The sequence below is a fragment of the Parasteatoda tepidariorum genome, chromosome 4 (assembly GCF_982258835.1).
Source record: "Parasteatoda tepidariorum strain Cologne lab strain chromosome 4, Ptep-v5.0, whole genome shotgun sequence".
NCBI lineage: Eukaryota > Metazoa > Arthropoda > Arachnida > Araneae > Theridiidae > Parasteatoda > Parasteatoda tepidariorum.
In genome coordinates this window covers 24,098,174-24,163,543 of record NC_141758.1, presented here as the reverse complement: position 1 = coordinate 24,163,543, position 65,370 = coordinate 24,098,174, and the positions used below count along the sequence as shown (strand labels likewise).

Below are 65,370 nucleotides of genomic sequence, written 5' to 3'. Positions count from 1 at the left end.
TTAGCCTGCGTATTGGCGAAGGGTGCTCCGTAGAGGTCCTTGTTAAATAGTTCTACCGTAAAGTGTTCAAATTCGCTTCCAAGTCGTCAGGCTACCAAAGCGGAGAAGTTATCCCCTCTGCAGAGTATCCAAAATTGTGATGGCATGTCTTCCGATCATCCTCAGGAATGTTTCCCAGTTCGTCGCCAATAGCTCATAGTGCAGCTGTAGTTCGACGTAAATAAAATACCTACGTTATTTGTTACCGTTATTAATTTTTCTAATATTTTTCGGTAAAATAATTTTCTATTGTCTGAAAACTAAATTTTTACTGTGTATTCGATGACGTGATTTATATGAAATTACCGCTCTAATCTTATGGGATAAAAACTTATGATTATATAATCATAACAATATGTTTTTATATAACCTTATGACCAATATATAACTGGAGCTTGGGGTCCCATAACTGGATGTAACTAATTTTAAGTCATCTGTATGTAATAGCAGAATTTACAGAGTCAATCTGTAGCTAACCTTCATCTAATCAAATTTGTCTCCGACCTTAAAAGAGTCAGGCAAAAAATGTACTTTTATTTACGTTGCACTAGAGCTGCACAATGGGCTATTGGTGACGGTCTGAGAGACATTTGTGAAGATGATCCGGATCCAACGCATATTCGTCAAATCCGGTTTTACAGAAAGGAAGCATTCACATACGATCTATCCATCCGCAGATCATAATTTTGACCAGAAACAGAGCACGATAAATCTCCGATTCAATACCACAAAAGTGCCCATTTGATTTGTTATGGGAACTCGGAGAACATTGTGACCCTGACAGATTTAGCGTGCACCAGTCACCATTTTGTACACGGGCAGTCTTCGGTAGGCGATATAAATTTCAGGTAATGAGAATATGGATGATATCATAATTATTTATGAAGAAACGCTTAATGTTCCTGCTTGCAGGGGCGGATCTACTTAAGGGCTTTTTGGGCTGCAGCCCAGGGCCCCGTGAATACAAAGGGCTCCAGTCGCCACTGAAAACAATAGGTGATATTTTGAATTGAAAAAGAAATATCAATATTAAAAAAAAACTATTATAAGGTTGGCAACCCTGATATCAATCAACCCATGCATGTGCGCGTCTATCGAACGGAACGGGGAATTCCCCGTGGCTTGTTTTTGGTCAGTGTATTTTTTCGCGTCTATAACGGGGGACTTCCCGCCGCGCCGCTTATCGCCCGACGTAAATTTTTCTTCCCCGCACTTCTGTTGTCGTCGTCAAAGTGACAAACTTATTTAGTTTACTAAACAAGCTTACGAAGGACTTACAATGTGATGAGCAAATAAAGGAATTCGCAGCACAAAAATGCAAAAAGGTTGCTTTATAATTTATATAACATAACTACACATAACCTGTCAATTTCTTTTGCAATAATACTGTACAGTTGCTGTTTGTATATACAAATAAAAATAAATAAAATTATTTTATTGTCCTATTTTTTTCTATATACTTATCCACATCACTACAGAAAACAGTTTTTTTGTGACAAAATGGCTATTAGGGCCCCTAAGTAGTTTCAGCCCAGCAGTGCCGTTCCTGGCGGGTATGCAGCGAATGCCCCGCACGCAGGCGCCCAATTTAAGGGGCGCCAAATTCAACTATTCGACAAAAATCAAATTATAGCAAATTATTAAAAATCAAATTATAGCAAAGCTGTAAACTTTGATTACAGGAAGAAACAGTAAACTAATATAAGAAGTAACTTCTACACTTTCCTTTTACACTGGAATTTATGACCTATATTGTACGTTAATAGTCTATTTTATTTGATGCCGAAAATAAATTTTTTGTCATATTTTTTCGTTGTTTTATTTTATTACGCCCATTTTCATAATCAAACACTTACACTAAAGTGACTTTAGTCTTTAAGGAAACTATTCAGTTTAAACCTCAAACTAAAAATGATTATGAAAATTGGCCTTATCATCAGAATTTAAGCATAATATATAGGGGCGCACAAAATTATTCTTGCACGCAGGCGTTCGCCACCCCAGGAACGGCACTGCAGCCCAGGGCCCTACGAATTCACGATCCGCCCATGCCTGCTTGTGTTAAAATTCATAGTGTGGTAGGATTACAGAAATCTTTTTTAGAGAGTCCATTTGAGTCTTCATCAAATGAAGTAACACTAGGTACCAGCTCACCTTTTGAGAAGAGAAAAACAACTTTGTCTTCCAATTGGAGAAATAAGCAGTCTGAATTCTCTAATATATTTAAAAAATACTGAGGTTATAGAGGCGAGAAGAAATAATGCCATTCAAAAACTCAAGGGAAAATCTCCAGTAGAATGTTCTGAAAAGCTGTTTGATAATGAAACTGCCACCTACAGTCCCTGGTCAAATAATTAGACACATTATAAGATTCTATGTAAAATCTTAATTATCAGGTGATACTATACAGCTTTATTGTTTTTACGCTACTGAAACCTTTTTGCATTTGTTTACGTTTGTGCATCAATTGGTTAAATTGGACGATACATAATATAAATTCGACGATTGGATAAATTAGACGATATATTATATAAACATAGAATATTTATTATATCAGGTATTATATTAGTATATTATATTAATTAAACCACATTATTACACTCACTGTAGTGTTTTAATAACTACATGTTTCGCACGAGTTCATATGCAATAATTTTATATTTGAACATGTAATGGGTATTTTTCAAAATATATTTTATATGCCTTCTATTTGTTTTTATTTTGAATGTATTGCATATTTGCATTACAATGTTAACCAATTGATACACGAACATAAACAAGTGTAAATCGGTTTCAGCCGCATAAAAGCAATATTGCTATATAGTATCACCTGATAATTAAGATTTCATACAGAATCTTATAAAAAGTTCAGTTATTTGGCTAGGGACTGTATGTTGTTCATAGATCTGTTATATATTCCAGACAGAAAAACAATCATAATTTTCAGCTAATAACAGGGTAAAAAATTTATTGGAATATTTCTTTACCCTGGCTATCATTCCCTTCAGCGAGAGTATTATATTGGAGTGAGGAAAAAGACATGAGAATCACGTGCGTTAGAGCATGCATGAGTCGGAAGTTCGGAACAGATATCTGGAAATTAAGTGGTACCTTCACATTAGTGACAACTCTGATCTCGATATGAATCCACTAAGTGAACGGGATAACCTCTTCAGGATTCGCCCATTGATTGAAAAACTGAATGAAAAAGTGTTATCTGAAAATCTGAGCATTGATTAACAAATGGTTCGCTACTATAGGCACCACTATATGAAAAAATTTATGCGTGGAGAGTCCGTGTGGTTTAGCTGCAAACAATGGGCTATCTGCTGCTCATAGACTGGTTATTGTTATCAAAGCAAAATGTATGAAAGAAATTAGTAGATCATGAAAGCATCAGTGGACTTTAGGAATCAGTTGTACTTCAGATATTATCAACTCTTGAGAATGCTAGTACTCATACAGTTGACTTTGACAATTTCGCCACAGACATTTCTCTGATGAAACATTTAATGGAAATTGGCGTTAGGACAACAGGAACCGTTTGATTCAATAGAATGAATGAATTGTCATATCACAACAAAGAAAGAGATAAGGAAAAAAGAACGTGGAACATTTGACTACGCTTTCGATTCCAATGATGAAATTTTGGCTATCAAGTGGAATGACAACAGCTGTGTAAGGCTTCTCTCAAATTACGAAGTTATAAAACTAATATAAGAGACCAATCGATGGGGTAGAGCAGAAAAGAACGATATTAAAATGTTATACAGAATACAACAAATATATGGGAGGAGTGGACAAGATGATTGGAATGCTCAACAATACAGAATCAGAATGAAAGGGGGGGGGGAGAATTTCACTTTGTTTACTAATGCCATTTACGTAGCATTGGTGAACGCTCAAGCCCTGTTTTGCATTTCTGATGATAAAATTTCATTGGATGGTTACTCGAAAAGTATGGTTACTCGAGGTTATCTTGCTTTCTCTTCAGAGGACTCTGATACAAAAGAAAGGTGCAGCAATTCTTTCGCTAAAGCGTCAGTCAATCGTGTTTTCATGGTTGTCAGGCTATGTGGTAAACATTATATTGAATGAACAGAAAATGGTAAACAAGGGAAATGTGCGATATGGAAAACAAATATGAGAAAGCAATAGGACTCTTACTATGTTGGATTTCACGTAGAATGTTTTAAACGTCGGCATTGGCGATCGCAACACTCGAATACGCCATCTGGGAAGAAGATCGCTTTCTATGTCCTGACCCTCCCTCCTTTCATATCCTCCTCTTTTCAGTTATATAGGAATGTACAACCCCTTTTATATTTTCCCCTTTCCAATTTCGACATTTCCCCCTTTCTTAATATGTTTCGTAATTAGTTGTCAAAAATATTTTTTTAAATTACCACAGAGTTTTCTTTTAATAATATATTCAAAGTAATTTTCAGTTTCATACAGTTTTTTAATTAAAATTTTTTTAATTTATTTGAAAATTAAGACGGAAACTAATGTACTTCTTTCTCTTATGACTCTCCACACGTTGAAAGTATGCGATGTGTTGCCGCATGTAGAGAGTTCTGCTCTACGCCCCTTGTTGCCCAAATTGATCGCCAATTGCAACTAGATGGCATCGGGCTAAAATTTGAAATTTCTGAAAAATTTGTGAAGCCTTTTCTGATAAAAAAAAACACGTTTTTCTTGTAATTTAAATGCAAGCTAATAGGAATGAAATAAAAAGTAATGAAAAAAAATTTGCGATAGCAGAATTATGACGGAATAAGCCTCCCGTATTCTTCTCGCTTCCGTAGTGTGTGGGCAGTCTAAAAATCTATCTGATTTAACATCATAATTGTTGTTGTCGTAGTACACTGACTGAGCAAAACTCATGGGATACCCACCTAATATCTGGTCGGGCCCCTTCTGACCCTGCGGAGTGCAGCGATACAGCGTGGAAGTGAGTCTGCAAGGCTCGGGAACACGTCCGGAGGTAGTTGGCACCACACATCCTGCAGAGCGGCAGCCAATTGTGGCCTGTTCGTGGGTTGATGATTCAATGCCCTGAGTCTGACGTCGAGGGCATCCCAGATACCTTCAATGGGGTTCATATCAGGACTTCGAAGTCGCCAATTCAGCCGTTGGATCTCACCTGCATGCTCGTCGAACCAGGCACGGACGATATTGGCGCGATGTGGGGCTGCGTTGTCATCTTGATACACAGCAATGTCATCAGGTTGTTGAAACATAACAAAAGGGTGGAGATGGTCTCCAAGCAGCTGAAGATACCGCTGACCAGTCAATGTGGCATCCAGAACGACCAGGGGGCGCATTCCATGCCACGAAAATGCACCCCACACCATGACTGATAGGCCACCGGCCTGGACTGTGCCCACTTGGCATGCTGGGTCCATCGCTTCGTGCGGTGTGCGCCACATACGGTGCCTCCCATCAGCATGGAACAGTTGATAACGTAATTCGTCAGACCAGATCACGTTACGCCATTGTTGCAGTGTCCATCCGTGGTGATTGGTGGCAAATGCACGCTGAATTGTCCGATGACGCGGTGTTAGCAGTGGCACACGTGTGGGGCGACGGCTCTCATACCCGAGAACACGCATGTTCCGACGGATTGTCCACTGGGACACGTCTCTATCACGACCAGTGTTGAATTCAGCCGCGATTTGTTGCACATTTGTTCTCCTATCTCGAGTTACCACTCGTCTCAGGTTTCGCCTGTCTCGGTCATTTAGGGCTTATGGACGCCCGGTATGTTGTCTGTTGTGGACTGTGACTCCTTCATTCACCCATTCTCGTTAAACTCTCTACACGGTTGACCTTGGGAAGCCGAATTCCTGAACCACTTCCGAAATGGAATGCACCATGCGTCGATCACCCACAACCATGCCGCGTTCGAATGCCGTCAACTCACGACGAGGTTGCATTTTACCTGTTCACTCACACAGCCACTTCAAGCAATGTCTAACACACAACTAAGGCCGTCGCGCAGGCCACCAGGTGGCGTTGGTCACACGTGCTGTCCATCCACAAATCAGAGCCCTGCTATCCCATGGGTTTTGCTCAGTCAGTGTACATTTACGTCGCACTAGAGCTGCACATTGGGCTATTGGCGATGGTCTAGGAAACATCCTTGAGGATGATCCGAAGACTTGCCTTCACAATTTTGATCCTCTGCAGAGAAAATGACACCTCAGCTTAGGTAGCTCGACGACCTGCACGCGAAGTCGAGCACTTTACGGTAGAACAATTTAACGAGGACCAATACCGCACACCCTCAGTTCCAACGCAGACTGATCCAAGTGGTCACCCACCAGCACACTGATCGCAGCCAGTGATGCGTGACTTCGATTATCTGCTGGGAGCCGCGTTTTAGCGATCAGTCCACTGCGGAACCTTAACAGCATAAAAACACCAAGAAAAGTTTAGATAGTATATTTCGTTTACTAATAAAAGAAATGACATTGTCATTGAAAAAATTATTTATTGCTCCTACTGTTCAACCTAGGAGAAATATTCGTGACTCTTACGAAATATTGTATTGCAAGTGAATAAGGGCAAAAGGTTCAGTCATCAACTAATATTTTGTCAAGCCGAGCAATTACCCGATTTATCCAATATTTTATATATAAAAAAGGAAAAAAGGATTAGAAAGATTATTCAAGAAAGGATTAGATAGATTATTTCGTTTATTAATAAAAGAAATTATGATATTTTCATCGAAAAAATTATTTATAGCTCCTACTGTTCAACTTAGAAGAATTTTTTTGTCAAGCCGAGCAATATAAGATTAACCGATTTACCCAAGATTTTATAGAAATTATTCAACCATTATTGTGGTTTGATAAATACGTCTGATTTAAAATATATTTTTCAACCCCTAATTTGCCCTTGTAGGAATTATAAACAATTAGTTGAGTTTGTCAATTGGGGAAGAATTACACCCTTTTCTTTAAAGTAATCATAATCATCATTATATTCTTGCCTATTAGCAGGAATTAGTTCTAAAGCCCACGGAGTCCTAAGATAAAAATTCTATCTAAATCTTTTTGCTTTCAGTTCAAACAGTTTGAAGTACCGTCTAATACCATATTTTTTGGCGTCAATTTTAAACATCGCATGCACTAATTTTACAGTCAATTGAAGAGGTGATAAAAGTTTTCTTAATAGTTTACATCTATCCAGTTTTTCATGATTGGCAGATTTAGATTCAGATTTCTTATAAATTATTTTCCTGAAATCATTTGTTAATGAATCATCCTTTTTCTTTTCAAGTAGGAAATCCATAATAATATTTTCACCAACTCTTATCTAAGAACTTAATAAAACATTTCTGACGTATTCCATTACGACGCTGCCACCAATAAAATTACATTTAAGCTGTATCGAGACAAGCTTTACAGAAGAAACAGCTCTTATAAAGCATAATTTATTTGAAATACCAACCACACATCAACAAGCAAAATTAAATTCAAATACACCGTAACGAGTTAGTATAAACCGTAAACACAAAACATCTCATCTCAACTAAAATTATTTAACTCTTCGAAGTTCCAAAATTTGTCTTGTTCCTTTAATTTTTTGTATAAATGCCTGTGTTAGCTGAATGTTTTAAGGACACTATAACTTACTGTTTTACTATTAATGCTTGCGTTTGTAGAATATATTTTAGACTCTACTGTTTTACTATTAATGTTTGTGTTACCTGAATGTTTTAAGGACACTTAAGCTTACTATTTTACTATTAATGCTTGTGTTGGATATATTTAGGACACTATGACTTACTAGTTTTCTATTAATGCTGTGTTAGCTGAATATTTTCGGGACACTTACTGTTTTACTATCAATGCTTGTGTTAGCTGGATATATTTACGACTCTACGTACCCGTTTCCTATTCCTCTTGAAACTGATGCAATGAGGTATGGACAGTATGATGTGGAATGTAAATGGGAATAAAAGTGGGTGGTGACGGATGCCGTTGTTCCACCTGTCTGTCCTATTTTATTACAGTTGAAGTTAATAACATATAGTTGTTGTAAGAATTATTTTAATTCCTATTTATTAAAATGCTAATTCATTACTCTTGATAAAAGCGAATTCAATTTACTACTAGTTTAACTAATTATTTCTGTTTTATTAAACCTATTGAGTCAGCAACTATCGCATAATTACTGAGGTGTCCTCATTAACAGAGGCATTTATTCTTAGTTTCCGCAGTATGCTATAAGAAAACTTATTTCCTGAAACAACAATACTCCCGTAGCATTTAGAAGGTATGCATCTGCAGGCAAAATGTTTAAAGAAATAAAATGTGTATGAGTAAAGGTGGAAATAAAAGTATTCCAAATATTCTGAAATAATTAATTTATTGAACAAAATTGAGTACCACTATATATTTTCAAAAAAAATAATAATCAATAGAATTTCGTCCTTATTTATGTAACGATCGTTAAAGTTACTTCTTCAATAAAAGTTGTACTCAAAGTATGACTACTAACTAAATGAAATTAAAAGTGTTGCGCCTGTTTACGCTGTGTGTGTGAACTGGTAGTGAATTCTTAAATTTTATTAAAACATCAGGCAGTTTTGTTATCATGTTATCAAAATATATTATCACTAGAAAGAGGAATGGCACAAAATTCGGCCCAATTCGTTTTATGATGGTCTATAATTCGAAAAATAACTTACTGAAAGTATTGTGTCTAGCTATATTTTCATACTTGATCCAATGTAAGTGCTTTATTTAATCATTCATACGTTGGCCTTCTAGAAACATATGTATCGAGCTTATTCCTAAAATGACGGGAGTGATCCGTTTGATATTTGATAGGTATCCCATAACCCGATGTAGTTTAGATATAAGATTCACTTTGGGATACATAAGGCAACCAAGTTTCCTCAAAAAAAAAACGAGTATTTTAACATATGAATAAAGTATTTTAACGAGTATTTTAGCATAGAGAGAAAGAAAATCAACAAACTAATGTATACGTATAACTGAAAAGACAGCGTTCTGTTTAATTACATATTTACGTTAACCAAATCGAATAAAATATCATAGGATTTGATGATCAAATCTAGAAAATGTTTTTACTAAATTAATTATGATTATATTTTAAGATTTTGGATGTTTAATTGATCTAGTGAAAATCTGGGAAGGGCCAAACAGGCCTCCTTCTGTCCATCGAGATACACAGACAATCTTTCTACCATTAATAATAAAACGGGTTGATCGCCACCTTGAATATTTGAAAAGTAATGGACAAATAAAAAGGCAACAAATTGTTCTTTCAAATTCCAGTCGTTTACGAATTAAAGGAAATGTATACGGTTTTTACGAAAATATGGAAATACTTCTATACTATGTAAACAATCTATCTTTTAGCTGCAAGTGCTTTGGGAGATGGCAAGAGACAAAACTTTTGGCGCAATTTTTTAGATCATGCTTAAACCTTTTTAGAAATGGTGTCTAATTTATTTATGCTAATTTTGGATCTGCCAAAACCTGGAGAGGAAGTGAATAATATTTTTTTAGCATTAATACCAGCAGTTTTGAAAACATTTTACAGCCAATTCAGGAGTTTACATGTATTCAGTTTTTCATGCAATTATTTTCCTGCAATCATTTGTTAATAAATCACCCTTTTTCTTTTTAAGTAGGAAAGCCATACTAATATTTTCACCAACTCTCGTCTGAGAGCTTAATAAAACATTTCCGACGCATTCCATTACGACGCTGCCGATAATAAAATTATTTTTAAGTTGTGTCGAGACAGGCTTTACTGAAGAAACAGTTTCTATAATGCGTCATTTAGTTGAAATATCAATCACACATCAACAAGCAAAATTAAACTGAAATACCCCATAACGGGTTAGTATAAACCTTAAACACAAAATATCTCATCTCAACAAAAATTATGTAACCCTTCGACGTTCCAAAATTGGTCTTGTTCTTTTCAATTTTTCTTGATCGCGTTGTACTGTTCAGTATTGTACTGTACCACATGTTTTCCTATAAATGCCTGTGTTAGCTGACTGTTTTAAGGACACTATTACTTACTGTTTTACTATTAATGCTTGTGTTTGCAGAATATTTTTTAAGACTTTATAAATTACTGTTTTACTATTAATGTTTGCGTTACCTGAATATTTTTAGGACACTCAAATTTACTATTTTACTATTAATGCTTGTGTTGGATATATTTATGGACTTACTATTTTTCTTTAAATACTGTGTTAGGTGAACATTTTTAGGACACTATAACTTATTGTTTTACTATTAATGTATGTGTTACTTGAATATTTCTAGGACACTCAAACTTACTATTTCACTATTAATGCTTGTGTTGGACATATTTAGGACACCATGACTTACTATTTTTTTTTAAATGCTGTGTTAGAATATTTTTAGGACACTGAAACTTACTGTTTTACTATTAATGTTTGTGTTACCTGAATATTTTTAGGACACTCAAAACTTACTATTTTACTATTAATGCTTGTGCTATTTTACTATTATGTTACGGCGAAAGCCCGAATTTGGCCACTTCGCGAATTGGCCGACCAAATCGCGAAATGGCTAAGAACGTTGTAAATTGGCTGTCCAATGTCCGATCTTTTCTTGATTTCGGGAATTGGCCGGCCAGATTGCGAAGTGGCATGGGAGGATCAGCCAAAGTTGGAAGAAAAAATCATTGGCACGTATTATTGACTCTGTATAACCACAATTTCATTTTTTAAAAATTAATAGCTAACTGTGGTGGGATGGGGCCATTTGAGTCAAAGTAAAAAATTAAATTTTTTAAATTTCAATTTAAAAACTCATATATTTTTTATATTTTTAAATTAGAGGATTTATATTTTTAAATTTAAAAAGAAAACAAAAGGGGCAATATTACAACTAACTTCCGCAAATTAAATTAACTATCCACCGGAATTGCAGATGCGCCGCCAACCGGGCATTCTTGAATGAGCACATCGCGTTTTGGTCGGAACATCGTGGCCACTTTGCGAAATGGCCGGCCGAAGTAGAATATTCACTGATCGTTTCAATTACATCGTACTGTGGCCGAGAGGTATGGCCAAAGTGCAAAATGGCAGGACTTCGGACTTTGGCCGTAACAGATATATTTAGGACACCACCATGACTTACTATTTTATTATCAATGCTTGTGTTAGTAGGATATATTTACGACTCTACGGTCCCGTTAGACGACTCTACAGGCCTCTTGAAATTGATTCGATGAGGTATGGACAGTACGATGTAGAACATAAATGGAAATAAAAGTGAGTCGTGACATATACCGCTGCTCCACCTGTCCTTTATTATTGCAGTTCAAATTAATAACATATAGTTGTTGGAAGAATTATTTTAATTCTTATTTATTAAAAAGGTAATACATTACTTTTACTATAAGCAAATTTAATTAACTACTAATTTAACTAACTATTGTTTTATTAAACCTATTGAGTAAGCAACTATCGCATAATTCTTAGTTTCTGCAGTATGCTGAAAGAACATTTATTTCCCGAAACAGCAAAAACCCCGTAGCATTTAGAAGGTATGCATCTGCTGGCAAAATGCTCAAAGAAATAAAATGTGTATGAGTAAAGGTGGTAAAAGCATTACAATTCTTAAGGAAAAAATTATTTATTGGAAACAATTGTGTACCACTATATATTTTAAAATGAAATAATAACATATAAAATATCTTCTTTTATAATTATCAATTTCTGACACCCAACTGCCAGTCTATTTAAAGTTATATTCTAAGTATGACAGCAATGAAATAAAATGTGGTTCGCTGGTAGGTGAAATCATAATTTTTTAAAAAATAATCAGGCTTTATTATCAAAATGTATCTATGTCGGAAAGAGAAAAGGAACAAAATTCGCCTCAATTCGTTTTATGATGCTTTATAATTCGAAAAATAGAATAGAAACGTATGTATCGAGCTTATTCTTAAAATAACGGGAGTGGCCCATTTGATAGGTATCCCGCAAACCGAGGTAGTTAGGGATATATAAGGCAACCAAGTTTCCTTTAAAAGAAACGAGTATTTCAACCTATGAATAATTATAGAGAAAAAGAAATTTAATCAGCTACGACACTAAAGTGAGGCCCGGGTCTTCTCATTGGAAGGCGAGTGCTCGATCTCTTGAGCTACTACCGCCCTAATCGTAGCTATTTTATTTTATAACCGTCATTGTACAGTCGCCCAAATTTTTGAGTTTACAGCTATTAATGTTCAACTCCGAGATCAAGATAAGAAGGAAAAAAAAAAGCAGTATTCGAAACATTTTATTAGAGATATTTTAGAAGGTGAGATTATTAATCATTTGCTTTATTTCATTTACCATTACCTGATTTGAACTAAAGATCATGCAAGTATAAAAAAGAGGAAAAATCTGGATAAGTTATATTAAATTTGAAGTAAAAACAGAAATAATTTTATTTCAATAAACATACCTATATTGATACAACAACTTTTTATATTAGTTTCCCAGATTAATAAATACATCTGAAAACGTCATTTACCTGCTTCTTCCACTTCGTTCGTTAATAAATTTTTAAAATGCAGGAGTCTCAACTAAATTTGAAGTAAAAACAGAAATAATTTTGTTTCAATAAACATACCTATATTGATACAACAACTTTTTATATTAGTTTCCCAGATTAATAAATACATCTGAAAACGTCATTTACCTGCTTCTTCCACTTCGTTCGTTAATAAATTTTTAAAATGTAGGAGTCTCAACTAAATTTGAAGTAAAAACAGAAATAATTTTGTTTCAATAAACATACCTATATTGATACAACAACTTTTTATACTAGTTTCCCAGATTAATAAATACATCTGAAAACGTCATTTACCTGCTTCTTCCACTTCGTTCGTTAATAAATTTTTAAAATGTAGGAGTTTCAACTAAATTTGAAGTAAAAACAGAAATAATTTTGTTTCAATAAACATACCTATATTGATACAACAACTTTTTATACTAGTTTCCCAGATTAATAAATACATCTGAAAACGTCATTTACCTGCTTCTTCCACTTCGTTCGTTAATAAATTTTTTAAATGTAGGAGTTTCAACTAAATTTGAAGTAAAAACAAAAATAATTTTGTTTCAATAATCATACCTATATTGATACAACAACTTTTAATACTAGTTTCCCAGATTAATAAATACATCTGAAAACGTCATTTACCTGCTTCTTCCACTTCGTTCGTTAATAAATTTTTAAAATGTAGGAGTTTCAACTAAATTTGAAGTAAAAACAGAAATAATTTTGTTTCAATAAACATACCTATATTGATACAACAACTTTTTATACTAGTTTCCCAGATTAATAAATACATCTGAAAACGTCATTTACCTGCTTCTTCCACTTCGTTCGTTAATAAATTTTTAAAATGTAGGAGTTTCAACTAAATTTGAAGTAAAAACAGAAATAATTTTGTTTCAATAAACATACCTATATTGATACAACAACTTTTTATACTAGTTTCCCAGATTAATAAATACATCTGAAAACGTCATTTACCTGCTTCTTCCACTTCGTTTGTTAATAAATTTTTAAAATGTAGGAGTCTCAACTAAATTTGAAGTAAAAACAGAAATAATTTTGTTTCAATAAACATACCTATATTGATACAACAACTTTTTATACTAGTTTCCCAGATTAATAAATACATCTGAAAACGTCATTTACCTGCTTCTTCCAATTCGTTTGTTAATAAATTTTTAAAATGTAGGAGTTTCAACTAAATTTGAAGTAAAAACAGAAATAATCTTGTTTCAATAAACATACCTATATTGATACAACAACTTTTTATATTAGTTTCCCAGATTAATAAATACATCTGAAAACGTCATTTACCTGCTTCTTCCACTTCGTTCGTTAATAAATTTTTAAAATGCAGGAGTCTCAACTAAATTTGAAGTAAAAACAGAAATAATTTTGTTTCAATAAACATACCTATATTGATACAACAACTTTTTATATTAGTTTCCCAGATTAATAAATACATCTGAAAACGTCATTTACCTGCTTCTTCCACTTCGTTCGTTAATAAATTTTTAAGATGTAGGAGTCTCAACTAAATTTGAAGTAAAAACAGAAATAATTTTGTTTCAATAAACATACCTATATTGATACAACAACTTTTTATACTAGTTTCCCAGATTAATAAATACATCTGAAAACGTCATTTACCTGCTTCTTCCACTTCGTTCGTTAATAAATTTTTAAAATGTAGGAGTTTCAACTAAATTTGAAGTAAAAACAGAAATAATTTTGTTTCTATAAACATACCTATATTGATACAACAACTTTTTATACTAGTTTCCCAGATTAATAAATACATCTGAAAACGTCATTTACCTGCTTCTTCCACTTCGTTCGTTAATAAATTTTTTAAATGTAGGAGTTTCAACTAAATTTGAAGTAAAAACAAAAATAATTTTGTTTCAATAATCATACCTATATTGATACAACAACTTTTAATACTAGTTTCCCAGATTAATAAATACATCTGAAAACGTCATTTACCTGCTTCTTCCACTTCGTTCGTTAATAAATTTTTAAAATGTAGGAGTTTCAACTAAATTTGAAGTAAAAACAGAAATAATTTTGTTTCAATAAACATACCTATATTGATACAACAACTTTTTATACTAGTTTCCCAGATTAATAAATACATCTGAAAACGTCATTTACCTGCTTCTTCCACTTCGTTCGTTAATAAATTTTTAAAATGTAGGAGTTTCAACTAAATTTGAAGTAAAAACAGAAATAATTTTGTTTCAATAAACATACCTATATTGATACAACAACTTTTTATACTAGTTTCCCAGATTAATAAATACATCTGAAAACGTCATTTACCTGCTTCTTCCACTTCGTTTGTTAATAAATTTTTAAAATGTAGGAGTCTCAACTAAATTTGAAGTAAAAACAGAAATAATTTTGTTTCAATAAACATACCTATATTGATACAACAACTTTTTATACTAGTTTCCCAGATTAATAAATACATCTGAAAACGTCATTTACCTGCTTCTTCCACTTCGTTTGTTAATAAATTTTTAAAATGTAGGAGTTTCAACTAAATTTGAAGTAAAAACAGAAATAATTTTGTTTCAATAAACATACCTATATTGATACAACAACTTTTTATATTAGTTTCCCAGATTAATAAATACATCTGAAAACGTCATTTACCTGCTTCTTCCACTTCGTTCGTTAATAAATTTTTAAAATGTAGGAGTTTCAACTAAATTTGAAGTAAAAACAGAAATAATTTTGTTTCAATAAACATACCTATATTGATACAACAACTTTTTATACTAGTTTCCCAGATTAATAAATACATCTGAAAACGTCATTTACCTGCTTCTTCCACTTCGTTTGTTAATAAATTTTTAAAATGTAGGAGTTTCAACTAAATTTGAAGTAAAAACAGAAATAATTTTGTTTCAATAAACATACCTATATTGATACAACAACTTTTTATACTAGTTTCCCAGATTAATAAATACATCTGAAAACGTCATTTACCTGCTTCTTCCACTTCGTTCGTTAATAAATTTTTAAAATGTAGGAGTTTCAACTAAATTTGAAGTAAAAACAGAAATAATTTTGTTTCAATAAACATACCTATATTGATACAACAACTTTTTATACTAGTTTCCCAGATTAATAAATACATCTGAAAACGTCATTTACCTGCTTCTTCCACTTCGTTCGTTAATAAATTTTTAAAATGTAGGAGTTTCAACTAAATTTGAAGTAAAAACAGAAATAATTTTGTTTCAATAAACATACCTATATTGATACAACAACTTTTTATACTAGTTTCCCAGATTAATAAATACATCTGAAAACGTCATTTACCTGCTTCTTCCACTTCGTTTGTTAATAAATTTTTAAAATGTAGGAGTCTCAACTAAATTTGAAGTAAAAACAGAAATAATTTTGTTTCAATAAACATACCTATATTGATACAACAACTTTTTATACTAGTTTCCCAGATTAATAAATACATCTGAAAACGTCATTTACCTGCTTCTTCCACTTCGTTTGTTAATAAATTTTTAAAATGTAGGAGTTTCAACTAAATTTGAAGTAAAAACAGAAATAATTTTGTTTCAATAAACATACCTATATTGATACAACAACTTTTTATATTAGTTTCCCAGATTAATAAATACATCTGAAAACGTCATTTACCTGCTTCTTCCACTTCGTTCGTTAATAAATTTTTAAAATGTAGGAGTTTCAACTAAATTTGAAGTAAAAACAGAAATAATTTTGTTTCAATAAACATACCTATATTGATACAACAACTTTTTATACTAGTTTCCCAGATTAATAAATACATCTGAAAACGTCATTTACCTGCTTCTTCCACTTCGTTCGTTAATAAATTTTTAAAATGTAGGAGTTTCAACTAAATTTGAAGTAAAAACAGAAATAATTTTGTTTCAATAAACATACCTATATTGATACAACAACTTTTTATACTAGTTTCCCAGATTAATAAATACATCTGAAAACGTCATTTACCTGCTTCTTCCACTTCGTTTGTTAATAAATTTTTAAAATGTAGGAGTCTCAACTAAATTTGAAGTAAAAACAGAAATAATTTTGTTTCAATAAACATACCTATATTGATACAACAACTTTTTATACTAGTTTCCCAGATTAATAAATACATCTGAAAACGTCATTCACCTGCTTCTTCCACTTCGTTTGTTAATAAATTTTTAAAATGTAGGAGTTTCAACTAAATTTGAAGTAAAAACAGAAATAATTTTGTTTCAATAAACATACCTATATTGATACAACAACTTTTTATATTAGTTTCCCAGATTAATAAATACATCTGAAAACGTCATTTACCTGCTTCTTCCACTTCGTTCGTTAATAAATTTTTAAAATGTAGGAGTCTCAACTAAATTTGAAGTAAAAACAGAAATAATTTTGTTTCAATAAACATACCTATATTGATACAGCAACTTTTTATACCAGTTTCCCAGATTAATAAATACATCTGAAAACGTCATTTACCTGCTTCTTCCACTTCGTTTGTTAATAAATTTTTAAAATGTAGGAGTTTCAACTAAATTTGAAGTAAAAACAGAAATAATTTTGTTTCAATAAACATACCTATATTGATACAACAACTTTTTATATTAGTTTCCCAGATTAATAAATACATCTGAAAACGTCATTTACCTGCTTCTTCCACTTCGTTCGTTAATAAATTTTTAAAATGTAGGAGTCTCAACTAAATTTGAAGTAAAAACAGAAATAATTTTGTTTCAATAAACATACCTATATTGATACAGCAACTTTTTATACCAGTTTCCCAGATTAATAAATACATCTGAAAACGTCATTTACCTGCTTCTTCCACTTCGTTTGTTAATAAATTTTTAAAATGTAGGAGTCTCAACTAAATTTGAAGTAAAAACAGAAATAATTTTGTTTCAATAAACATACCTATATTGATACAGCAACTTTTTATACCAGTTTCCCAGATTAATAAATACATCTGAAAACGTCATTCACCTGCTTCTTCCACTTCGTTTGTTAATAAATTTTTAAAATGTAGGAGTTTCAACTAAATTTGAAGTAAAAACAGAAATAATTTTGTTTCAATAAACATACCTATATTGATACAACAACTTTTTATACTAGTTTCCCAGATTAATAAATACATCTGAAAACGTCATTCACCTGCTTCTTCCACTTCGTTTGTTAATAAATTTTTAAAATGTAGGAGTTTCAACTAAATTTGAAGTAAAAACAGAAATAATTTTGTTTCAATAAACATACCTATATTGATACAACAACTTTTTATATTAGTTTCCCAGATTAATAAATACATCTGAAAACGTCATTTACCTGCTTCTTCCACTTCGTTCGTTAATAAATTTTTAAAATGTAGGAGTCTCAACTAAATTTGAAGTAAAAACAGAAATAATTTTGTTTCAATAAACATACCTATATTGATACAGCAACTTTTTATACCAGTTTCCCAGATTAATAAATACATCTGAAAACGTCATTTACCTGCTTCTTCCACTTCGTTTGTTAATAAATTTTTAAAATGTAGGAGTCTCAACTAAATTTGAAGTAAAAACAGAAATAATTTTGTTTCAATAAACATACCTATATTGATACAACAACTTTTTATACTAGTTTCCCAGATTAATAAATACATCTGAAAACGTCATTTACCTGCTTCTTCCACTTCGTTCGTTAATAAATTTTTAAAATGTAGGAGTCTCAACTAAATTTGAAGTAAAAACAGAAATAATTTTGTTTCAATAAACATACCTATATTGATACAGCAACTTTTTATACCAGTTTCCCAGATTAATAAATACATCTGAAAACGTCATTTACCTGCTTCTTCCACTTCGTTTGTTAATAAATTTTTAAAATGTAGGAGTCTCAACTAAATTTGAAGTAAAAACAGAAATAATTTTGTTTCAATAAACATACCTATATTGATACAACAACTTTTTATACTAGTTTCCCAGATTAATAAATGCATCTGAAAACGTCATTTACCTGCTTCTTCCACTTCGTTCGTTAATAAATTTTTAAAATGTAAGAGTCTCAACTAAGTTTAAAATGGAGTGCTATCTGATATAAGGTTATTGTTAAGTTATAAATTTATTTTTAATTACTTCCCTATTATAGTATAATATTGTTATCAAGTAAAATTACTTCTAGTTAATAACTTCTCATTGTGTCACACATCCTGCGTCCCTAAGTTTAATTTTTTTTAAGTATAATTAATTTTATTTTAAATGCAAATAATCGCATACATTTTTCTTCAATTACATAAATATTTCAAAAAATTGTAGATTTTTTTTTATTGATTCGTTGAAGGAAAAATTTCGTTTCAACAGAAACATGTTTTAAACTCATTCATTTCTCCTGTTAAAACACTAAAAATCGTATAAAAATTTAAAAATGAATAAAATAATAAAAAAAGGGTTTTTTTTTGACATTGTTAACAAATGAAAAATATTTAAGAATCTTTAACACAAATATAAATTTTTAAGAAAGTTTTATTTTTTTAAATTGAAAAATTGTTACATAATAATGATCATAATAAATAATTGAAATTTTATCATTATATTTTTTTATAAATTTTATTATCAAATTTTATTATTAAATTTTTTTTTTTTAATATATTAAAAAATCGTAAAGGGTGACGCTGCAAAAAAAAAAATATAGAACTTAAAATGTACAGGAAGTACGACAGAATGAAAGAAAAAAAAACTGTAATTCAACAATTAGGGCCAGAAATATTATCTGTTCAACTTGTAGGGGAAAAAAACACTATGTTTGTTCGATCTGAATCTGTTTGAAATGCAACAATTGAGTTCAAATTTGGCTTTCTGAAAAAGCCATTTTTATTTTGGTATTATTACCGTGAATTTTGTTTTGAAATTCCAATTTTCTGTATAGTTATTGTAAACTTAAGCGCATTTTCATGAATTTTTTATTCGTTCTATTACCTTGAATATTGTTGACCATTTAACTATCAATTTTAATAAATCAGGATTGTATTAGTTGAACTACCTAAATCAATATTATTGCTAAAGAAATTTAAATCACAGAGAAAGAAGGACTGTATTATTCTTTTCCTCTGTTTCTTTTTTTAATGTTACAAAGTTGATAATCAAACGAAAAAAATATCATTTCCGTTATTCAATAAATCAAATTTTTTATGACACACAAATTTAACTTTAACATTTTGAAAAAACTTCAATTTAGAAAATATCGGGACTTAAAAATCATCAATGTAGGGAATAAAGGGGAAAAGTATAACAGGCAATAGCACTTAACCTTAAAAAACACTTAAAGGAATATCAATCAAATGTATACAGGGCAATAGTTTGGTATCTTAAAAAATGATTCCTGTAAGGAATTTCAGGCAAGTGTAAATCGAACAAACATCTCTGCCTTATAATTATCAAAATTTATTAAATTATTAATTAAGAGTGGCTATTTTTAATAGGCACTAGTTATTTTCAACTAAATTAAATAAAAAAAGAAACAACAAAAATGATAATCTCAAATGAACTGCTTAGTGACTCTTGTTTGGTTGTGAGGACTTCGATTGTTATTGCGAATGGGTTATAGCCCATGAGTTCGCATTACGTAAAAAGAGATAGCACGCTTTCAAAATTTCAAAAAAAAAAAAAGAAAAAAAAAATAGCGTATACATATATTACAAGACAAAAAACAGCCATGCCAGAAGGGAAAGTCCCAGAACCCCTGGAGACGCAATGTCCAGACGGGAAAACTCCCGAATATTAAATGAGCTTAACTCTTTTCTATTGAATAATCTTATTTAGCATTCATTCATCGTCCTTGCAAAGCTGCTTGTAGACAACTCTCACCGTTCATGATATCGATGTTAAACTTATTTCATTTTTCTTTTTATTAAATGTTCAAGTTTAATTATTAAAAACTATTGTCTTTTTCTTTCCTCACTTGCTCCACAAACCTATATATATATATATATATATATATACATTCAAACCTCGATATCTCGAACTTGAAGGGAGAGGAGAAAAAATTCGAATTATCGAAAATCGCATGTTATCGATGGTAGAATAAAGAAAAATGCTCTTTACATACCTTATTTACTACTCCATATTTATTCTAAAAACACTTTTTACACTTTCAATTAAAAAAAAAGTTTCACGTGTTGTTTGCTTTAGAGATGTGTAAGAAAGTTTGTCCATAACAATTTCTAAGTGGACTATACCTTTCAATGCCTCCTCTGACATATTCGGCTGCCTCTCAATAAATCTCCTTACAGTGTCCACTGCAGAAAGTGCTTGTTTGTTAGTAACATTGGGCGGTAAATCTTCGATTTCCCCATCCTCTTCTTCTGATAGTTCACAAGAAGTTTTCGTTTGAGCGATGGTATCATTGTCATCCCACTGACCACACACTGTTACTGCATCATCTACGTTTACAAACTCATGAAATTCCGTGTCATCAAGCTTCATGAGTCCGGTCAATCTGCTTCAATCATTTTCGGTGTAGTTTTCAGCAGAATTAACGATATTGATTGTTTGACTACTTTTGTGCTCTTTAATGAATCCAGACTTTTTGAAGCCATTCATTATCGTAGAGGAAGACACATCATTCCATGCCTTGTCAGTCATTCTTAAAATTGCGTATTTTTTTTTTGGAATATTTTTTTAATTTTAGAAAAAAAAATCTGCACTATTTATGGAGAAAAAAAAATTCAAGTTATCGAGGGATTAGAAAAAAAAATTCGTGAAGTTTTTTTTAACATTGAGTGTATAGGAAATTTGAAGGAAATTATTTTTTTCTTCGAGATATCGAAAAATTCGTGAAATCGAGATTCGAGTTAGCGAGGTTCGACTGTATATATATAAAAGCTTAAGCCTTTCTAGCTCATACTTGAAAGTACGGACGTGCACTATAGTGTTGATAATTACAAAATTACAGGAAACAACTCCCTTTTGTACGCTAATGTGAATAGAGTTTTTTTTTTTTCACCTCAAAGAAATGCTTTTTGAGTGTGAATGTGTGAAGCGTGTTTTACCGAGAAATGACCACCCATCCTTCGTTCGATAAGGATAGTGATTTCTCCCACACTCTCATTGGTGGTTCTAAGAAATTGATAGCGCTGACTGCATTCTGACAGACAAAATCGTGTGAACCATAGAGTTGAAATACTGGGTGAACTACTGGGGAACAACTCTATGGTGTGAACCTGACATTTTTCTTAAATTTCACTAAAGCGAAAACTTTCCTTTCTTCTGATGGATGTTTACGAGGCAATCAATCATTTTGTAATGCAAAATAAAAATTTGAATCTTTCTTAGGATATGGTTGATAAGTTAGAAGACTTTTGGAAAGTATGTGCAAATAAGAGATCTATCAGCAAGCTATTATGAAATATTTTAGTAATCCTCTCTAATCAGTTTACTTCTATTAATTATTTTTTATTTGCTTACTACAGAATTTATAAAAAAAAATAAAAAAAATAGATCTCTGAATATAAGTCTACTTTTTGAATTTCGTCTTAACTGTAATATTTTTTTCCTCCTTATAACATTATTTTATTTTTTAAAGTAATTGGTTGTATTTATGAGAGGAATGAGATTTATTAATTTAATATAAAGCGCAAAATTATAAAATTTATTGAAGTGAAATATATATTAATTTACTTATCTATAATAGAAATTTAAGATTAGAAAACGAAATAGATAGCAGTTATAGATAATAGAAAATGTCGGTGCAGTGTACGATTCTGAACTGAACTGGTAACGTGAACTACTTTTAAAGTGAACAAATTTTCTGTCCCCCTTCGAGTTGACGTTAACGAGGTTTGCTATGCCATAAACTATTTTGAAATGTGTTTAAAATAAATATGTAAAGATGAAGACAAAGAAGTATAGTTTAATAGTTTATTTTTGAATGACATTCTAACATTCTTTTTTTTTTAATAAAATATGCTAAAATGATTAAGTTATTTTTAATTTAGTGATTTGAAATAAATAAACAAAAAAATAAACCATTTTAATGTGCAACAAAAACCTACCACAACTTGTTGGAAAAAATAGTTCTTGATGATGAAACTGTAAGTTTTTGAAATTTTAAAAAATATATAGTGCTGACATCTATGATTGGCGCAAGAAAAATAAAACAAAGAGCATTTTATATTCCGAAAAAAAGAAGATCATCTAGTTTTTAAATTTTCCGATACTTAATCACAAGAAGAAAAAAATATTATTTGCTTATGAAAATACTTGTTATATTAATTGTAAGTGATTGATCATTTTAATTTGTTAAATTTGAAAATTTTTCTCAAAATATATGGCAAAATAAACTTTAAAATTTATAATTTATTCGCTTTAGTTTTAATCGAATTTCGTTTTGGGTTTAATTCTTTTGGACGTGAATAATTAATAAATTAATACTTGATTTTTTTTGTAATTTTTAATTTAATAATTTATACGTTACCATATAAATATCCGATATATATGTACTACCATATGAATCCGATATCTTCGTAATTTCTTAAAATTATTGATTCCACCAGAGTAATTACAATTAACTTATTAAAATATATTTACTTTTATTATTCTATTACGTTTTTCGGCTAAATATAATGTTTTAAAATATTTTATTACCTCTTTTTGGTGGTTATTTTCAATTTGTTTCCTTGTAGTTATATCTGTGCTTATAATACTTTTAATAGATGGCAGCACTAAGTAAAAAATGAATGACAAGCTTCTTATGCGGTATTGCCACTCATTAAGTTTTTATTACTTTTTATTTCCTAGAACCATAGATGTTGGCCTGGCTTAAAATTATCAGGGAAAGGGCATATCCCTCTCATCAAGACGTGCGTGCCATCATTAGGGACTGACTGTTCTAATTCTAGATCATCGGCAAATGAACGAAATGATCAATTAATCAAATCCGGCACATGTAGAAATTCTGCAATCTCTGACTATACAATTCGATAACAGAATTTTATATACATAATATATGTAAAAAAAAGAAAAAAAAGAATACAGTTTACTTGCTGCACTAAGATGAATTAAGTTTGTTTATTCTGAGAAATCGTCTGAAAGATTTATCCAATTAAAAAACTGGATTTTGAAGGTTTTTATTGTTTTAAGCCATTTTATTGTGCATTGGTCACCTACCGTACAATGCCCAAAATAAATAAATAAGAAATAAATAAATAAAATGAATAAATAAATAAGCGAAAAAAGCGGACAATTGTGAATAAGTTTTGATCAGATCTGTACGTTCTAGGACTCAATCTTAATGGCTCGAGGAGGTAACCTCAAATATGCTAATTAATTAGTGCAGACGATATTTAAATTACGAGATTAAACGCAAAAATGTACTTCCTCTGAGCCTCAAAATCGTACCTTGTTTTAAAAGGATTTGACTGTTTGACCCTCAAAATATAGAAGGTAGCCGCATTCTGGATAATATGGTTTCATTTTGGTCAGGAGAGCTGTCCATCGCTTGGATCCCTTAATAATAATTTTATTTTTCGCGTATTTCGCCAAACCACGAGAGCTTTTTAAGCGAATTGAAAAATTTTTTGCACACAATTATAAAATTCGATTAACCAAAGATTATTTCACGCAAAAGAACAAGTTTCAGTAGATATTTATTATTTTATTTAATAACAGTCGAGCAAATTTTAAATTGTTAGATATACAATTTTTGTATCATTTTAAAAGTATGTAATTTTGCAATGCAAAATTTTAGCTAAATGGAACAAATAAATCGTGATAAATCGAATTTTAAAATAAAATAATCCTATTTTTATTAATATGAAGGAGTTCAAACTTTGGACCATTCTTCTGACTAAACTATTGAGACCATTTTATCTAAATTGCAGCTACCCCCTATATTTTGAGGATCAAAATACTTCGAAAAAAAGTATATTTATTCAAAAAAAGTACGTTTTTGGGTTTGATTCAACTTAAAATATCATCTACACTAACTAATTAGCGTATTTGAGGTCACACCCTACGAATCATTAAGATTGAGTCTTAGAGCGTGAAGATTCGAACATTTGATCAAAAGTTATTCAGGGTGATTCATCATTTTTTGTACAGTGTACATAACGTTTTCCTTAGTTTTCGTACTTCAATGTATGCAGCAGCCTATAGAAAACCTACTCAATGAAATTTTTAACTTTTTACCAAAAAATGTCAAAAAAGGATAACTGACTTCATTTAAAAAAGTTCAGTTGGAATTCATTTTTTGAATGATTTTTCTTCGAGATTGTGACCTATTTGATTTTTTAATGACTTAATGCTATTTGAAATAGTAAAAATTTTATGCCCAATCAGTTTCTCGACAGTTAAAATAAAGTATTTATAGTGATGCAATTTTGATACGATATATAAAGCATCTTGAAATTGTATTGATGTATAAACCTAGAAATTACTTATTTCTCTATTAAATTTAGTTCAGCACTTTGAATAAGATGATCGATCAAGTTTATTTGCAGCAAGAAATTCTTAGCAAGGTTTTTCTAAGGAAGCCAAAAAAGATGTAACTTTAGCTTCAACTTGAGCATTATGAAAATATTCCCAATGTATTATACCTAGTTTTATTCTTTGAATTGATTTTTTTTTGAAGCAGATACAAATAACTATATTTTCTCTTCACTGTTACCCACTTTTAAATACGTCGCAAATTGAGGCAAACAGTGGTTAAATGCATTTTCTAATAGAAGTCATACTTTTGAAGTTAACTCAAAATTAATTATGGCAATTTTATAGTATTGCGCTATATTTTAATAACGAATTTTCAATACTTTTCGGCATAGAATGAATGAAGAGTGATTGATTTGGAACCGTTTAACCTTTTATATATATATATATATATATATATATATATATATATATATATATATATATATATATATATATATATATATATATATATATATATATATATATATATATATATATATATATATAACAAATCTGTTTAATTTCTTTTACATCTTGACAGCATACCAAATTCACTTAACACGTTCACGCTGGGGTGACCCACCGGTGGGTCACGCTAGATTTTCTCATCTTGGCAGCGCATCGGAGTAAAAACTGGTAACATTAAATTTCATTTTTTCGTTTTTTTTTCCGGGAATAATAGAAATCCATAACTACCAATTGTTTTTAACGGATGCAATTTTTATATTGAATTGCTTCTTCACCGTGATTAATTTCCTTACAGCAAATTGTTGTTGTTGAGAATAGATTAACTCCTCCCGAATATTATCTAATATTGAAATAGTTCTTCTACCAGTATTTTCTCTTTTCCCGTTCCAGTATTTTCACTTTTCCCGGCGTGAACGTGTTAATATATGAAACTTTTTTATTCTTTTCTTTAATTTTATTTTATTTTTGAACCTCGTATATAGGTAATAACCTCTTGCAAATTAAAAAAAATTATGAAATTTTTTTTGGACACATTTCTGTGATACTTTGCAAATTGAGTAAAATTATAAAACTTAAAATTACGCGACCTCATTTACTAAGGAAGATATTCTTAAAATTTGAGTGCAACAGAGATAATGCTAGGCATTCGGCGCTCAGACACTAGTTCATTCATTCGACAGATGGGAGTTTTAGAAGTGACAAATATGGAGTTATTTTTATTTATCAAGAATGGCCAACGAATGGAATCAGGAAGAGATGTTTGAAATGTGTTCCGCAGATTAACGATGTCTTCTACTACCACCACGAGAGTGCATTGACTTCCAAATAGCGATCATTATGACCTTCAGTGTGGCGACTCTTCTATTTTAGATAAATATTCAAGCCATCGTTTCTTCATGGAATCGAGCTTGAAGAGAAAAGTTTTGCTAGATCAACGATAGATCTATCTCTAGATTTTGTTTCAAATTTACTTACAAATTCGTAAAAGACATATTGAATAATAAAACTTCAGTCTTTTGCATCCAACGATATTTTTTTAAAATGTGGCTGTTTCGTTAATATAGTACTTTAAAATGTGATGAATTTTCGGCTTTTATGGGACACGTTGTATTGGTTTATACCAGTAGTCGTTGCCGATTGTTTCGATATTGTTTATCGGAATTGAATTACGTGACACAAATGAAAATAATTTTATAATATGTAAAGAAAATTATGGAAAAAACTAAGTTGCGAAATAAAAAAATATAAGATAGTTCAATTTATGAAACAGTTATACAATCCGCCATGATTTTATCCAGCACCATTTTTTAAATATCAGTACTGTCTTGTTAATGGTTTATTGCAATCACAGAGATGCAACTGCTCATGACGCGCCGAAATAATAATAATAAATAAAGGGTAAATAACTGCACAGCAAATTTTGCAAAGATTTGACTATTTTTTTTGCTTTTTAAAAGTTACAGCATAGGATAAGTTTAATTAAGTGGTGAACTATATTACCCTATGAATTATTTAGAAATAGTGGTGGATAAAAATCTACTAAATTGAATTTATAAAACCAAGGATCACAATTGATAAACTACCACTTTAAAATGTATATTTGCTGTCCGGATTAAGTTGACATCTTTGCAATCAGTACTGCTCATTTCTTCCTATTCTTATATACGCTTGACAAAGTGCATGCTTTAAGCTAGAACAAAACCCACAGTTGAACTGATCTTAAGACACGGTTCCCACTGGGATGCCACAGGCGACTATTTTTGTAAAAAGTGCTGACTAATAAATTTCAAAATTTTATTAAAAGAAATTAAAATTAGCAACTTTTTACAGCTGATCCTTTCAGTTTATTATTGAAAGTAAATACAAAAATGTGTGTATATGAATAATAGGAAATGTAAATCATAGTGGTTGATACGATTGAATAATTAAAGAGATAATAAATGAATAAAAGAAAATTGAGTTTCTACCACTTTTTACAAAAATAGTCGCCTGTGGCATCCCAGTTCCCAGTAGATCACCGAAGTCAAGCATCACTGGCTGTGGTCAGTAAGCGAGTGGGTAACGACTTTGATCAGTCTGCGTAGGGAGCGAGGGTGAGCGGTATTGATCCTCTTTAAACTGTTCTACCGTGAAGCGCTCGACTTAGCGTTCAGATCGTCGGGCTACCTAAGCTGAGGAGCCATCCCCTCTGTAGAGTATCAAACTTGAGATGGCTTGTTTCCTTTGGGTTGTTTCCCAGACCGTCGTGAATAGCCCATTCTACAGCTATAGTGCGACGTAAATAAACAATAATAACGGCAACTATATGCTATATCGAAGATCTCTCATTCATGTTCTCTCTCTCTCTTTATTTTGAATTAATTTTAAAACCAGGTGAAAATATTTTGCCAATTACTATCCATGAATCTGAAAAGTCTCAAAACTGACATTAGAGAACAGTTGCTAATTATGTTTAAGTAACGTAAAATGTAGCACAGTTTTATTTAGTGACTGATTACCGTCTTGTAACATGATTCTAACAAACTTTAGTACCATTGGTATCAGACCTATATTGTCTGTTTGGGAAAACCAGGCAATTTCTGAGTGGGTCAATTCATTCAGGAGAAAATGGCCCTTCCTGTGTATGTTCGTTCACCAGGAGTTGGCACTTGGCTCCGCCTTCATCACGTGGTATCGGATGATACTATTTCGCTATTTTGGGGAGAAGGATGTGAATAGGGCTGCTATTTGGCGATCGTATGACAAAAATATTTATTTCGCAATCTTCATGTGCATATTTTGAACATGTGCATTTTATTTCATAAACTTGTTGATATTTCTCTCTTTTTATTGAATAGTTGGTTCTTTTTGAGATATTTTGCTGGGAAAAAAGTTTTTAAATATAAATTAGCTAGAATAACGAAAGGTATAATAGCTGATGATGAAGCGAAGCAAGTGACTGAAAAAGAATTCACTGTTTGTGTTTGGCTATCACCTTCTACATCAGAAAGCCTCCACACTGTTTCTTATTCGTAGTCTGCGCAGACTATTTAAAAAGTGAACAGTTTGAGAGGATGAAGCCAAATTCTACTTTAAAAGTACTTGGGAGATACTTGCCTTCATAGTGGTCTGGTCGGGCTACCTATAAAAAACCGTGTGGAGGCTTTGCGCTCATTAGAGGTTATCTCGATTTCATGTGGAGAAATGTTTTTCTTCTTACTCCCCCGCGCTGAAATGAACTCTGCGTCCGAGGAGGTGGAGCCAAGTGCCAACTCTTGGTGAACGAACTATAGTTTTGGCTTTCAAATGTTTAAATCTTTTCGGAATAAATATCTATGGGTTTCAGAAAAATCCCGGGGGTTTACATTGGAAATATGAATTTTTTTTTGCCTCGGCAGAAAAACAAAAATGGATCAAAACATGTTGAGTTTGAGTACCAATGAAGTATAGTGGGTTGATAGTTATATGTTTTTACTACATTTGATTTTTTCCCCCACCAATTCCCATAATAAATCAGATTTTTGAAGGGAATTTAAATATTGCTGAACGGAGTATTAAGGGATATATTTTTGCTGTCAGGTGTGTCTGAAAATGGAGATCGACACGAATATGAAGAATCGGACATAACTGAGATGAGCAACTAAGTTTCTGACAAAAGCTTTTTTCTCCGGTCAGTTATAATGGAATAAGTGGGAAAATTCTTATCTCCTGAAAGGATAAAAGAATTGTGAGCATTTATTTTATTTACTTATTTATATGCATATATAGGGTGACCAGAAAAAAGCAATCCAAAAATAAAATATATATAAAAAATATAAATAAAATAAACAAATAAATTAAAAAGTAGGCGAATAAATATGTTTTATGAAGATATAAAAATTATAGCATGCTTAAAGCAAATTTGGTTGTTAGTATTGTTCTCAATGTTTTTTTAAATTTTATAATCGTCGTTGAATAGCAGACCCACTTTAGAGTTTACGGCTACCAATGTTCATCGCCGCAGTCTTGTAATTTTGAACTCAATACAGAAGACAAGGGAACTCCAGGATCAAGTATTGGGGAAATTTTATCTTCGTGGAGGACTTTTTGATAGAACTAACGCACACATACGTCACATGGAGAGGAAAACAACGAAAATCTCCCACGGTTTGCATGATGGCAAAGAAACTCTAACCCATGAACCGTCTGAGGATATTTTACGTCAGCACTGTAGTCGGTGCGAGCCGGGTGTGGAATCGGTATCGACCAACTGTCATTGGGATTTGAACCCGGCTCACCTCATCGGGAGGAGAACACTCCATACCCTCAGCCATCATGGCTCTGTTCTCAATGCTTACTGAATGGTTTTCGAGATATTACAATTCGTTATTGAAGCGAATTTTTTTTCTGAGCTCTCTGCACATGCAGGTTTGTGAGCTCATAACAAGGGTGGCTTATAAATTCCTGTCAATTTAAAGAACAGATCAAATTGGAGACGGATTTCGCACAGACACGTCCAATGTCAGGGTGGGATTCGAATCCGATACCTCACAGCAAATGCTTGGCGAATCGACGAGACCCTTCGGCTATAGAGCCCCCATATTTGGTGTTGAAAAAAGTGAATTCTTTGACATTTCTAGTAACTTGCAATCTTTCCGGAAAAAGTAGTTCCAGATAGGGCTTGTGGTTCCAGTTTATAATTTTTATTCGTTCTTTTAATGTTTGCAGAGTATTAGAGAACAGCGGTGGAGGCCACAGCTCTAAAGTTAGTTTTAATGTCGGATAATTGATTTTCCACTTCCGTTTTTTTATTCACATTTTTATTCCGTAATAGAACTGAATTTGTTTTTGAAGTATGCATGACTTGAAAAAGAATCAAACAAGCTGACTTAGAAAATTTGTTTAGAGTGAAAACGAAAAAGAGCTATAATAAATGCTGAGAATGGTTATAAGAAAGTATATTTTTTATTGTTGAATTTAAATATTACATTCGAGGACAAATGATACGATTTTTTTAGAAATGCATGCCCTTTTCATAATTTATGTAATATGTATTAGAAAAAATATGTAAGCTTTGAATTTTGCTCCTTCTTTTTTCACCGGAAGTTTTCTTTTACTTCTAAAAATTACTGACGCATTAAGTAAATATTAGGTTATTGATTTCAAATAAATATATTTACACATCTTAGAATTTATTGTTGGGTAAAAGAAAAACATCTCGACTCTGGGAACGCCTTGTGACCATTCCGCGGATCGCGTTTTGGGGACCAGCAGCTCCCAATTTTTTTCGGCTATGGAACCCTAAATAATTGACATTATCTCGGCTTAACCCTGATGTTATAAAAGAGTTTTACTATATTTAAAATGATTACTTTATTCAATAACATTCTTATATGAAGACTATTCAGTTTTTACTAATAAGAGAAATGAAACTTTTTAATCATTTTATCATTATTAATTTAAAGTTATGTTTTATTTTCGATGGTTAAATTCGCCATCCAGGAAATAGTTTAGTTTAGAATTTATTTTTGGTGCATATGCATTAGCTGAAAATGAAACAAATAAGCCACATTATGGTTTTCGTTGAAATGAATGAAGAACTTTTTTTGGATTTTTTTGTGCATCATCTTTATTCCCCACAAAAGCCTTAAAGTTTCGAAATTTTTCAAAAAAGAGCACATTTTTTTGTAAATATTTCACATTTTCAAAAACTGTCATTTAAAACAAGTTATTACCATACCTGCCAACTTTTTCGGATTTTCCGGAAGATTTTATTTTGATATTTAAAGTGGTAGCAATACTCAGGTTATTCCAATTAACCTTTTGAATTATAATGATAATTATAAATGAGTTTGACCACCACTACATATAAATAATTACAATAAATATATCAAAGCGTAATAATCCTAGCGCAAGCGAATTTCAACGGGATCAAAATACAAATATATTTTCGAGTCAGATTGTTTTTCGTTTATTGTTTTACAACCACTCTGAAAATCCATTCTCGGAAAGAGTGAAAGTAGGCAGGTATGTACTACTCAAAAGTTGTGTATTGGATGAAATATTACTTCTGAACTGTTTTAGAATCCACCAAATTTGTTGTCCTTAAGCCCTGGAAATGAGAGATACTACACTACGTTAAACAAAGTCCCACGAGCTTGCATAAGTAACTTAGATCTATCGATCAACTTAATGGAATTAGCTTCTTTTAAAATGAAAGTTCATGCTGCAATGTGATTCTATAGCAAATGAAAATTGGCCATTAATGCTACTTTAGTGAAGTTATGGTGTACTCTTTGGTTTTCTCTTTTTTGTTTACTTTTGGTTGCAATTTAATAAGCCTCACTATAGTATTATTAACATGAATAAAGCAAAAAAAAAAATCCTCTACTGACCATAAGGGTGGAGCGAAAAAGAAAAAGGTTTTGATAATCAAAAAGCACAACCTCCCAAAAGTAATAATTGGATTAGTATCTCAGTCATGAATTTTTTTTCCGAGTTTTTATGCACCATCAGAATGTTTTTGCAAAAGCCTTTAAATTTTGAAAATTTCTAAATTTTTCCAATTAACAAAAACAAGTTACTGCTCAAAAGTTGTGTATTGAATGAAATATAACTGCTGAATTGTTTCAGAATTTGTCAACAATATTTTCACTCCTTGCAACAGTTTTAAAAATCATAAAATTTTACAAAAAATACAAAATGTCAGGAGAAAATAATACACTTTGCAAACGTAGTGTATTTAATAAAATACAAGTATTATTCCTGAATTGCTTTAAATTTTTTCTGGTTCATTTTCCTCTTTGTTCTCGTGTATGTCCTATGTTCCATGAAGTTCAACATACTTATCGGAACATATTTGTAATATTTAATCGATAACCTGCCTTTCTTAGCAGTTATTCCATTGTTCATACTGCCCTTAAAAAATTTTAAAGGTGGAAAGAAAGTTAGTAAAATAAAATGCATTTTTACAAAGTTTGTATCCACCACTCTTTTTGATATTTTTATATATATATATAAAATAGCATACATTTTGTTTCATCTCCAACTTTATTACATTCATTTGTTACATAACTGCTCCTGAGATGAGGAAAGGAATAAAGGTGTTTCTTGCCTCGGGAGTGTACCACCCCAAAAATCTTAGTAGGCCCTAATAAGTTAGATTACCTCCTTTAAACTTTGAAATCTTATAATCCGCTCATTTTAATTCACACTATTATTCATATTTATATAATTCATATATACCTTCCTAATTTAAATCTAACACGATTTGGCAAGCTAAATACTGTAGCTATCCAGCCGCCGCTATCTCATTTTTTCCTGCTTATGTATGCCAAAACAGGGTTCCCGCGGTCCTTGAAAAATTTAAAAAGTGGTAGTAAATTTAGGGTGGAGCTACAATATATTTTTTTGTTTTAATATGCTTTTTCATCGTAAAGTGCTGAAATTTTCGTGAATATATATATTCTTTAGAAAACATCTTTTAGTGGTGGCTACACAGAAATTAAAATGTCAAAATTTCTTTTATTTTTATTACCACTTTTTAAAATTCTCAAGGACCGTGGGAACCCTGCAAAAGTTATAAACAGATGAAGAAGTGAGATACGCTGGCAGGTACTTTAAAATACAGCCTATCAAGTCAAGTATTTAATAAGGATTTTAAAAACTCTGCTTTTTCTAATTAACTGTTCCGAATAAAGTCGCGGGTCCGTCAAAAACATAACAGGAAGTTAAAATTTCAACATCTGGTGGCACCGTTGCGCAGCTTAAAAATAAAAGCTTAAAATTCAAAGAAAACAAGGTATTTCAACAGTAATCATTTCTGTACCCTATCTGCGTGCTTTCTCCGTTAACAATGTACATAATTAAATGAATGTCTAATTTAAATGCAGTTTTAACAGTACAGCGTCATCTGGTGCCCGAATTCCGTAATTATTTATTAACGAAACTTTAATATTCCGTGTTCTAAATAATGTATATATGCAAACTTCCTATAGGAGCCATTTATTACAACCAAATATAGGAGTCAGAATGCCGTCGTTCTAATCCTAACGACTTTTTAAACATCCATTTTAATTTTATCCACCTTTTAAAACTCGTATCTGTCATTTGAATATCTGCTACTTTTCTAGAGTTTTTTTTTAGTGGTTCTAACTATTAGAGAGATTGTACGTGACTACCACAACATATTTACAGTTATGATAAACATTTTCTTGAAAGAAATTTCACAAATCAATACGAAAATTCAAGTTATAATAAAGAAACAAATGCAGTAAATAGGTTTGGATATATTGGAAATGATAGGTTTAGGAAACTCGATCTGAATATTAATTTTTAAACAGTTGTTGTTGTTTTCGTCGGCCATTAAGGCAGGGGGTGTGTGATTGCTCTTGTTTTCCAGTGGCGCCATCTAGGGCCAAGAATTCGAGTTTTTCCACGCCCATACTTCACACCCGTTTAATGGGTGGACCATTCATAAATCTATTCACTCATCCACGGATCGTAATTTTTACCTGAACCAGAGAACGACCCATCTCACTTCAGTACCCCCAGAGGTATGATTTGTTATGGGAACATGGAGGACTTTGTGATCCGAGAGGTTTAGCGTCCGCCGGTCACCATTTACTACACGGGGAGTCTTCCGCCGGCTGGATGCGAACTACCGTTCTCAAGAACGCGAGTCCAGCTCACTGCCAACCAGTCTATCCCGGTCCAATTTGTAAACTCCTCAACATAAATAAGAACAGCAATGGGAATGTTTATTTTTATCTAAGTTTCCCTTTAACCTATTTTCCGATGATGTTGGTTTTACATAATACTTTGTAATAATCTAAAGAGTACGTTCTTGAAAAAAAGTACTGGAAACCTGGGCTTAAATTAATTAAAGTAATTAGAACCAAAACTTTGGTCAAGAACAATAAGAATAAAACTGATGAATTATTTTAATTTTTCTGTTGCTTATGATATTTTAACGGATCCAGTAGTCGAAAGTGTCGCATTACAAGTAGTAAAACTACTGTAGTCGCTACTTTTTTTGTGTGTAGCGTGCTGCCTTTTTTAAAAAAGTAGTGCAGTGAGTAGTGAGGTACAAAAAAAAAACAGTAGTTTGTAGCGATTTCTGGCAGCTACTTTAAACTGTAGAGGGAAAAAAAAACGTGGTTCTAACGCAACAAATTTTTCGAATTTGATGTTTATAAATTCGCGGGTCCGTCAAAGGGTGCAATGAAAATGACCCAATGACTTTAGCTGAGCTTTAACAGAGATTTCGTATTTAAAATCACGTATAAATAATATTTAAACTAGCCATTACGAAAAATAGATAATTGATCACTTCTTTTTCACATGCGAATGTACATTTATGAAACATTGATGCATTTCAAAGGAAAGGAGCGTATTTTTGATCCATTTAATTTCTTAGAGGAAATAAAAGAGAATTAAATAAATAAAAAATTGCAAGTATTTGATAATTTCGCATTCCTTAAATGAAATATTCCTTTAATTAAATATTCGAAAAATATGTTTCGGAATAACAAACTGGCTCATGTAAACATAAATAAATATTTCTCCATTATTTCCTTATATTTAATGTAAGCCAATTTCTTATTAAAAACCGTTGCGACCGTATGTGTGAATTAAGTTTCCTGAAAAGTTAATCTCCTTAGTGTTGTGAAGTAGTTCGCGAAAAAGAAAAATTCTGGAAGCTTAAGAAAATTTCTACCTTAAACTAAAAAAATCTGTGCGCTTTGGTTTTAAAATGTCTACCACTCTATAAATTATTTCAGAAAGACCGTAGTATCTTGGGGGTCTATTAATTTAGTCAGCATCTCAACAATAGTGATGTGCCAATCGATTCATTTAAATGAATCGATTCTTTAGAATCAATTCACTAAAATGAACGGTTATATGAATCGATTCTTTGATTCTTTTTTTAATGGTCGTTATAATGGAAGTCTTTATAAAAGGTGGTCGTACAAATTAGTTTAGACTGTTTTAGTATTTGAATTAGTTGATCTAGGTCAGGGGCTCTCAATATTTTTCTGCCATGGAACTCTAAATAATTAACGTTCTTTCGGCGGAACACCTGATAAAAGTACTTTCTCGTGTAGCCGCTGTAACCTTTCCACGGAACCATAGGGCTTTACGGAACACCAATTGGGGACTATTAATTTAGATCTTAGGCTCTAGGGTGCAGAAGAAGAATATTCCAGTTAAGTGATCAGCCGAATGTGGCTAAAAAAAGTGCCAACTAGCGGAGCCCTTGCGATTCTTGACGGAACTCTAGGGTTCCATGGAACACCATCTGGGAACCACTCTTTTACATCTTACACTCTAGGCGGCAGAAGTTGAATGTTCTACTTGGGTGGCTATAAAAGTACTATCTCGTGTAACCGCTGTAACTTTTCCACGGAGCCATTGAGCTTTCCGGAACACCAATTGGGGACCATCAATTTAGATCTTGGGCTCTAGGGTGCAGAAGCAGAATATTCCAGTTAAGCGGTCAGTCGAATGTGGCTAAAAAAAGTACCAATTAGAGAAACCCTTGCAATTCTTGGCGGAACTCTAGGGTTCCATGGAACACCATTTGGGAACCACTCTTTTAGATCCTATACTCTAGGGGTCAGAAGTTGAATGTTCTACTTGGCTGGCTATAAAAGTACTATCTCGTGTAACCGCTGTAACTTTTCCACGGAACCATTGAGCTTTCCGGAACACCAAATGGGGACCATCAATTTAGATCTTGGGCTCTAGGGTGCAGAAGCAAAATATTCCAGTTAAGTGGTCAGCCGAATGTGGCTAAAAAAGTACCAATTAGCAAAACCCTTGCAATTCTTGGCGGAACTCTAGGGTTCCATGGAACACCATTTTGGGAACCACTCTTTTAGATCCTATACTCTAGGGGGCAGAAGTTGAATGTTCTACTTGGGTGGCTATAAAAGTACTATCTCGGGTAACCGCTGTAACTTTTCCACGGAACCATAGGGCTACCCGGAACACCAATTGGGAACCATTAATCTAGATCTTGGGCTCTAGGGTTCAAAAGCAGAATGTTCCACTTGGGTGGTCCAGTTGAATGTGGCTATAAAAAGTACTAACTAGTGGAACCCCTGTAATTCTAAACGGAACCCAAGGGTTCCGCGAAACACCATTTAGGAACTGCTAATCTAGGCAATGCTAATAATTTTTTTAGAATTTTTGTATTTTTATTTTTTTTTAATATTTGTTTGATTCATCAATTTTATTAAAAAATAACTATTTTTTTAAAAAAAATTGTTAATATAAAGACCAATAATGAATAATAAAGATATTCGTAAAAAAATAAAACGGTAAATTCACTTATAATAATGAAAAAAATTCAAATTGTATAACGTGAAACAAAATAAAAAAAATAGTTAAATTGCGTTTTAAAACTTAAAAAATTAAAACTTGAAAAAGTGAGAGGATATGAATTGATATTCAATAAGTTTGTCTAAAAGTATTCCGAACAAAAAAAAAAAAAAAAAGAAAAGGGGGAAAAAAATAAATAAATGAAATAATTAAAAATATCCCTCCCCCCAGCAGTAAAAAAATATTTACTCTAAATACTCACATTTTTCGCAATAAACAGTTTTTCAATCATTAAAAAAATAAATATTTTTTTTTATCTTTTCGTTTAAAAAAAAAAAAAAAAAAAAAAAAAAAAAAAAAAAAAAAAAAACTGTTTTTTTTTTCTGAAAATTTTTAGTTACTTGCCCCTTTTCATAACCCCCATCCCTCTGAAGGCATCTTTTAATTTTAGAAAAAAAGATAATAGCGAAAAGAATCGATTCGTTTCTCAAAACAGTTCTTTTAATGTTAAAAGATATAAAACTGCTCAAATGAATCATTTAAACAGTTCAGTGAATCGAATGCAATGTTAAAGTATAGGAAAACGACTCAAAAGAACTGATTGGAAATCCAAATCAACTCTTTGAGCCGATATCAATGTTAAGAGATACGAAACGACTCAAATGAATCGTTTAGAAGTTCAATTCAACTCTTTGAGCCGATTTCAATGTTAAGGGATAGGAAACAGTTCAAAAGAATCGATTCATTTGGCTTAATGATTCTTTTAATGCTAAGAGATAGGCAAACAGTTCAGTGAGTCTTTTATTCGACTCAACTCATTTTCAACCAATCAGAGGATCGTTCATTTGATTCTCGACTCTTTTTCTCTCATTCAGTTCATTTTCAACCAATCAGACATTTGCATTCATACGTAAGTTCATTACCCAATCAGCGCAACGGTTTCATTTTCTATGGCTCTCGCTCCTTGGCATAGAATAAACGATAACATAAAACTCTGCTTTGCTTCATATTTACTGAAATTTATAAATTGAAAATTAACCGTACGAATGAAAAAATTCGCTCTTTAATATTTAAGGATTGAAAAGTAATATCTGAGCTTTACAGCATCAATATCTTTTTTATTTGAAAGTAAGAACCGAAACTGGAGAAGACAGCTTTTCAGTTGTTGTTGCCATTTTTAAATTGTTGTTTATCAATAGAATTTATTAATTTCGTAGATGAAAAGAAAAAAAAAGAGAGTGATGCATACCTTTCACTGCATCAGAATGCAGTATGCATTGCATTAATAGCATTTTCAATTCCCTTCATCCTTCAAGTGAGTTCATTTTATTAATCACCTCCGGAAACCGGTTGTGCGCAAGCATTGACATCGGGGTCATTCTCATTGGATGCGATTTTTCCGCTTGCGAAAACTCTCACACATACGAGTAACTTATTGGCAAGTTGTTCGCATGTAAATATTTTCAACCAATCAGATTGTCATTCACATGATACTCGAGTGAGAATGTACCTGTGTCTATTCGACTGAGTTGGGATTTTAGCAAGCTCCAATTGTATAAACGAAATGCTGTATCAAATGCATATGCGGATGTTTAGTAAGTATAAGTACTAACTCTGAATAAGCTTATAAAGTGTAGAGTACAAAATATTGTCAAAAAAAAAAAAAGAAAAAAAGAATCGATTCTTTTTCAAAAACGAACTTGATGAATCGATTCACAAGAAAGAGTTGATTAAAATATCGATTCGTTCGTTTTTCGCACATCACTACTCAACAATTGCAACTTTAGGCTGTGAATTTTTTATTGAAGTAATTATGCTTTATATTTATCTTACATTGTTGATTAAAGAGTTGTGGTGACTAAAAAGTGATGAATGTTTTCAAAAGCAAATAGTTTTACATTTCAAGGTCTACCAACTTTTTACGCTTTGGGAGAAAATTTTTTCAAGCAGTAACTGAGTTAAAGATTTTTTTCAGTTTATTTTCTACACCACTATATTTAAAAGATTCAAAAGTTCATATAAAAATGCCACATCTTCATACCTGCCTACTCTTCCGGATTTTCCGAAAGATTTTATTTTTATATTTAAAGTGGTAGTAAATATATACTATTTTTCTTTTATAAACTTAATTTTTAAATGATTTTGATCACCACTATTCTTACAAAAATTAAGCACATATATTAATATGCATTACTATCACGGTTGTCAACTTAAGTTTTCTCAAATACAATGCTTAGAATTGAAGTTTTAATTCCATTTTAATACCACTGGGAAAAATGATAATGGAAGGGATTAAAAGTTGGCAGGTATGCGTCTTCTACCCTGGCCGAACGGTATAGCCCGGCAAGCGCTGTGGAAAACATGCAGGTATCGGGTTCGAATCCCGCTGTTACCCTGGATGTATTGTGCTATCTGTACTTCTATTTAACAAAGGTTAATAAGCCTGAATTGAGCACACAAGCTTGGAAATGTATGTAATTTCAAAAAACAGTAAATAAACCACTTAATCGCTGGGCCTCAGTAACGGAATGATTTTGCCCGCTTAATTGCATTCCTCCATTAAAATGAGCTTCTGAGATATAGATAATAATTTCATTCGTCCCGCAGTGAACTGATCGTTAAGACACGGTTCCCAGCAGATCACCGAAGTCAAGCATTACTGGCTGCGGTCAGTGTGCGGGTGGGTCATCACCAGGGGTGAAAGCGAGACGGAAAAGAGGAAAGGCTGGTAGTAAAACCATTTCAGTTATAGCTAGTTTTGGGGAGGAGTTTACTTATTCTTTTTTTTAAATTTTTCAACAATATCTACTTTATCTTGGAAAAGAAGCAGTTTTATATATATGCCAGAATTATAAAAGAAATCTTGACAGTTACAGATATTTGAAAAAAATCTACTGGAATGAAATGTTTTACGTACCAGGTTTTTCTCTTTTCTGTCTTGCTATATAAGGGCTTAAACCCATGGTGACCACTTGGATCAGTCTGCGTAGGGACCGAGGGTGTGCGGTATTGGTCCTCGTTAAACTGTTCTACCGTAAAGTGCTCGACATCGCGTGCAGGTCGTCGGACTACCGAAGCGGGGGTGCCATCCCCTCTGGGGAGGATCAAAATTGTGATGGCATGTCTTCGGATCATCCTCAGGGATGCTTCCCAGACCGTCGCCAATAGCCCATTGCGCATCTCTAGTGTGACATAAATGAACAAAATAAATCAATAATAATTTCACTCAGACGAATTAGTTAGAGGCCCTAGCGGGGCTGATACTAAGATTTCTAATTGACATAGGCAGTTCAATTGCTGCTCTACCTCATCACCAAGTTCAAGTTGAAGATGAATGAAAGAAGTTCCATCGTCAGGTTTCCAGATATTTCGTAAAGTTCAGTTCAGTCAACTTGCACCGTATAAATACTTCCAAGTGGTAGCCTTTTAATGTGTGATTTTTGGTTTAATAAATTTGATTTATAGGTTTATACTCTCCACTATTTCTAAATAATACATAAGCTAATGTCAAACACCGCTTTATTACACTGAAACCATTTTTAAAGAAGTGAAATTGATTCACCAATGCGTTGTTTTATTTTATTGATTTCAAGTGTTTATACTATAGCATACCTGCCAACTTTCACTTTTTCCGAGAATGGATTTTCAGAGTGGTTGCAAAACAATAAACAATCCGACTCAAAAATATATATTCATATTTTGATCCCGTTGAAATTCGCTTGTGCAAGGATTATTATGCTTTCATATATTTATTGTAATTATTTATATGTAGCGGTGGTCAAACTCATTTATAATTATTATTATAATTCAAAAAGTTAATTGGAATAACCTGTGTATTGCTACCACTTTAAATATGAAAATAAAATCTTCGCGAAAATCCGGAATAGTTGACAGGTATGCTATAGTGCAATTCAGTGTTCTTTACTTGACATATAGCCAGTGGTATGATATTCTTTCCTTGACTATGGAAATCTCCTCCTTCATTTTCTCTTAAAACAACCTAAGATTTTAAATTCTCCTGACTTTCCAATACATTACCAAATAGATTCTATGAATCGGTTTGTGACGTTCCTCGCCAAATGCCGAGGTTCCAACAGTTTCCAGCGAACAATTAAGCCGTTTTGAGCATTTTAAAAAATTGGCAAAATTAATCGAAGATCTGCAAATTTCAGTTTGTAGTTCTCAACTGTTTTTTAAATATTTTTTTCGAATCCGATGCAAAATTGGCAACTCTACACTTCATTCCAGTTCTCTCACGGTGAAAATTTTAAAATGCTATCAAAATTATGGAAAATTGTGTAAGTTTTGGAGTTCAATTACCTACCACTCTATAAAATATTGCAAACAGTGTAGTAGTTAGCAACCTTGCAATTCTGTTGTTGCCAAGTCTCTTAGAGCAGCGGTTCTTAACCTATGGGTCGCGACCCAAAATTGGGTCGCGAAGCAAATTTCTTAGGTCGCGTTGAGTCGAACCAAAAAAGCTAGTAATGCACCAAATAATAGGTAATACCAACAGCGTTTGGATGCACCAAGTAGTAGTGGTTTTATAAATTCTGCCAAACAAGCTACGCTTGCTTCTTTTCACGTGGCTTGGCATATTGCAAGACAAAAGAAACCCCATAATATTGCTGAAAAACTTATAAAACCTGCTGCCATTGACATGGCACGTATCATGTGCGGAGATGAAAGTTCAAAGAAATTACAAAAGATACCATTATCAAATGATACAATTCGTTTACGAATTAATGATATGTCATTTGATATCAAGAATCAACTTATTTCTGCTATAAAAATTATTGATTTATTTAGTATTCAACTGGATGAAACGACAGATGTAAGTAAAGATGCTCAACTCATGGTTTACGTGTGGTATCCAGGTTTAACAGATATACAGGAGGACATTTTATTTTGCAAACCAATGTCAACAAAAACTAGAGGTGAAGATATTTTTCTTATGGTCGATTCGTTTTTTAAAGAAGGATTAAATTGGAATCAGTGTTTCAGTATTTGCACCGACGGTGCAGCTGCCATGACAGCATCTCAAAAGGGATTTTAGACAAGAGCAAAACAAATGAATCCACAAATTATATCGGTTCATTGTTTGCTACATAGACAAAATCTTGCTTCAAAAAATTATCACACGAATTATGTATCGTTTTGGATGAAATTGTTGCGGTAGTCAATTTTATCAAATCAAGAGCTCTTAACTGTAGAATTTTCCGCGAACTGTGTTTCGAATCTGGTGCAGAATACGAACATTTATTATATTATTCTGAAGTTAGATGGCTGTCCCGGGTCAAAGTTGTTCAAAGAGTATTATCATTACGAATTATTTTTGAGAGAAAAGAAACACCCATTAGCATCTAAATTCTCCGAGTTGAAGTGGATTACTCAAGTTGCTTATTTGTCAGATATTTTATTTGAAATAAATAATCTAAATACGTCTATGCAAGGACGTAATCATACTATTATTGTATTAACTGAAAAAATTACATGTTTTGAAAATAAACTCAAATTATGGAGAAATAAGGCTGAAGTAAAGAAACTTGCTTCATTCCCGACTCTTAATTTACTTGTTGAAGACAATAATATTGATATCACAGATTTTGAAATACAGAAAATTATTATTAATCATTTAGAAAAACTAATAGAAGACATTGATCGATATTTCCCTGCAGACGATGTTTTCAAATATAATTGGGTTCGAATGCCATTTAATTTTGATGTAAGTGATTTGCATGAGGAATTTGTTAATATTAATTAATTTCAAGAACAATTAATACAAATACAAAGTGACCAAGCACTTCGATACAATTTCTACAAAAACACTGAATCTTTATGTGCTTTCTGGTTAAAATTAAAAACCGAAAAGCCAATAATTGTTAAAGAAGCCCTAAAAGTATTATTGCCCTTTTCAACAACATATATGTGTGAGGCTGGTTTTTCGGCTCTGTGTGCAATCAAAAACAATTACCGGAACAAGTTAAATCTTGAAATAGATATAAGGTGCTCCTTGACAAGTATTCAACCGAGGTTTGAAGATCTTTCAAAATGTATTCAAGCACAAGGTTCTCATTAAAACTGTATGACTTGCATTTAAAATTTAAAAGACTTAACATATGTATTGATATTTCTTTTATTTTAGGAATAAGTTAACAAGTCAATTATTTTCAAAAAGTTATAAATATATTTTAATTTGGTCAATAAAAATTATTAAAAACACTTGATTATTAATTAAATTTTCCTTGGATCGAAAAGTACTTTTGTTTATCTTTATTATTAAAAAAATAAATAAAAAATTTGTAAGTTAAAAAAAATCATCATCGTAGGAATGAAGATTTTTTAAAAATACGATCTAAAATAAAGCAATGAAAAAATTTTGACTTTTGTTTGGTCGCGACATGAACATATTTCTCAAATTTGGGTCGCGGCTTAAAAAGGTTAAGAACCACTGTCTTAGAGTGTGCCTCTCAGAGCAGAGAAGTGAACAACACGTTCACGCCTGGTGTTGCGCCTGAAAGCGGGACGGAAATGAGAAGATTCTGGTAGAAGAACTATTTCAATATTCTCAATAATAACAGTTCACTGTAAGGAAATTTATCACGGCGAAGAAGCAATTCAATATAAAAATTGCATCCGTTAAAAACAATTGGTAGCTATGGATTTTTATTATTCCCGGAAAAAAAAACTAAAAAATGAAATTTATTTGCTACCAGTTTTTCTCCGATGCGCCGCCCGATGAGACAATCTAGCGTGACCCACCGGTGGGTCACCCCGGCGTGAACGTGTTAAGTTTCAAAGCGAGTGATTTGTTATGTACTATCCGATTATTCGAGCTGTAATTGAGTGCCTAAAATTGCTACATATTCAGGAGAATTCTACTAATAAATTTTTGGAGTCTTAAGGTCTTAAAGCCTGTGATTTATTGTGTACCAGCCAGTTATTCCTGCTGTAATTGAATGCCGAAAATCACTACATTTTCGGGAAGATTCTACCAATAAATGTTTGGAGTCTTAAGGTCCTAAGTCTGTGATTTGTTGTGTATTAGTCGGTTATTCGTGCTGTAATTGAGTGCCGAAAATCGCTGCATTTTCAGGAAGATTCTTACAATAAATTTTTGGAATCTTAAGGTCTTAAACCTGTGATTTGTTGTGTATTAGCCGGTTATTCGTGCTGTAATTGAGTGCCGAAAATTGCTGCATTTTCAGGAAGATTCTTACAATAAATTTTTGTAATCTTAAGGTCTTAAACCTGTGATTTGTTGTGTATTAGCCAGTTATTCGTGCTGTAATTGAGTGATGAAAATCGCTGCATTTTCAGGAAGATTCTTATAATAAATTTTTGGAATCTTAAGGTCTTAAACCTGTGATTTGTTGTGTATTAGCCAGTTATTCGTGCTGTAATTGAGTGATGAAAATCGCTGCATTTTCAGGAAGATTCTTATAATAAATTTTTGGAATCTTAAGGTCTTAAACCTGTGATTTGTTGTGTATTAGCCAGTTATTCGTGCTGTAATTGAGTGATGAAAATCGCTGCATTTTCAGGAAGATTCTTATAATAAATTTTTGTAATCTTAAGGTCTTAAACCTGTGATTTGTTGTGTATTAGCCAGTTATTCGTGCTGTAATTGAGTGCCGAAAATCGCTGCATTTTCAGGAAGATTCTTATAATAAATCTTTGGAATCTTAAGGTCTTAAACCTGTGATTTGTTGTGTATTAGCCGGTTATTCGTGCTGTAATTGAGTGCCGAAAATCGCTGCATTTTCAGGAAGATTCTACTAACAAATTTTTGGAATCTAAGGGTCTTAAGCCTGTGATTTGTTATGTACTAGCTGGTTATTCGTGCGGTAATTGAGTGCCAAAAATCACTGCATTTTCAGGAAGATTCTATCAATAATTTTTGGAGTGCTCTAGTTTAAGCCTTCTGTGCTCGGTACAATATATTACCCTTGAAAATACCCAAAACAAAAATATCTCTGTCTGTTATAACGGAATCCTGAAATAAAAAAACGATGTGGATTTATATAATTTGAAACAAAAATAAAAAATAGAAAAGGATTTTATTTAAATATTTAATTTATGTAACTAACTGTAAAAAATGAACAATGAACCATAAATCATAATAAGTTATCGCTCACTAAGTTATCGTCCAGTTAGTTTTCCCTTTTACTGTTTGGAAGCTATGCTAGTTGTAAATGGTTAAAAAGCAGCATAGTTTTGTATTTATGGTTTTATGGCCCAGCTAGTTGTTAACGGTGTAGTTCTTGGTACTAGTTGTAAGTGGCGTATCACATTAGCCTTTGAAATATTGTGTAGTAGTGGTGAGTAATAAATCGAATTTATTAACACAATAAACATATATTAGAAGATAACCACTCGAACATACTTATCCACTGTTCCGAGCAAGTTGGCATCTCTGCTACAGACTTGCCTAAATGTTTATTAGAAAACGGACCTCACATTTTTGAATATATTTACTTATGCACCTTTTTCTTTAACACGTTGAGCTCCGCGTCAGCCATCGGTGGGTGACACTGGACTTTCCATTTAGGCCGCGTCAGCCACCGGTGGCTGACACTGAAATTACATGTAGTCCGCGTCAACCACCGGTGGCAGACACTGAAATTACATTTAGGCCGCGTCAACCACCGGTGACTGACACTGAAATTACATTTAGGCCGCGTCAACCACCGGTGGCTGACACTGACCTTTCACATAGGCCGCGAAAAACAGCTGGCTGACAGCGTATAACATGATATAGAACTATAAAATATACATTCTTTTATGGAATTGCAGAAAATTTATTCAAAATTTACTTAATTATTGTGATTCTTGGTTTAATAAATTCAATTTATTAGGTTTTTATCCACCACTATTTCTAAGCAATTCGTAGGCTTATATAATTCACCACTTTTTTTCAGATATGAATGCTAAACCTTTCAAAAGCTAGCGAATTCTGTCTGATATTTGCAAATTGAGTTTGTAGTTATTTACCGTTGTAGCATGGCGCCCAACGTGTTAAGTAATTGATTTATTCCTTGATTCTACGCCCTTGTTCATAACCCGTTTTATTTGTCAGAAAAAGGAGAAGTCGACAATGTCAATCTTCATCTATCAAGAGCAATTCTCTCCCCACAGAATTTTATATGGTATAGAATTCGATGAACGGATTCCACTAGTTGCCGAATTTGCAAAAGACCAGGACAGTTGTATTAAATTCACCGAATTTTGAGTGCTTGTGGTGAGGGCTGTATTAAGATCACCGAGTCTTTTGTGAGAGCTGTATTAAGTTTATGGTCTCTCCTATGTTGCTGTTAGCAATCCAGTGTGTGCAGGATTCAGTAGTATGTAATTGAAACGGAGAAGCATGAACCCGAGGAGGACGATGTCGAATTAACAAGTGGACTGTTCAATAGGGACCACTCAACGAAATGGGCGCTATTTTCGATGTATGCGAGTTCATATCACGTCCGCTGATCATCTATGTGGAAAATTAGAATTAGACAAAAATTTTCTCAACTGAAATTAATCTTGTTGAGGTTAATGACGAGCATGTTTTATTTACTATTAATGTCATGCTTATAATTTATAGTGGTAGTTACATCACAAACAATTTTAGCTCTTCTCTGCGGTTGCCATGTAGTGAGGAGAATTAGCTGTTTGAGCGACATGGTGTGATGGACCTGATCTAGGTGTTTCTGGACCAGTTACACGTGGTATATGTGTCTGGTTAGTTACATGTGGTGTCCTGAAGAAATGCATGAAACAACAACAGAGTTTAACCGGTTAACGCCCAGCGTCATATATTTAGAACAGTTCCTTTTTTCAAAGACATTCATTGTGGTGGGAAACTTTTTTCCGTATTTTCATTTATCTGGGTGAATTAAAAGATTCTCAGATACCACAATGATTTAGTTATTTCTGATTAGATCTAGAATTATAAGGTGCAAGTACTTTTTGATCTATCAAAGACTTTTTGGATGCTCTAACTATAGAAAAAACAATTAATTTCGATAATATATTTTACCACTTTTTCTATAGAACCACTTTTTGTATCATTTCAATATATATATATTCGGGACAAAACGGGTTAACATGAGTTCTTTTATTACGGAATAACAATAGCAGAAAATGTTTACAGTGGACAACGTAAATGTGAAAAAATTGTCACCTCTTACCATAACAACCAACCATAATTTTATAAATAGTGTGTAAGGATTTAAGCTTCTTTCAAGTCAGTCTCACACATGGCTAGCTTTTACTACTGTAGCATTTGAAAAATTAAATGGGAAAAAGAAGGCTCAGTGTTTCCTGATAAAAAAAAATTGTTACTTAATACGGCAGGTTATAAGATTAATTTTCATCAGCTCATATTCAGTCCTTATTTGCAAAAAAAAAAAAAAAAAAAAAAAAAAAATCTTTTAACTTAGTTAAAGATAGAAATTCAACCCAAAATACTAATTTTGATGATTAAAGGAAAAACAAGGGATAAACCCGAAGTTATGCGATCCATTTCCAACAATATAAATGACTGTCACTGATTGTGTTACCATTTCATTTGATAAAATGTGGTATCGTTAAGAAATAAAAGATATCAGAAGCACTGATATGAAGGTGAAGTGTTTTAGATATGAGCAAAAGGTGAAAAGATTTTACACTGACAAAAGACAATTAACCCCTTGAGGACGGGTGATTCAGAAAAGCATTCCTACAAAATCAGAATCAAGTTGTAATTAAATAAAAAACGGTAACGTAAATGCAGTCGTTGCTAATATGACAGACTTACTTTGCTTTGACTTTAATTATTGTTAGTTTAATCACATATATAATCAATGATAATTCAAAGTATAACTAAATAGTTTTATTTTGAACAAAGTAATGGTGAATTAAATAAATCAAAGAATTATAACTCCGCCCACAAATGAACTGCTAAAGAACTACTTTAATTACCAATTTTATATTTTTACCCTGATTGATACGGTTTTATGCTGTCACATATTTGTGACAATCGGCGCGAAAGGGTTAATCCCATCCATTATTATTTTTCCCAGTGGTATTAAAATGGAATTAAAACTTCAATTCCAAGCAAACAAATACGTTGTATATGAGCAAACTTAAGTTCACAACCATGCATATATGGCAACGTTGCTTTTAAAAAGTAACGAGTAAAAGTACAAGTATTTTTAAAAAAAGTAACGAGTAAAAAGTAAAAAGTTCTTATTTTAAAAAGTAACGAGTAAAAAGTACAAGTAAAAGTACAAGTACTAAACAAAAAAAGTAACGATTTAAAAGTACATTTCTAGGAAATCGGAAATTCAAAGTAACCTAAAATTTTATTGAATAATATTCTTATGCTCTTTAAAGTTTTTGCCAAATTGTTGTCATTTATTTAATTATTTTTAATTTTGAAAGTTATGGATTTAAATTTATTTTTAAATTTGAAAGAATATTATAATATAATTTTATAATATAATCGTACAATATAATTTTAAAATCAAATATAGTTTTAATTTCAAACTTTTTATGGATTTGCACGAAAAAGAAATTTTATCTATTGATTTTAATTTTTAGCTTATTATTTTTATTTATTTAAATTACCATTGATTTAAGATTGTTTTACTCTTTAGAGACGCGTTTTAAAAGCACAAACATAAACAAAGCAAACACAGGTTTCAGATAGCTTTGTGATCTTTGAGCTAGTAAAAAAGCATCGGGGCCCGACTTAGCCTAATTGTGGCCCTGAGGCAAAAACTTCTTTTTGGGCCCCCTTCTGCTTCACTACTTCAGTAATGAAGAACCGAACTTTATGGAGGTATTTAAATTTTCACCTCATAATACATATATAACAAGAAAATTGTCTAGAACCTAAAATAGCTATAAATTCTCCCTCCCCTCCAATGTCCAATGGTCTGACGAAATATCGTTCTCTCCATTATACTGATTTTCTGACAATTCTATGTCCATCATACCGAATGCAGTTCTCTGATTGTTCACTTTGTCACCTAGCGGCGAAAAATTCATATCCTTGCTAACATTAGGGCGGAATTCAGCTAAATTTTTTGCAATTATTATGGCTCAATTAAGCCAATTAGAAGCCTGTATTTTTGTAAACATATCGCATTTTGCGACATGTTTAGGAAATACAGGCTTTTGACTGGCCAAATTTGTCGATCGAAATTTCCACACTAAATTTCACACCCTATAAAATTTCCACACTAAATTCCACACACTGAAAATTTCCACACTAGAATGCCATGGATTTTGTGTTCGTACGATGGACGACAGAAGAAGCTAACATGAAACTGACGGATTTTACACTGTACTGATGCTTTGTTTAAAAAAAGGTCATTAAAGAAGGAAACCTAAATTAAACTTTCTGTTCGATTTTGGGACCCCCTCTCATGTGGGACCCGGGACAACTGCCCCGTATGCCCTCGATTTAGTTAGGCTTTGTTTAGTATATTTATTACTACAGTACTTACATTTTTATACGGTAATTTTATTACTCAGAAACACATACTTTGTTTCAATTTTTTTTACATGGCACAATGCCGCAGTGTTTCCTTTTTCATAATTATACATTATTGTCTATATATATATTTCTCTTACACGGCACCAAAAAAAAGCCTCATTACAACTTCCCGAATGGCAACGTTAGAAAATTGACCAATGATTGCTGCTAAAAATGTCACATGGCAAATGTCACATGAGGTGGCTCAACATATAGCACTTTTAAAAACGGAAAAAATAACCAGAGTGAGCATTATCAGGTTGTTCAATTCAGAATCATGCCCTAAAAACATGATAATATTTAATTTAAACTCAATTAGAAATTAATTAATTAATTGAAGTGAGAATGCTTTAAAAGGCCGCTGTTGAATTGATATTTTTCTACTGGGAGCTACCTGAACGTCTAAAAAACGTCAAAGTGTTTGTATTGAATGCATTGAATTTTTTTATATTTCGCGTTTATTTATGCATTGAATTTTCACGCTTTAAAATGCAGAATATTAGTGAAGCTGCTAGGGCTTTTAAACGTAATGAAACGTGTTCGAAGAGTCCAAGAAAGTGTTGAGGAATGTTATGGAAGACATAGATTGCAGAGATCAAGTGCAATATTAAGTATTGGCAGTAGTCAAGGGGAAGTGCCAAAATCAAAACTCCCCGATTAGAAATGCAGCATGGCGACCTCCACATGGTATTTCTCGGGTAGTGCTAACAGCCATGCATTTTAATTTATTGTATGTAAGACATCCTTATTTTGTTCCAAAATGTTAAGTACTTTATCACAAATGTTAATTAATATAGAAATTCATTTCAATAATGCTGATCACCAAAAAATATTTCATTTGGCGATAAAACAAATTTTTGTGTTCTTGAAAATGAAAGACTTTTTGAGGGTTATTATCTCACAAGGAAAAGTTAGGGTTTAAAGTTTATATTTTTAAATAATAAATTTTTTTCTCTAAAACTTGCAGAATTTCTAGCATTAACTAATTTAACCCTTATTATACACATTTAGTTGAATTTAGGTGAGTAACTGCAATATTTGATAATTTATTTCGCTAATATGTTTCTCATTTAGCTAACGTTTTGATTTTTTCACCATGTACAATCTAAATAGCTAATCTACTTTTTTAAAAGCCAATAAGAACATTGATAGAATTCTTCTACATAAGTCTATGTCTTTGATGATAAAATACTATGTCTTTGATGATAATATACTATGTCTTTGTGCTAGAACATTGTGTTCGTTGGCGAGCGAGCGCAGCGAGCCATGGTTCACGGCGTGAACTACATAGGATTGCGTAGCAATTCTCGGGGGTTGGCGAGCGTTAGCGAGCAGGGGGCGGAGCCTTCTAGTATTATATAGAGTTCTTATAAATTTATCTTCTGTTTAGCTTCTTCTCGAAGAGTGGATTCGCCATTATTGTTTGTAAAGTGGAAAGGAATGTGGTTTCTAGCATTGCATTGATATGTAATTTTGGTAAATAAATAAATAAAAAAAAATAAATAAACTGTTAACTTAACTTTACTTTTACACATATTAGTAAGTATATTCACATAGAAATAAGCAGATATGGGTCTTGAGATAATCCCAAATAGAAAGTTGCGCATTTCGCCTTTTTGGAGTTTCAATAATTATATCTGCCTTTAGAATCAATACGCAATAAAGTGTTACTCCTCAGAGCTTCTGTCTTAATAAAGAACTTTCATATTCTGTAAAACATTTATTGGGGTGCTGTTGATTAACTAAGACTTTAAAGGGAGAAAAACGTCAAAAAACTGCATTTTCTCGACTTAAATAGATTATTACACTGAAAATCAACTATACTCCATGGAAATGAGTGCATGTACACGGTTGCAGCTTACTAATACTATAGCTAAACAAAACTTTGGGATGTTATTGCGATGTATAGATAAGCCTAATCAAATATACTCTCATTTTAAATGTAAAGAAATGACTTTGATAGACATTGAACTTTAATAATGGGAACATTTTAGGTTCTCAAACTTGCTCAATAATCATTTTCCATTTTTTACTAAATTTTTACTAAATAGGTATTTTAAAATATATTTATTTTTATATTTATATTATATTTATATTTATTTATATTTATTTTTTACTAAAAAGGTATTTTAAAAAATATGCGTTTCACACATTGACTGAAGATCTAAATAATGGTTCTCAACAAACATTATAACTAAACAAACACATGGCTTCATGGAGTTAGGACGCACTTATCAACACTGTTCATACATTCACAACACATTCAATAATTATCAACACTGTTCTCATTTAGCTTCCAATAGAAAAATATAAATTACAAACGCATACCTGCCAACTTTTAATCCCTTCCATTATCATTTTTCCCAGTGATATTAAAATGAAATTAAAACTTCAATTTTAAGCAAACAAATACGTTGTATTTGAGAAAACTTTAGTTGAAATTGTGATAGTAACGCATATTAATATATATGCTTAATTTTTGTAAGAAAAGTGGTGATCAAAATCATTTAAAAATTAAGTTTATAAAAGAAAAAATAGTATATATTTACTACCACTTTAAATATGAAAATAAAATCTTCGGGAATATCCGGAAGAGTTGGCAGGTATGCAAATGTAACAAATTTATGTTGTATATTTCCTAAATTGGGAATAATTTTGTAGAGTGGCATCCATTACAAATAGTCTAAGTGAAAAAAAAAATGCATTAGAAAATCTTTTAAAAGCTTCGTTAAAAAAAATTTAAAACAATTTTTTTTTAACGAGTTAGTTATGCTACGGTTAAAGTAATAAATCCGGTTCTTAATAATACTAACCGTTCAATTATTAATAATAACTACTTCTTTTGGTCAAAGTGAGAAACATCACAAATTATTCAGTTTTAACGTTATTATTAATAATAACCAATGAATTTCGGTCGAAGTGATTAAACAGTTTATATAGCATTGCGTCAAGGGTGTGCCTCTTTGTATATGTGTTACGGTTAAGGTGGTAAATCCGGTTATTATTAATATACTAACTGGTCAAAATTATTAATTACCGCTTCTTTTGATCAAAGTGAGAAATAAAAAGGGGAGATATCTGTATCGTTATCTGTCGTAGAATAATTGCCAAATCTTGGCAAACATCGACATGTTTTTTCTTCTGTTTTTAAAATTTTTTCAGTCCTAAATAAGGTTGGCGCCTTGGCGATTGTAGTTGGTGTGGCAGATCATTATACTGAAATATCCTCAATCAAAACGTGAAAGAATGACATTGACCAAACTTCTTTGGTTATTATTAATAATAACCGGTTATTATTTTTTTAACCGGCTTATTTGGCTATTAATATTGAGCCCTGGCTAGTGAGCCCATAAATATTTTTGAGATTTTAGTCTTTTAATGTACGATTTTTGGTTTGATAAATTCGAATTACACTGTTTTCCCACCCCACAACTTTTAATTAATTCAAAGGCTTTTATAATATGCCACTTTGTAACAATTAAACTCCTTAAAAAGATGAAAATTAACCAAAAAGTATCAAAATTTTAGTATGTAGTCCTTTATCGTTTCTCAAACCATTTTGTCGAATCCGGAGCAAATGCTTAAAATATATATATATATATAGGAGCAGTTCGCTTGAAATATATATATGCAGAGATGCCAACTGCGCCGGACACGTCAGCATAATTAAAAAAAAACTGTAAATAACAACAAAATAAAATTTGCAAATAATTGACTAGTTTTGCTTGCTTTTTAAAAAGTAAAGCGTGACATAAACATACAATAAAGTGGTGAATTATATAAGCTTACGAATTATTAAGAAATAGTGGTGAATGAAAATCTACTAAATTGAATTTATTAAACCAAGAATCACAATTGATAAACTACCACTTTAAAATATATATTTGTTGTCCGGAGCAAGTTGGCATCTATGTATATTTTTGAATTGAATGAAGTTTTTATTCAAGTAATATCTAACCGATTCAGTCTCTTAGGATTATTTATTTAATAAGGGAAATATTTTTCGGTCTGAACTAGACAGCGAACGTAAGCAAAAATGCTATGTCAGAACATTATTTTAATAAGTCGTTTTAATTTCTTGCAGCGAAGATATTTTCACTTTCCTTCTCAAATATTTTAAAAATTTATTACATTTTAGACTTTTCATTATTCCGAGGTCAGATTCAGAGCTCATTAAAATGGATACTGACACAGACAGTATTTGCTGAACTCTATATTAGAATCAAATAACTCTATCAAAAAGCTTCTATCGAAAATTCGCTAGTAATAAGCAAAATTTTATCTCCCAGATAAAGCTCTTTTAGAATGTTCGATAAGGAACAATGGCAGAATTCAACAAAGGTAATCGAGCGCTGGTGACACGATTTGGCAAGAAGATTCGTCAGAGGAAACATGAGTAAAACGGTCGATGGCATATTAATGTCACATCCTGTTTCCAGGCAGGCGCTGCTGAAGTGCGTTAGAGAGAAGCATTTCGTCGAATTTTCCTGCGAAGCCCCTTGGAACACAGAATGAGACAAGCCCGTTTCTGTTGCAATAAGCCATTACTCCAGGCTGCGGGTTGATAAACAGATTGCCTTATCTGCGAGAGAATGAAAGAAAGATGACCTTTAGGAATAGGAAGGAGTAGAATCTTAAATCGTTGGAGAAGTAGTAAAAGAAAAAACTTAAACCACAGAATAGTTCTCATTTGCTTTCTAATGAGAGCTATTTTTTAATCTCTTCTCTCCTAGTTACCTTTCTATTCCTGAGTCAAGAAAATATTTGAAGAAGTATCAGTAAATTGTTAATTTATTTGAAGGGGCGATTAACCATTAAACCCTTTGCTCCTAGCATTCTTATTAAAAAAATATAGTACCTTTTTTTCCCTATGAAGTAAGTTAATACTGGTACTTCAGAAAAAGTTTCATTATTAATATTTATTATGAAGAAACAATTTACTAGTAAAATGACATACATGCACTAAAAGTCCATTTTAACGAAAATTCCGAATAGCAATAGTAATTGTCGTCATAGGGAACTTGTCGTTATAGACAATTACATATATTTGATGTTAAAGTAGCAATATGAAAAATTAAATGAAGAACAGCAGCTTTTGAAATCACTGTTGATTGATACCAATAGTGAACTGGCAAGTCTAGAAAGAATTATAGGGTGTATGATAGATATGTGGCTAACAAAAGGGTGCACATTCTTTTTTTTTTTCTTTCAACGTGTGGCAGTTTTCGGAAAAATAGTAGATTTTTTTTGTTAGGACGAAGATAACTTGGCCGGTGATAACAGAAGAAAATATCCTTCAGATTTAAACACTATTATAACTTTTTTACTCTTAATTGGTTTCTCTTTACACTACCAGCGTTTTTTAACAGGACAGGTCACACATACCCCCAATGATAAAAAGTGACTACACACGCATAAGAAAACATTTATTTAAGAGAGAGATACAAGATATAACTATCGATCAAAAACTTTATAATCAAATTAGTACTTTCATTTCGATCTGAAATCATGCGGTAATTATTTAAACGTTAGTGATATCTAAGAAATGAAAATATCTACCTTAGTTTTATTGTAAGTATAAGATATTTCTTCCCTTAAATCCGGGTACTTTTTTTTCTCAACAAAATGTAATCTCGAACTCAGTAATGAATTATTGACCAATCAGAGTACTTCATTATTATGACTTATATACCAACTTATACCCTTCATGAGATTGATATATATATATATATATATATATATATATGGGTCATTCTCACAAAAACAGTCATTTTCATGTCCCCAGTATATTTTATGTTTGTTTTACAGCTTACGAAGAAAAAAAATTCTGGGAAAGTGTCCTTCAGAATGCAAGCTAACAAAAGAATAAAAATAAAATTATCAATTTTTATTTTTTATTTATTTTAGGTAATTAAAATATACCAATATGTCATTCCCTCACTTGTCCCCACTGCTGATTTAAAAAAAGAAAAAAATTGTTTCTGAAATACAAAATTTTTTTTTACAAATTCGTGTTTTTTATTTCAGATTACTAAAATACAGAATTCAGAAAATCAATTTTAAATTGAATTTCTGATAAAAATATTAACACAGCACTATTTTAAACTTTGTCCCCAGTGTTTCGCGTCATTCCCTCACAACAATGTTCTTATCACCTGCAATCTTCTTAGAATAAAAATATTTTAATAAAAACTTCAGAAGTTAACAACTGGCATCATAGAACAAAATTGCAGTATGTTTCCATTTTCAACTTAAAGAAGCTTTGCTGTGGAATACATTTGAATGAATCAAACCAGGTAAAATTTTTTACATTTGTCATTCCCTCATGTCATTTTTTAGAGTAAAATAAAATACAACTTCATCGAGAAAGTGGATAATTATATGTTGCTTTCTTGTATGAATATAATTGTATGTGATTGACTTCAGAAATTCATTAGGCCTAACTGTTATTTTCAAATTTTATTGAATTCGTCATTCCCTCACTTGTGTATAAAGTGAGTAAATGATTCAAGATGAGTATATTATAAATTATTTTTTGTTCAATCGTGCCAGCCAATTTTATTTCCCAAACCTGTAAAAACTATTAAATATATAAGACTAAATTATAATAAATATTAGATATACTTAGTATGTTATCATTTTTCAAACTTTAGGTAGATGTAACTTAGATAAAAACATGTATTAAAATAAAATATCATTCCCTCACTATTAGTGTCATTTCCTCACTTTTTAAATAGTGAAAATAATTAATTTACTTATTAATTAATTTGAAAAATGAATTAAAAAATTAATAAATTAATTTATTAAATTAATTAATTTATTTTTTAAATTAATTAATTAATTATTATAAATTAATTAATTATAAATTAATTTTATAAAAAATTAATTAATTTAAATATTAAGTATAATTTAAGGGATATATACTTTCTTTATAATGTCATTACATATTTCTATTAATTTAAAAAGTTTCAGAGCTTTTTATTCACTTTACTTTTTTGGGATTTTATGAACTGAAAAATGACAGTTTTCGTGAGAATGACCCATATATATATATATATATATATATATATATATATATATATATATATATATATATATATATATATATATATATATATATATATATATTGCAAAATGCAGTGAAATGATATCAATTTTTTCAAGTTTAAGTTTTCCTTTTTTAACAAAGCAACGAACCCTTCTTTTTTGCCTCTCATGGAAGGTGCGCCATCGGTGCAGACACTGACTAAATTACTGACATTCAATTGTAATTTATTACATACTTCTTTGAAGTTTTCGAAAATATCGGCTCCGCGAGTTCTTCCAGTTAGTGTACCCAACGCAAGTAGTTCTTCGTAACATTGAAAATCTTTAGTTATAGCACGAATAAAATATAAAACTTGTGTTGAATCTGTTTTATCAGTGCTTTCATCTAAAGCAATTGAAAAATAAACATCTTCATTTTGTATAATTGTATGAAGTTGCTCTGTTACATTTTGCGCTAATTCGTGCTGACGATCTGTTACAGTTCTTCTTGAAAGAAGTAATTGTTTGTATTTGTCGACATTTCTTGGATCTAACATACTCACTACTTCAACAATACATTCTTTAATTATTTCAATGTCACTAAATGGTTTGCCCCTTTTTCCAAGTATATGTGCTATTTTATACGTAACAGTAACTGCAGCGGAATTTTGATTTACAAAGGCACTAAAAGATGCCTGCTGATGATGCTTCTCATTTTTCAACTTTTGAAGTGCAGCTTTTCGTGATTCACCTTCTAAAGCGAAATATTTATGTTCTTTATGAGTCAAATAGTGTTTATTTGCATTCGCTTTTTTTAAAGTATTTAAAACTGTATTGCACAACAAACACATCATTTTATCTTTCTCAGCAGTAAAGAAAAAATCTAACTCCCATTCTACATTAAATGTTCTGTTTTCATCACCTAATTTTCTTCTCTTACTATTTGACATGATGGATAAAAAAACGAATATCAAATAATATCTTTAACAACTGTTATAAGTCGTGTAACTGTTATAAGCACGCACTGTTAACTACAGTTTGCTGAAGATCGTAACAGGGAAGCGTTGAGAGATGCGAGTCAGAGAAGCCAAAGCAAGGTGTGACACTCAAATGGGAGATCTGAAACCAACAAATTTTGTAAATAGTATTTTGTAACTTTAATTTATTTTCAAATAAATATTACATAGAACATTATTCGTTTCTTTTAGATATGTAAATTACATAAACATTGTGGAATTTTAAATAAAAGAATTTGTGGAATTTTTAGTCTTTGGCGGGATTTTTCGCGCAACTGTCATGGCGTTGATGTACAATAGTTGTTTTTTGAAACGAACTCTACCATTTTGTACTAGGTGGCAAAGGGCCGCACAAGAACTTCGCGGAGGCCGCAGGTTCTCCACCTATGGAATGGATTGAGGAAAATATGTGAATTGTTTGCAATTTCAAATTAATATTGAAATGCACAGGTTTAGAATTTTCTACAGTGAAAAGTTTTCGGAACTTCAGTGTTCAAAAAAGTATACAAAAGCTAGACGTTAAGAACGTATCCAATGAGAGAGCAAGGCGAGCATGGGATTGCGAAGCAATCCGAAATGAACTGCGAAAGCAGTTCCGGGGGCTGGCGAGCGCCAGCGAGCAGGGGACGAAGCCTCCTAGCGTAATTTAATATGCTAAAGTATAGTATTTTAATTAGTATTTGGTATTAATATAATCTTGTGATTATTATTTATCATTAACTTTCAATAATTTCTTTTTCGCCAGGTTAATCAGGGCCCCCCACCAGGGAGGGAGGTGGGCGCACGATGCTCCCACTTAAAGCTTAGGGGGGGGGATTTTTACACTAAATAAAACGAATAGTTTGGGGGGAATTTAGAATTTGCCCGAGAATGCGCCCAAGAGCTTGGGGGTGATGGGGGCCACTGAGGTTAATACAAGCAATATTGGTTTATTTTCAGGGAGAAATAATGTCCCCCAATTGAGAAAGCTATTTTAAACCACGAGCTTATATTGTTTATAGCTATGATTTTAAAATGTCTTCTTATGAACCTAAATAAACTAGAGTCAACGAGAATTTATACGAGAGGAAATTGAAATGTTGTGAACTGAGTGCAAAATTATCGGGAAAATTGCGTAGAAGAGGTAAAATCTGACTATCGCAAGTTGACCACAGAAAATAGTATGGTTTTTTGTGTCATATAATACAGGGTGTCTAAAATTGACGAGATTCTCAAACGAAAATCTGTTTTGGTGATTCTTTTAATTACCACTTTATTTTGAAAACAAATTTTTTTCTTCACAATTATAAATACTGTTAAACCTTGATATCTCGAACTTGAAGGGAGAGGAGGAAAAATTCGAGATACCGAAAATTCGAATTATCGAAAATCGCATGTTATCAATGGTAGAATAAAGAAAAATGCACTTTACATACCTTATTTACTATTCCATATTTATTCTAAAAACACTTTCTACGCTTTCATTTAAAAAAAGATTCAATTGTTGTTTGCTTTAGAGATGTGTAAGGAAGTTTGTCTGTAACGCTTTCTAAGTGGACTACAGCTTTAAATGTATCCTCTGACATATTTGGCTGCCTCTCAATAAATCTCCTTACAGTGTCCACTGCAGAAAGTGCTTGTTTGTTAGTAACATTGGGGGGTAAATCTTCGATTTCCTCATCCTCTTCTTCTGATAGTTCACAAGAAGCTTTCTTTTGAGCGATGATATCATTGTCATCCCACTGACCACACACTGTTACTGCATCATGCTACTGCACTGTTACGTTTACAAAGTCATGAAATTCCATGTCATCAAGTTTCATGAGTCCGGCCAATCTGTCCCAATAATTTCGGTGTTCAGCAGAATTAACGATATTGATTGTTTGACTACTTTCGTGATCTTTAATGAATCCAGTCTTCTTGCAGCCATTCATTATCGTAGAGAAAGACACATCATTCCATGCCACTGACGTCTTTATGTCCATTTTTTAAAAAAAGTTCATCATTATGAGAATTGGTTTTCTATTCTTAAATTATTATTTTTTTTTTGGAATAGCTTTTTATTTTCAAAAGAAAAATCTACACTATTTATAGAGAAAAAAATTCAAGTTAGTGAGGGATTAGAAAAAAAAATTCGTGAAATCAAGTTTTTTTTTAACATGGAGTGTATAGGAAATTTGAAGGGATTTTTTTTTTCTTCGAGATATCGAAAAATTTGCGAAATCGAAGTTCGAGTTAGCGAGGTTCGACAGTATATTGTATAATTCAATTATTAAGATTCATTGCATTAAAAATCGTACATTAGGTCAACTGTTAAGATCAGTCAGCGAAATTATACGCAGTTTGCGTTACAGCAACGCTAAAGGTTCTTTTATGAGAGTAAAATGGATGGGCATTTACCTTTTAACTCAATGGTAACGTAATGTTCTAACTTAAAGAGGCAGAGCATAAAAGGTGCGTAAATGTATGTGCAGGCATGCGAACTACTACGATTTCAGCAAATCAAGTCGAATTCAGCAATCAAAATATCAAGTCGATAGTCACTTTCACGCCAGGTAGCGGCATGCATGTCGGCATCTACCGAAGCTATTGCTGTTGTAATTCTGTCTTTTAGGTCATCAATGTTCGACACGATCCTCCTATAAACATTGTTCTTTATAAATCCCCAAAGAAAAAAGTCCAGCGGCGTTATATCAGGTGATCTGGGTGGCTAGGAATTGGACCTCATCGCCCAATCCATCTTCCTGGAAATTGGTCATTCAAAGAACTACGAACGATGATACCCCAATGTGGTGGGGCACCATCTTGTTGCAAAAAGACATGTGGCTGAAGCTCTTCCAGTTGTGGAAATACTAAGTTTTTCAACATGTCTAAGTATACGACTGATGAGACAGTCTTTTCTGTAAAAAAGAAAGGCCCAATGACTCGGTCGTGCATTAGTTCACACCGCACATTTACCTTTGGGGAATCCCTTTGTGTCTCACGGTATTCATGGGGGTTTCAGATCCCCATATGCTCACATTATGGCAATTAACAATGCCAGAAACATGAAAGGATGCTTCGTCGGAGAACATTATGTGCTTCAGAAAATCAGCATCATCTTCTATCCTTCCTACCTTATGTGTTGCAAACGCCATCCTCCTAAGCCTATCGCCCGGTTCCAAACCTTGATCAATTTGAACTTTGTATGCATGCAGTCTTAATTGTTTCTTAATAGCCTTGTACACCGTTGAAATCGGCATATTCAATTCTCTTGCCGCTGATCACACAGATCTTCTAGGATTGTCTAAAAATGTCTGTCTGACACGCTCAACGTCAAAATCACTTGTGCAGGGACGTCCGGAACATTACTTATCCGCGATACTTCCAGTTTCTAGAAAATTCTTTTTCCACCGCAAGATGCTGCTTTTGGATGGAGGATCTTTTTGGTAAACTTTTCTGCAATTTCTCTGTGCTTGCACTATCGATTTTGTTTCTATGAACCACTATAAAATTTGTGCTTTCTCTTGTGGTGTATGCATTATCCTTAATATTCGCTCGAATGAAACATCACATAGAAAATACTACATAGAACAAACACATCAAAAGTAAACATAACATTGCAATAGTTGCCAAAAACAAAAGAGAGAAAAATGCAATTAATAAGCAGACTATATTTAGAAAAGTACAGATATTTGGACTGGAAAATGAAATTATCTGAAATTAACCACACGCGCAGGAGATATTTACAAAAGTAAAGATATTCAAACCTGAAAAGGAAACTATATGAGTTATTCCATCCATAAATGCCATAAGTTTGTTTATATCTTCATTATTTTATGAGTTATTAAACATCAAAATGGGTCCGGGAATTTATAAACACCGTGTATTTTAAAGCGATAGTTTATCAATTGTGATTCTAGGTTTAATAAATTCAATATAGTAGACTTTTATCCACCACTATTTCTAAATAATTCATAGACTTATATAACTCACCACTTTATGTAACTCAAGTCGTGCCGTACCTGCTAAACAGCAAGCAGAAATAGTTAAATATTTGCAAAATTTACTTTGTTGTTATTTACCGTTTTTTTTAAAAATTATTTTGGCTTGTCCAAAGTAGTTGGCAACTCTGGGTAATGTATAAAGGGACGTGTTATTCCCCCGAACAGTTTTGAAAACTAACTGCTTCATCTTACCAATTTAATATTCTGAGAATAGAAATCCCTAGCAGTTATTCTCTAACAGAATTTTTTTTAATTTTTAAGTAATTGGACAGATAAAGAAATGAGTTTTTAAGTGCTCTTTCAGAACTTTTACTAAACTAAAAATACAAAACTAATACTAACTAATACTACGAATACTAAACTAAAAATAGCTTATCCCCTTCGCACCGGACGGGGTGAAAGCCCTTATATAGCAAGACGGAAAAGAGAAAAACCTGGTACGTAAAACATTTCATTCCAGCATTTCTTTCGAAAAAAATGAAATATCTGTAACTATCAAGATTTCTTTTATAATTCTGGCATATATATAAAACTGCTTCTTTTCCAAGATGAAGTAGATATTGTTGAAAAATTTAAAAAAAGAATAAGTAAACTCCTCCCCTAAACTAGCTATAACTGAAATGGTTTTACTACCAGCCTTTTCCGTCTCGATTTCACCCCTGCTGATTTTTCGCCGTATTGAAAGGGTTAAATTGCGTTCCCACTACGATAACGTTTTTATCAGAAATTGTGGTATCGGGATTACTGTATATTCAATGCACCAACAAATGTCAGCACTTTTTTGATACGGATTCAACAGTAACAGAAAACGTTGAATGTTAGGAAAAAATTTCTATGTTTTAAAATTATTAAATTAAATTGTGGTGATAAAAGAATTTTGAATACTTTCTATAGTACATATTTTAATAATTTTTTTATATTTTCAAACAGTGTTATGAAAAACTAAAAAAAAGTTTAAAACCAATTAGAAAAACACTTAACTTTTCATTGAGCAATAACTAACATAACTATGTATTTATATTTTTCTCGTTTAACTTTTTGCACTGGAGGTTCGTTTAATGCTTTAAAATATAAAAATTTATATATATATATATATATATATATATATATATATATATATATATATATATATATATATATATATATATATATATATACAGACGTGCCAACTTTTAATCCCTTCCATTATCATTTTTCCCAGTGGTATTAAAATGGAATTAAAACTTCAATTTTAAGCAAACAAATACGTTGTATTTGAAAAAAATTAAGTTGACAACCATGATAGTAACGCATATTAATATATAAGCTTAATTTTTGTAAGAATAGTGGTGATCAAAATTATTTAAAAATTAATTTTATAAAAGGAAAAATAGTATATATTTACTACCACTTTAAATATGAAAATAAAATCTCCCGCAAAATGCGGGAGAGTTGGCAGGTATGTATATATATATATAGTAACACATGTCAAGTAAAAAACAGGAAATACAGAACAAAACACAAGACAAAATCTGAAAGGTGAGTAGCGAATTAAAAGGACCATACACGCACCAGAATTATCAAGACTGATTAAAAATATTTTCGTATTGACAGATTACAAAATATGAAGTCAGAAGCGTAAATAGAGGGATCTTAGTATTGAAGTACTGAAGACTGCCGTACTGAAGCGCTTTTGATTGGTTAGTTACCACGGATTTGCCCGAAAATGGATGTGTGCAAGGTAATACTATCATATTGGATAACTTAAAGTTTATAATTTACAAGGTTGATAATTAATTATACAATTCTAATTTTAGATAATTAACATTTATTTAAAAAAAGTGAAGCATGATTTGCCCATTTTACGCAGATTTTTAGCCATGGATTTTAGCCGAATTGGATTTGCACATGATAAAACTATAAATTTACATGGATGTTTTTAGTAAATTTATTAATAATAATATAACTCACTGATTTTACATAGAACTTAATTATATTAGTTGTATATCCATTGTTATTTAATGAAGTTTTGAAAGAGTTTTTCTATTTGTTTTCTTCAAAAATAAATATTACAACATATTCTTTTAGTTGTATTTGTTTGATTAAAAATAGTATTTAAATATGTGTTTTTAGAAACATTAGAATTCGAAGTAAGTTGCTTATTTATATTAAAATTAAAACATTTTTTTTAATCGTATAAATCAACGAAGCAGATATTTTCTTCTTTTTAAATACCCAAATTCAAAAACTTAAAATCATAATCATGATTATGAAGCAAGATTAATTTCTCAGGGTAAATATTGTTTAACGAAATTGTATGATCTTGATAGTTAAATCATCATTAAATCTAATAACATATTTAATATTAAGAATAAATTTTTTCTTCTTCAAAATAGTGTATAAATAAGTTAGCTGAGAGAGATAAAAAAAAATAGATCTTCATGGTATTGCATCAATTTCAATAAAAATATGTTTTACATTGTAAATATAATTATTAAAAAAACAAAAATTAAATAGAATTTCCTAATAATCAAATTCGCAACTAAGAAAAATTTTTAAAATCATGGTAATAACTCGAAGGAATATCTTTTAGTTTGGAAAGGGGAATGCTGTTGAAAAAATTCTGGAAATCAAAAGTTGCCATAGAATTAATGTTATTTTGTTAAATAAATTCTAAAATCAGTTGATTATTAATGATAATCCTAGAAAAAAATTCTTTAATAAGAAGGTTAATAATTTTATTTAATTAGTGAGTGAAAATGGTGACAGGTTTCACTAGGTAAATATTAGACTCAAATATGATTTAAATATATAGTTTTCAAATTGTTTCATTTTTATATTTTAAAACCCAATTTTATTAAATAATAGATGGATAAAAAATATCCGTTTAACCAAAAGAAATATCTAACATTCAATTAACCATTAATACACGCTTTTCTCATTTCGCTATTTAAAATAATGAGTATGGCGGGTAAACGGTAAAATAATAATTTCCATTGTTTTAAGTATTGAAAGAACCTTCAGTGCAAAAAGTTAAACGAGATAAATATAAGTACTTAGTTATTGCTCGATGAAAAGTTAATTGTTTTTCGATTTGGTTTAAAACTTTTTAGTTTTCACAACAGTTTTTGAAAATAAAATAAAAAGTTTATAGAATAAATACTATTTAAAGTTTTCAGAATTCTTTTTCACCACAATTTAAATTAAAAATAGTTTTATATGTTTAAATTTTTTCCTTTTCTGTATCCCCGTTATAGATCAATACTTCCCATTTAAAAAGTACTGACATTAGTTGGTGCCTTAAATACAGAGTAGCATTCCTAGATGAATTTTCTTCCTTTTTTAAGCCCTAAAAAGGCAAGAAAAGAATCATGAACATTAAATTTATTTTTTTGTGACATACTTTAAATGTGCCATACTCAGATAAACCTGAGCCTTTTATTGAGATAAAACGATTTTTACATAAATGTTACATTATTATAATGTCTCTCTAAAATGTATTTATAGAGATTTCATACCAAAATATTATATTTTAGTGTAAAAATTGGTGTTTATTTGTAGAATTGCTCACATGAGCAATTCTACAAATAAACGCAAAATAGGCGGCCAAACAAAAATTAATTTTTTTTTTGTGGGGCACGCTATTTCTACATAAATTTTCTTCTTTCTTACACCCTAAAAAAGCAAGAAAAAATATTGAACATGAAATTTTTTCTTTGTGACATACTTTAAATGATAAAATACCAATTTTAAGTTTTTCCCGATTTATTTCAATCTACGAACTTTGATTAAATTTTTTTTATTTTTGTTTTTTGTACTAAAATATAATCTTATAGTATGAAATCTCTATAAATACATTTTAGGGAGACATTATAATAATATTATATTTATGTAAAAATCGTTTTATCTGAATAAATGGCTGATGATTTATTAATGATTTATCTGAGTATGTCAGAAAGAGTATGTCACATTTAACGTATGTCATGAAGAAAAAATTTCATGTTCACGATTTTTTCTTGTCTTTTTAGGGAGTAGAAA

At 31.6% G+C, this 65,370-nt stretch overlaps 1 protein-coding gene across 1 annotated transcript; it reads left to right on the top strand.

The window, feature by feature from the left end:
• Positions 1–10,627: 10,627 nt before the first annotated feature.
• LOC147810807 (protein FAM200C-like) lies at positions 10,628–41,891 on the top strand. The gene is made up of 2 exons (XM_087162093.1): positions 10,628–10,729; positions 41,352–41,891. The coding sequence occupies exons 1-2, from the start codon at positions 10,628–10,630 to the stop codon at positions 41,889–41,891; spliced, it is 642 nt and encodes a 213-aa protein (XP_087018219.1).
• The last annotated feature ends 23,479 nt before the right edge of the window (positions 41,892–65,370 follow it).

What these genes read in the sequence shown, in the direction of transcription:
- LOC147810807 (XM_087162093.1), top strand. Translation starts at nt 10,628, where the DNA reads ATGGCTAAGAACGTTGTAAATTGGCTGTCCAATGTCCGATCTTTTCTT. An exon ending in GCATGGGAGGATCAGCCAAA is followed by an intron (nt 10,730 to 41,351) that starts GTTGGAAGAAAA and finishes TAATACCAACAG; the next exon opens with CGTTTGGATGCACCAAGTAG.